Source organism: Corvus hawaiiensis, chromosome Z (assembly GCF_020740725.1).
Source record: "Corvus hawaiiensis isolate bCorHaw1 chromosome Z, bCorHaw1.pri.cur, whole genome shotgun sequence".
NCBI classification, from domain to species: Eukaryota; Metazoa; Chordata; class Aves; order Passeriformes; family Corvidae; genus Corvus; species Corvus hawaiiensis.
In genome coordinates, this window is record NC_063255.1 from 29,966,373 (window position 1) to 30,038,461 (window position 72,089).

General features: G+C 38.1%; 1 long non-coding RNA gene across 1 annotated transcript; it reads right to left on the bottom strand.

Annotated features, from left to right (window-relative positions):
* Positions 1 to 5,735: 5,735 nt before the first annotated feature.
* On the bottom strand, positions 5,736 to 38,670 carry LOC125320547. Its single transcript, XR_007201173.1, has 4 exons — positions 38,570 to 38,670; positions 25,343 to 25,588; positions 9,446 to 9,544; positions 5,736 to 7,995 (listed from the first exon to the last, which is right to left on the bottom strand). It is a non-coding gene; the product is annotated as an uncharacterized LOC125320547 (long non-coding RNA).
* Positions 38,671 to 72,089: the final 33,419 nt, after the last annotated feature.

A 72,089-nucleotide genomic window follows, 5' to 3' on the forward strand; every position in this document is an offset into this window, starting at 1 on the left:
CAACATTTTTTCAATAGTGATGGAGTGTTGCACACCTTAAAGGAAGAGTATCCTCTGTGTCCTTCTGTATCAGACAAAATTTGACCCAAAAAGGAAGCCTGTATTTGCCATTTGCTCTTTCTGTGAAACTAGCTTTCTCTTTCACATTCCATGTTAATTTCATCTTTGCTCCTGTATACTGGAAACAATTATCTGGTCCCTGTCCCCAGAATAATGATTTATGATTTCAACTGACTTCAAAGAAAAAATAATTTCTGTGTTTGGTGTTAGGACAAAAAACTTTTAAAGTGTAAATTAGCTTAAGGACTACCATATGTAAGTATCTGAGTCAGGTTCAGGAATATATGAAAACCTAAGTTCCAAGTCTTTATTGTGATCCACTATCTAAACTACTAGTTTATTGCTTCTACATATGTCTCATGGAGCAGAGAGGTCTGTGAACCCTCAAAAGCTTGCCAGCAAAAGGCTAACCAAAGAAATTCAAAAGACCTTTATCAGTAGCTGAAGACATCTGTCTTTACACTGACTGTGATGTGAGACTGTAACACTTTGCATTGATCCATCTGTTTGTGATTTGTAATCTATTTGTAGTTTGTATGAGCAGCTGGGTTTTCCTTAATTTGAAATAAGTGGAAGTATCTTGAAGAGACCATTTTAGCAAAACAAACACTGGAAAATTACTTCTCTAGCATGATTTTTTTCTCAAGAAGGAACCATGAAGAAGCTGACCTCATCGTCTTTAAAGCTGTGAGGTGCTTCTTGTGCACTAAAGAACCTTAATTCAATGAAGGTTGCGCAGTCCACAGACAGAGCAACTCCGCCATTTACAAAAGAGAATTTTTCATCTTACAGATAATTTACTGATACAATAACTCTGAAAGCTTCTGTGCAAAGAAACACACTGTGAATTCAGGTATGTAAAATCTTCAAGGTAAGACAGTGAAGTTCATAAAGTTGACTTTTGACATTACTGACATAAGTTAGTTCAGAAAATATAATCCATACTTCAATTATGCAGTCATACTTTTCTTCCTGAATGTAATGTACGGACTCGAAGTCCCCATTATATTCAGTGGTGCTACAGAGAAAAGGGAACCTCAGATCATGCGGGAAATGGTTACAGAATATGAGCATTATTGTAATTAATAGCTGCACTGGTCTGCTAGTGTTAAGATGTGAGTGATTCTCTCGAATATGTTCCACATACCAGTTAATTCGTTTTGTGCATGAAGTATCTGAGTGCATCCATATCACCTTGTGCATAGAAATGCTTATAAAACTAATCTGGGGAGCTAGAGTAAAAGCTGCCTCCCCATGTGGCTCTGCTGGAACTTGCTACTCGACCACATGCTTCTACTTCCAGCATTTTTTGTGACATACACATCAGCTTAGCTCCCACCACAAAAGTATTAAAAGGAGAAGAATGAAAAAGAGTGGCCTAAATATTTCATTGGTTTGTGCTGAGGTATAGTTATTCAAACTCCATCTGGATTTTGTTTACCCATAACCCGTCTTCAACTGCATCTTGACTTCAGGTGCCTTCCTTGGCTCTGCTCAGGCATCACTTCTGTATGTTCTTGATGACTAAAAGTTAGGTCCTGGTAATTGTAAACTGCTTCCCAGGGGACTGGCCCAGGAGGTGCGGTGACTCAGAGGCATGTGATGCAGACTGCCTCCCTGGTTCCCCCTGGCCGTGGGCTTGCAGGTACTCACTGCTGCCCTAGTGCATCCTTCAGTTATTACATGCCCATCCCACACTGCCGTGCTCTGGATGGTGAGTAGCGGGAACAGGACCAGATCTTCACCTTTCTCATGCCTCTGCCTGCTCTCATTTAGTGGGCTTGCAGTAGCATTTCCCTATGGTTAGATCCCTGGTCCAGCAGGTCCTTTGTGGAGGTAAATATGTTCCGAGCATTTAATGCTTTGTTCCGAGGTTTGCTGGTGCTTCTAGCCAACATGTAGTGGTGCTGTGCCAAATAAAACCCACAACACTCTTAACACGTGTGTCCATTGCAGGTGCAGGTTATGTCCTTCAGCAATGTGATTTACCTCTTGCAGCAGAATAGCTCCTTTCTATTGTGTGGGTGGCTTCTTTGTAGCCTGTGTGGCAATGTTGGTTAAACCGTGGTGTATGTCATCTTCTAGCTCATCATTCAGGTTTAAAGAACAATTAAATATTAGTTTTGTGCATGTTAAATGAAAAAGAGGTGTTTTTTACATCTTATTTATATTGCCATCTTCCAAAATAATAAAGGATGTTTGAGATGAGAAGGTGACAGCTTAAAATACAGTTTAATTTAAGCTAAGTGTTGCAAAATACTTGGAAGGAAGCTAAAGAGGTATTTAGAACTTTATACCTAATATTTTAGTTGATCTAAGTTGACCTAGCGTCGTAAGAGGAGTAAAATAAATCCCCCGATCAGAGGACATATTACTTTCTAGCTGAGTAAAGGGATAATGCTTTGAACAATGAGTTGATGTCTGCTGGTATCTGTTGTGTGTGGCATTCATCTTACTGTAATTTAGAAACATACAGCATTTTAAAAACGCCTCTCCTAACAAGACCCAAATGAGATGGTAAAACTACTTATGAATGATAGGCTAAAGGGTTGATAGAAAAAAAGAGTGTGTCAAAATACTGAAGAACTCAGCTGGTGCTCAGGTCTCTAAATGGTGATCAGTTAATGGAGAGAGCTGCACACCTTGTAGTGAGATCAAAGTACCCCAAATGTCAAGAGAGATATCAGGAATAAGTTTCATGTTGTCCCTGTTACGGTGTGGGTCATTTGGCAAACCTGAGCAGGAGAGCCATGCTACCGCATCAAGTAGTTCTTCCATGGTCTGCACATCAGCAGAGAGAAGGGAAAAGATTTCCCAAAATAATTTCTCAGGAGAATTCTCTGGTTCTCAATCAAACACTGAGGTGCATCCTGAGACATCACTGCCCAGGCATCTGAGTCTCATCCAGTTTCAGGGCACAAGGAAAAAACCTCTTTGATTGTAACAGGGAATCTCCATGCTAAGGAAGCTTCCCTGTCCAACCACCCAGAAGCCACTCTGGCAGTCACATTCACACCACCTGAACTGGGACTGAAGCCCCTTCACAGCTACACCACCCCCGCATTCACTGTCAGACCAGGATTCCTCACTGGCTCAACCCCAAGTTTCCCATAACAAAGTCTCAGATGTCTAGATCCTTAAAATAGTTTTGGTGTGATAACTAAATAACAAGATAACAACTTGAGCTGGTGCCTCCGAGGAGGGACCCTGAACAAAGGAACCCCATGGCTTTTAAACCTTCACAGTCTAAGTGCGCCAAAGTCTCCCTTTTCATCTAGAGCCCTCGGCTCCTGCTGTGTCTCAGTGTCCAGTCACCTGGCTGGTGCCACAGGTCCCTGTGCCCTTAGTTGTGCAAAGGGTTGGCAGTTCACAGCCTTGTGCTCAGGCTTGGGCTCTTGTCCTGGCAGAGCTCAATCTTTAGCCTCCACTGCTGCTTGCACACTGAGCTGTCTGCACTGAGTGTATTTAACATCCATCAAATGCTCATGTGACAGAAGTAGTTTTCAGCAGCTGAAATTCTGTCTATGAAGAAAATCCATCTAATTTCCACTATTTGTCTTTGAGCAAGATTTAAGAGACAGCTATAAAGTAAAAGTCAGGATTCTTGGGATCAACATTCTTTCCTGCTGGTTTTTTTAGCTGCTAAAATAAGTTGAACATGATTAACAAGAGTATTAACGTGCAGGGAGTTTCACTTCTGAAAGTGTGCCGTGCTGTAGCCACCAATGTATCTTTGAAAGGTAAAATCTTTAGTGTAGATGAGCAAAAGTGTTAAGACAGTGACTTGTAACTGCGCAGCATGTGTTGATATGGTCTCTGCTTCAAAGAGCTTACTGTTTATGGAGAGCCAAATGGGCAGAGAGGAGAGACAGAAGCAATTGAAGATACTTGAGCAATGAAAATGCAGAAACAGAATCCCATGTCTCACCTCTTCCAATCCTATGCTTCTTCCACTGAGCCAGACTAAGTTACAGACAGGGAGCTTCCTTAAGCAATGACAAGCTGTAGTTGTCCAAATCCTAGTTTTGAACTAATTTTGAGTTAAGAATTCATCCTGATGCTGCTGTGCACTCATTGTCCCCCCACACCCCTATCAGCTCAACCATCTGCACCCCTCCGTTCTCAAGAAGAGGGCTTTGCCAAGCCTTCCCCAACTTTGCTTGGGACAAAGCATAAGACAGATTTAAATTTCAATTACTTCGGAGAATTCTCAAACGACTGTGGAAAGCAGAAGGGAAGCAGCAGAAGACTGTGACTATCTCTAGAGTTAATCTGCTTGAATGAAATAGGAGCCTAAAAATCCCCATGTGGATGAATTGCTTAACAGATTTCTGAGCCCTGTGAAATCACCACCGTGCTACTAAAAACTTTTTTCCTGTTTTCTCATGTAATAGGAGTATATTTATTTAACAAGATAATTTTCTTTTTCTAAGCAATTAATACAAATCTTTAGATGAAGAAAGGGACAGGGTTATCCTGTGGTGACTGGTGTGTTTTGCTACTGTAATGAATGACCATTTGAGTTTAACAAGCTTTAGCAAACTGAAAAGCTGTTACCTGTGTACAATGCTGCAGCCATAAAGAAGATTTGTGTGTTAATAGTCCTGTCATGAGGAAAAGCAGAGGTCTAGAAGAAAACAATGCAGAAACATATTGCAGCCCCCTTTAGGTATGCTCACAGAAGGCCTGTGGTTAGAATTTGTGCAAAATTAAGAGTTTGTGGTGGGTTGAACCCAGGTGGATGCCAGGTGCTTGCCAAGCCACTTTTACTTCCTTCCTCAGGAGGACTGGGGGAGGGGAGAAAATAAGATGGAAAAAACACATGGGTCAAGAATAAGGCAGTTTAATAAAGCAAAAACAAAGGCTGCATGTGGAAGCAGAGGAAAACAATGGATTTATTCTCTACTTCCCATCAGCAGGTGATGTCCAGCCACTTCCTGGGAAGTAAAGTTTCTGTATGTGCGATTGCTATGGAAGACAAACATCGTAATAACAAATGTCCTGTCCCACCCACCTACCCCTCCCCCCCCCAGCACCCCCTGTTACGATCCGCATATGCAAGCGGGGGTCGTGATGGTTCGTTTATCGATCTCAGGGTGTAAAAGGACACAAGAGATTTCAGTTTTAATCAGAACAGTGCACCTTTATTAAGTGCCCACAACACAGTAATGCAATAGAAGACAGAAAGAGAGAGAGAGAGAAAGAAAAACAAAGTAGAGAGGAAGGAAAAAGAGGGGGCAATAGCTACCAACAGATGAGACGAAGTCCTCGTGGTCTTCCACCAATAGATTCGTCTTCTTTCTGTGGGGAGATCTCAGGCTCAGTTATTTCAAGTTATAAAGTCCCTTTATAGTCCTTTTCAGAAGCGAGGGGCAACTGGCCAAGAGGTTGGGAAATCTACAGCCATTGTTATGGGGCCTGTTGCTTTGGGAAGCAGGTACAGGGCAGACGTACAGGAGAGGTGTACAGGACAGGTCATTCCTTTCCGCTTCAGCGCAGTCCTTCCCGCCTGGGCAGCAAGAATGGCGCAGTCCATTGCGACCTGCACTAATTTCCTCAGGAATGCGTACCAGTTCCCAGTGGGCACACCTGCAGGCAACACTTGGCAGACATCCCACCTCAGCCAGGCCAGGACTGCTGTGTTCAGTCTCTGTCCTTGGCGATGATCGTGAGGCAGATGAGGGATCTTCGGACCGTCTCTTACACCGCCCTGCTTTCCTCCTCCTTTCCCTTAGCTTATATTGCTGACCCGACCTAATATGATATGAAATATTGTTTTGGCTAGTTTGGGTCAGCTGTCCTGGATCTGTCCCCTCCCAAGATCTTGCCCATCCCAGCCTACTGGTGAAAAGAGAGGCTGGTGCTGTGCCAGCACTGCTCAGCAGCAGCCAAGGCACTGCTGTGTTGTCAACACCTTTCCAGCCACTACTGCAAAGCACAACACTGTGAGGGCTGCTGTGGGAAAATATACTCCACCTCTGCCAAACCAAATACAGAGCTTTACAGTCTAAGGGACCACGTGGTTAAAGATCATTTCTCCCAGTCCTAAAACAGGATATGCCACATTTTATCAATTACGGTAGTAGCTAAAACTCAAAAACATTGTTGGAGGATGCATTATGGAGCTAGGGTACTTCAGCTGCTAAATGGAGATACCGCTACAGAAATAATTCTCAAGACCTTATTTAGAAAGTATTTAAAGTCACTGCCTGTAGTGAGGCTCTCAGGAAACCATTTTCAACAAGAATGTAGGAAAAGTTCTTACGCTATAACAGATTGAAGGATTCCATGACTCATTTGAATTGCAGAAAGGAAGGATGACTGGTAGAATTAAGAAAGGTTGGCAGAATAACAAAGTAAATGTAAATTGATGCGTGAGCAGTCAGGACATGGTGTGTAGGTGTACATACTGAGGGTCTGAATGTGCCACTTACTATTGTGAAAAAGGCACAAGTTCAAATGGCAGAAGTGGAGGATTTCAAAAGCTCTTGGCAGAGAACTCCTGACTCAGTGAGAACAGAATAACTTAAAATTCTTCTGAAAGCCAGCAGTAAGTACTCCTTTATCTTTAGTATTATTAATAGCTGAGTCATAGACTTTTGAGTGAAGTTAGCCTAATAATAATAGCTTGTTATATAAGAGAAAGATACTGGCTGCGGAAGGGAAGAAAAACAGGAAGCAAACCAGAATACACAGCTAACATGCTGAGCTGCTTTGACCTAATTATCTAATTTCTTTTTCAGCTGATATTCTTGTTAGGGGAAATTTCTGTTTAGTTATCTCTCTAAGTCAGTAAGAAATTGAAAAGAAAGCAAAGTATTCTTGGTATGAGTTCATGCTCTGCATTGCATGTGCTCTGATGTCCTGGACTGCAGCAGAAGATGACAAGACCTATGGAAACAGAGCATGTGCTGGTTCCATGTGAAAGGATCTTTGCACTTAGTACAGAGAGAGAAAAGAAAGAGGCTTGTGATCCTTACAGACAAATGTACCATTCAATAGCTTTTGGTCTTTACATGTCTCTACAAAGTAGAACAAGGAGACATATGGGGTTAGGAAAATATTAAGTATTGCTCCACATAGTTATTTTAGAGGATTTTCCTGGGGAGAATTGGACATATTTGACCATTATGCCTCTCTGTTTATCTGCACCCTTCTTTCTCACCTCCTCTTACTGACTTTTTACATTAGTGCCCAATGTCATTCCAATCCAAGAGGGAGAGAAGTCTCAAAGATACTGGTTCCTTTGAGACTTGTGAAAACATGTGGCTGGGTAGAATAGGGAGAGCCAGTTAATAAACAATTCTTTCTGACATCTTCTTCCAAAGGAGAAGGCTAAATCACTCTTGTTTTATTGTTAAATAAAAAAATCCTTCTGAAATGTATGGAAAACCAGTCTTCAGTGTTTCTGCTGCTCAGATGTCTACTTTTTTTTTAGTTAGTTACACTCTGGCCAAAGGAGCAACTTGTACCCTCTCTGAACAGTGATAATATTTTTCATCTCTGCAGGATGTAAAGACTGGACAACATGAAATAAAATGTAAAGTCTGGCAATTTTTTTCTTATTGATTTAAACCACAGTCTAAGGAGAAAAATGTATCCTTGGGCAGTAGAAGTACAGATTTACCACATTACTTTTTTATTTTCTATTAGCACATTTTATTACTTTTTGTACTTTTTTTCTTCACTTTCATTGTAAAGCTCAGATCATGTATTCCTATCTTTATAGAGTCATATAATCATTAAGGTTGGAAAAGACCTCTGAGATCAGCAAGTTCAACCATCAACCTAGCATCACCACTATGATGACCATTAAATAATGTCAGCGTTAAACCATCCTTTTCATTTTCCTTTTTTTTTAGGCTTCTGTTTTGCTCATTTCATTCTGTCTTTCCAATTTGTCTCATGAATTCTTCTGCATTTATTTTGAGGTTTCTGGAAAACAACAATAACAACAATAACAACAATAGAGTAAATGCCCCAGAAAATCAGAAAAAAACCCAGATTTTCTGATAACAATTTGATGTCACTATGCCTTACTCTATTTCCCATACTGTGGCAAATACATTTGTGCAACAAGCTTTTTCCAAGAAATTATGCACTGGAATAAATTTTAGTTTGTATTGTTTCATGCGACGTCATGATTCTGCTGTAATATTGTGTAGATTTTTGATCATACTGATTCCAAATAAACTACTCACTGCCCGACAAATTTTCAGCAAATTTACCTGGCAATCATTTGACTGACTTCTTTCATCCTGGGAAATACTTCTTGTTACTGCAGAGCAACTTTTCTGGCTAGGCTGAAGAAGTGTATTTGATATCACATTTAAATATTTTGTCTATCTCTCCAATTAGCTGTCAGCTGCGTCGCAACATCATAATATAATGTAAAACAGAATGAGTAGTTGCTATTTGGTTGATTAATTAGTATTTCCTGATAAAAGGTTGTAAAATGTAAGAAATTACTACTATTCATAAATGTGTGTAATGTTACTTTGTGCATGAGGAGAAAAGCAATTCCTAAAGAAAACTATTTAAGGAAAGCTTTTTTTAAGGTAAACTGTTCCATAAAAGGAAATTGACTCAAATATTTTGTATTTGGTCAGCTCATCACCTGAGGAGGCTTCTCCCACTGCTCAGGGAGAGGAGTCGTTCCCTTACTGCACCATGGGGTCCCTACCATAGGAGACAGTTCTCCATGAACTTCTCCAACGTGGCTCCATCTCACGAACAACAGTTCCCTGCGACCTGCTGAAATGTGAGTCCATCCCATGGGCACCAGTCCCCCTCAAACTGCTGCAGCATGGGTCACTCTTCCAGGGGGTGCAGTCTGTCAAGGACAGGCTGCTCCAGCCTGGGAGCAGGGCCTGTCTCTCCACAGATCTCCCACGGGGTCACAGCATCCTGCAGGCATCCACCTGCTCTGGTGTGAGCACCTCCCCCACTGGCTGCAAGTGGATCTCTGCATCCCCATGGATCCCCGTGGGCTGCAGGGCCAGAGCTGCCTCAGCATGGTCTGCACCACAGCCTGCAGAAGAATCTCAGCTCCAGTGCCCAAAGCACCTCCTACATCTTCTTCTCCACTGACCTTGGTGTCTGCAGAGTTTTCTCCTCACATGTTCTCACTCCACTCTTCTCTAGTCACAATTACAACTTTACAACCCCTTTTAGTTTCGAATTCTTCTCAAATCTGTTATCACAGAGGCATTACCATAATTTCTAATTGGCCCAGCCTTGGCCAGCAGCACGTCGATTTTTGGAGCCACCCGGGATTGGCACATGGAAGAAGCTTCCAGCAGCTTCTCATAGAAGCCAACTGTGTAGCCACCCCACTACCAAAACCAGGCCATGCAAACCCAATAAATTTACTTAAAACATTCACCTCGTAATTACCAGTTGATACTCTGATCACTTTTGTGTCCAAATCTGGAATGGCTTTTCCAGGCAGAAAATATGTCAGTGCATTGATGGAGCTTGAGATCTGTGAAGGGAGAATATAATCATAATTGAATGGTAAAACTACTGGAAGCAAAATGTGCAATTAATACAAGCTACCTCCATATTAATGCATAAAGCTCAAGAAAATGTGGAGGATCTGGAAGTCCTACATGACACAGCTCTATGGTTGTTACTACCAAGATTTGTTAGCAAGGCTTCAGTGATTAAGGGTTGAAAATATTGGTGGAGACCTATTTACAAATTGGTAAAAGAGGATCAGTAGTGGTATAATGCTGATTTTATCCAGTTTATTGACAAGTTAGAGGTTATTGAGTGTACTAAATGATAAAGTGCTGGATAAAAAATCTTTCTAAAAAACTCTCAACAAATTCAGATTTAAGACCCAGCACATTAAAGGTTCTAGAGTACAAGTATTATAAGGAACAGCTGAGAGAGCTGGAGTTGTTTAGCCTGGAGAAAAAGAGGCTCATGGGACAGTTTCTCTCTCTCTGTACAACTACATGAAAGGAGGTGGTAGGGAGAGGGGGGGTCAGTCTGTTCTCCCAAGTAACAAGTGACAGGATGAGAGGAAGGAAAAATCTCTCTACTGAAAGGGTGGTCAGGTGTTTGAACAGGCCAGAACAGAGAAAGTGGTTGAGTCACCATCCCTGGAGATATTTAAAAGACATGTAGACATGCCGCCACCTCTAATAGAGCTCTGGATAGTTCTCAGAAGTTCTGCTTCCTCTGTCACCAATGTAATGCAAAAGAAGTGACTAAGGCTGTGTGACAGCTCATTCTGGTAAGGCTGTCATAAATTCAATCACCAAATTAGTGTGTAGGCAAATGATTAATGATCTGCTAATGTCTTCTGTGAAATGTGAGCACATACATACATTAATGAATGTACTTAACACTATGCAAATGCAATGTTCCAAAGAAGAAATTATTATTGTAGGGAGACAATTCTACACAAGTGTAAATAAATAGTAATGCTACAATGCTTTGTAACTGAAAAGAGGAAAAAAAGTTCAAATTCCTCATGCTGAAAAAGTGTCTACTTCCATCAAATGCACCTTATTAAACTAACAAATGTTTGAAGCATATGTGCAGTTCAAAATCTAATCGAGAATATATTTCAGGATAGGCTTAACTTTCTACTCTCATGTACGTTAAGGTACTTTACCTTTTTCACCAATTTTATGTTTAATTTGATGATTCTTTTGGACCAATTTTTTTTGGCGTCAGCTTCCCAGGAAAAAAGAGTTTTTGTGATAAGGGATAGGAGACATAACATTACTTAAAAAACTTCTAGGCAATAGAGGGAGTCAATCATGCAAGCTGTACTGCCCCCTGGAAATGTGACTCAGAGGTGATGGGAACCATGCAACAGCTAAATTACAGGTTCTGCCTGGACCAGTTTCTTCAGAAATGGGATGGAAAAAAAGGTTTTGGGAAAATTTACTGTTCTTTATTTTACATTTTCGTAAGAAATACTAGCAAGAAAAAATTAACTCTGAATGTCTTTACACAAACACACCTGCAAAAAGATACAATATATTGTATTAAGTATATACAATATATTGTGTCATACATATATTGTATGATACAATATAATGTATTAGATACAATATATGTAATATATTTTAGTAGGCAGTAAATATGCATCTGCTTTTCTAAAAATTGTACTTAGCTTCACAGAGGGATCGTTACTAATTACAGCTTGGGATGATACTCATTTCCAGTCTTGGAACAACAAGAAAAAGAACATGTGAATACTGAAAGATCATATACAGGGAAACAGTTGCTCAAGTATTGTCTCCTAATAAGATGCTCTGGAAGATATTTTCCATTCAAGTAAGTGTGGGTTTTTGTTAGAAGATATCAGTAAGTGCATACAAAACACCAGCTAAAAGTAGGTGAAATCAGGCTTGAAGTGCTCTTGGCCTCACTGGGTTCAGGTTGGGTGAGAGGAAAAGCACCAGTGAACTCGAGGTGTGTCCCGAGGATGGGGTCCTGCAACCTGAGTCCTCCTTCTCAGAACCTTCGATAATAGCCATCTCCTCTCCTAGCAAAACCAAGCTGTTGAGTTATGCACTCTTTTGTAGGCGTTTTGCCCTGCTCAGCCCCAGCTCAGCAACCATTTAGGTAGGATCAGATTTACTGTAAATACTTAGTCAAAAAAATAAACTTCGCCCACTTTAAACAGTCCATGCTATGTCACATAGCTCATAAGGAGATACATACTTTATAAATTGCAAATGATGTCAGGGAGAATCGAAGAAAGAAAAAATCTTTATATAAATATGGAAGAGCAAACTCAGTGTCTGTAGGGGTCTCTGTTCACAGCAGGGGAGAGAGTACCACTGACCCACAATAAAACCTTAATGTAACTTCACTTATATTAACATAACCAACATGTTCAGAATTATCTGTGGTGAAAGACTGATATACTAATGTACCATTATCCCAGACTAACCATAAAGCCTTAATATTGATACAGAAATTGGCCAGATAAAAACTCTCTAACACAGTTTTGAGTATTAGAAAGCAGCATTCTTTATTGCAGTGCGCTGGTCACTGGGAGAATCCTCCCTCTAATTGAGTGCCCTGAGCATTGGGTAAATGCTCAAAACTTGAGTTTTTGTCATACGCTGATGACACATTCATTGGCTATCCCTGCTTACTTAATGTATGTGTATTACTTTATTTTACATAGTCACACTCCTTATTGGTAGTCCTTATGTGTTTCTTTGGTGTTTGTCTTCAATGTCCTGTGTCCTTTTTAGGTGGCTGTTCCTCAACCCCCATTTTGAGTAAGTGCAATATTGTTGCTTTGCATAACTTCTGCTTTGTCAGCCTTGCAAGCTGAGCTGGCATCCTGCTTGCATTTTGCGTGTCTTCTGTTTGCTTAAGTTACATCCTTTATTTATCCAAAGCTGTGCTATTTTGTTTTACTGTCCTTATCAGAGTAAATTTTTTTTCTCTTCTACTGTCATCAATATATTTTTAGGACCACAATTAAATGGCTGATATTGTCATGAAGAGATTTATTCTCTTGCTCATTTAACATGATTTGTAGAACTTAGGACAAAAAGTGCAAAAATGGCATGGTTAGGATGCATAGGGGAATGATGAAAGCAGAGATCACCTCTGACCTCTGAGGGGTTTCAGGGAATGGTTTTCCCTGGGGAAGAACTGCAGGATGAAGACATGGTAATAGCAAGATGCTGTGATTTGTCACTTTTGGATCAGCTCAGCAAGTGACTCAGTAATGATGAATCTGTCCAGAAAATGGAGTGAATGAAGGCCAGAGAGCCATAGGTCATGCTGTCTAAGCAGGTAAATGGAAAACCCAAGGATGACAAGGGTGGGGTCAGCTGAAGAGGGCCAGCACTGTTGCCACCAGGTCGTGAGAATCAGCTGCCATGGTGGCTGTGCTCTTTTACAGATTACCATGACCATATGCAACATCCTGAGGCCTTAAGCCATCAACAGGGATGCTCAGGAACAAAAGCAGGATCTTGGAGACCTTTTAGTGTCAGAAAAATCCAGGCATTTGGCTGCAGCAATCATAACCATAGTGGGGTACTGCTAACTCCTCCATGACTGCCTGCTGCTAAGGCTGTTGTAGGTATTCACTGCCATCATCAAAGTTATCTCTGAGTTATCTTAGGATTGAACAGTGCTACACCATAACAGTAAAAACTGTTGTCATGCTTGCATTATATTTATATATTACAGTTGCATAAACTATCACACTGCACATGCTACTAAACATCATTATATAGACCTGGTATAGTTACAACCCTTTTTTCTTTTCTGGGCAATACCTCTGCATGCTCATGCCTCCCGACCACCAGAGCCTATCTTGCTACCTCTACAACATAATTAAGTTCCAGGATGAGCTCTGTAAAGTTTGTGCCTGTGCCTCCTCTACCCACCCCTAGAGGCACCTGTCAATTATGCCTCTAATACAGTGTCAGCACACACAGTGACATTCAACATGCTAGAATGGGCAAACAGTTTGTAGCAAGTTGTGCCTTTCTAAAATGCCCCAGGTGCATCTAAAAAAGGAGATGTAAACCAATCAAACCTATCAAACAAAACAAAACAGAACAAAACAAAACAAACCCAAACAAAAACCCCCCAAAATTAGAAGCTAATAGAAGATATGCTGTGATTACCGGTAATGGTACTACTGTTCTGTTTTATGGCATGTTAAATGTAGCATGTAATTTTAAGTGACTATAGAAAACCTGTTTTGATGGAGGAGTTGCAAATACCAGCATGAATGCAATATTCAAATGCTTCTTCTCTGGACTAGTGTGTTATTTTCTCTAATCTATAAAGAAAGACTCTTGATGCACAAAGATATTGCAATAACATGGAAAATTTTCTCCTTGCCAGGTAGAAGCTTCAACAGTCCCAGCAGTTTGACTAAATGACTTTTAGCCCAGCTATTTTCTGGCATAGCAATTTGGGCGCTAAAACATTGGCCTTGTAGCACAGCTCACTGAGTAGCAAACTGAGACTTTTTAATGCAAATGTACAGTTCTTAGTCTAGGAACAAAGTGGTCTTTGATGAGTTTCCTCTTGTCTGAGAGACACTAAACCCCAAGGACATGTGGATGAAATTTCTATTCTAGTACTGACACAGATCAGAGGGAAGGGACGAGGAAAGCTAACCACAGAATGTTTTATGGGGTAAGGCCAATGTTTGAGTTGTTCCACAACCAAATCTCTGACCCTGGGCATAGAATTTTGGTTTCATCATGCTAATGGAGTAGAAAGGTTCTGAAAGTATGAGAAACCCCACATTCTCTGCCTTTCATAAACAAGAGACAAGTTAAAGTTTGGGGATGCTCTCTCCTCTTTGATGATGAAAAGAGGGGAACAAAATTTCCTGACAGTTTTGAGTGCTTGTGACAAGTTCATCTCGTGACAAACATATAAAACCCTTGACCTAGCAAGTGTTCATCTGCAGTTCTCCTGGATATATAAGATGTCCTATTAACAGTTAAGTAGTATCTCCATTTTTGTCAAAGAACACTGAATTGTTGATACTGAGTTTCTCTCTTCAGTGTTCCAACTATTAGACAGTCTACTCGTCACAAAACATGCATCACATAAAATGCAATATATGACTTCACATTTGGCAAGTGTTTTGTTCAATTTATGTCTGAATTTTTGTGATCTTTAGTTTTGCAGCCATTGAACACAATTGTATATTGTAACTTAAAAGCATCAGTAGTTGTGATTATCACCTGGATTAGATTTAGTTAGTGGAATAAACTGAAATTCTCTATCCTGCTAACCCTGGAGATACCTGTGTTTCTGTTTCAGAGAAAGCATTTGGGCTGTTTTGGAGCAAATTAATAGCATGATGACTACAGGTAGAGTGGGTAACAGCAGCAGAGCCCAAAATATACACCTTAGCTTGTTTGGGAAGTTTGCCCCATGGCCCTCATAAGAGTACCTGATGGCCACATATAAGTATACATCAGTGTATGCTTTTGTATCAATGCATACAGACCAAAACAATCATCTATAACCGGGGAATTATCTTTGTGTGCATGGGTTCAAAAATCACGTCCCAATCAGTTGATTTGCAATATCATACATGTCACATCTACAGGTATTTTTTCCTGTAAACCACCCATTCCCTAGTAATCTATGTCTCAGCCATGGCATAGCCTAGGGCATGAGCCAGGAATTGAAGTGTATTGCTTCCCTTTTCTTGTTCTCTAGTACTGGACCTTCTTGACATTATCTTATCAGAGAGAGACGGCGGGAAGCTGTTCATGCTACAGGTGTGCAGCTTGTGCTGTATTTTACTGTCTACTAAAAGCTCTACTGATATCCTCTGAGTTCTCCAGCCAGTGACTTACTCCTTCCAGGCGTTTTTGCCTACCAGTGTTTACTAGGTCTCTTGGGAGAAAGTCCTTCTTGAAGAAGAAAAAGAAGTATTAGATTTTCTGTTTTGAAGAACTACTACACCTTACCTTCACCACAAGCTCCTGCATGGGCTCACATTTCTTCTGCCTCTCTTTTTTTACCTGACATTCTCATCACCAGCTGTACATCAATATGTGTCTATTGAAAAACAGGTACAAGATGCAGTTTAATGAGTGTGAAGGGGGCATGGCTTTGAGGAGGGACGTTGGATGTAGTACTGACCTTTACAATGTGTGAGAATTTGATCAATAATTATGGTTAAATTAAAAAAAGTTGTATTTGTTTTCCCATGGCTTTTTGTCTGAGACTAAAAAGCTGAATTCTCCACCTGGAGGGTAGAGGGGAGAGCAGGAGGCAGAGGCAATTACCACTTTCTGAACCAAAGGAGTGGTGATCATCATGGAGATCAGACTTCTAAGCCAGTCCCTCCTGTGTTTCTGGTGCCAATAAATCTAACAACATTCTATCTTCCAAAGCCACAAGTGACTGTTATATGAGCACAGCTCCTACATACAGCAGAAATGGGAGGCACTAATGGGCTGAAAATTTCCACTTTCCAAGCATGTGTTTGTAAGCCAACCTAATGTGTCTGACTGCAACAACTTTCTGTACATTTGTACATTTCACTAGGTGCCTCCAAGAGTGTGATTTCAACAGTGTGATGATTGCAGAGAAAGTGAAGCTGGTGACAGGAATTAAATGTGAGACAAAGACATGTAGCTCTTTAAGAGGGAACACTTGGCAGAACTGTGCAAAGGGAAAGGGTGAAAGATGAGAAGAATTAAGTCTGTAAGAGAACTGTTCCTCCTCTTCCAGAAGCCCTTGGATACCTTCTACATAGCTATTTATTTCTCCTGACAGCTAACTGAAGACCCCACAGATGGACACTGCACTGTTCATAGCCCTGAAGCAGACCTCAAGCCCCCTGGAGATCCTCACCCTGTTGCTGTAAAACTGCAGCTGTGGAGCAGTTGCCTTGTGAGGAGCACAGCTAATAAAGGCCAGTTCTATGTGGTGCAATGTGCTACATCCCTTTTGCCCCCTCCTGTCACATCACATCTTCTTCCAGGAGGGGAAACCCCAGCTTGGGCAGAGGACAGTGCATGGCCAGGAGGTCTCTTGAGCATTACATTCAGAACTGCAAGTGAGGGCTGGTGCCTGTGATCCCCTCCTTGCAGCCTCACTGTCAGCCTCCTTCCTCTGCCTGTGTGAAACACATCTCTGAACTTTGCTTCATTGACTCAGATTTGGCAAAGGATTATTAAGGAATGGGAAAAGAGAGGAGCGAACATCGTTGTTAGAGTTGAAACAGTACAGTTTCAGCTCAGTTTTCTGCCAGAAACCAGGCTATGTATGCAGAAGCAGTGCCTGCATAGCTAAAATTAATGAGGCTGTGGAAGGAGAGGTCAGAGAGCTGCAGTGTCCCTGTGGGGCTATCCACTGCTGTGCAGGCATGGCTTCCTGTGGACAGGACAGAATGTAATTCTCCATCTCCACTACCATTTTGACCATGTATTTTGTTATATGGTTTTGCTTCCAGTTACATTCAGGTTAATTTTTCCCTGGTTAAAATATCACTGAGCACCTTACACTTGTCACCACTGGATTCTTGTATTGGGTCCCTTCATACATCCTCAAATGAGTAAAAAAATTACTATGTCTGATTAGAACCACTTGAGCTGATAGAGGTCTGTAAATTTTTTTTTAAAGGTTATATGAGATATTCCTGTTTAACCCTCAAAGTTACACAAAGACAAAGCTACCTGAGAGGGACAAGGCAACCACAGACTATTCTAGGCCAATTTCATTCTCAAAAAGAAAGTCTTGTCTGGTCTCTCTCACATGTCTTTAGGAGGTTTTGAGCCATCCCTTTGTTTAGGCAGACTTTCCCTACTTTCCTTTATTTCTCACCAAATATAGGTGACTTCTTGTCACTGTCAAGGTTCTTCACATTCCAGTCTCTACTTTTCTCTTACTGATATGGTGATTGATACTGCAGAGTAGTTCACAGTGTCAGAGTTTCCTCCATTTCATTTTCAGGTGAACATCTTGTGATGTTCAATGGGCAATTTCTCTCTCATTGCCCCTTACGCTCAGACGAGATCAACAAATCACATTAGTGGGATTTACTATCAGCTGGCTCACACTAGTACCATAACAGATTTCTCTGTGTCACTGCCTTATTGTGCTTTATCAGTTCTTAAAAAAGCTGTTATTTCATTCCGTGTTTGCACAGGGGACAGCATAACTCTTAGACTTCCTAGCAATACAAATATAGCTCAAAACAGAAGGAAATTACATGTCCTGAACCCACTGGTGCCCATAAAAACTGGTGGTCTCATATTTACTGTGGGAAGAAGAAAACTGCCCATGTTCACTTCTGGGTATGAGTTATTATCTTATGAATTCAGGTCCTCACTGATACAGCACATTACTCAAATCACTCTGGGTTCCGACAATTAACCTTCAAATCCTAAGGCACTTTACACAGGCTTAAAGCTGAGTGTCTTTTTAAAAAGTTTCAGGAATGTGTCTGTGATCTTTAAAATTGTCATTGTACTTCAGTCTTCATGAAACTGTGCACATAGAAGGAAAACGCTCTCACTCCCTAGATTTAATTCCAACAATAGATGATGTCTTTTAAAATAACTGCAAAGATTAAAGGAGACCTTAGGACCAGTGCAAATTGAGCCAAGAGAATATGTGAAAAGGAAGCAAGTTACTTTTGTCAACAAGAGAAAAGAAAAGCTTTTTTTCATCTGGTTGAGTTTTTACATAGATTTATTTTAATAAAAGACTTTATATGCATGTGGTCTCTTCATTGTGGAATAAAAAGGCATGAGGACTCCTTGTGATGTAAATTGGGAGGGAGCTGTGAATAAAAAGACTGAATCTGCGTTATGCAAGTAATTTGATTTCTCTAGGTGTCAGCTTCTCCCATCAGAAAAAGTCAACATTTCCAAGGCACTATGTTCAAGAAAGAATGAGCTGCTGCAGGAGCACCAGGTAGTATTACTATTAAGAAGTTCCTGATAAATCAGAACCTCTAAGAGGCATTAAAAAAATGGTGAATGTACCATCACATTCATAACAAGGCTATGACTTCATGTATAGCCCTGTGGGAGGAAAGAAAGGCTACCAGATAACTGGCAAAGTGGGAAGCAAAAACAAAGCATGTGTACTTTTTTCATGTGCTGCCATTGAAACACTCAGCAACAAACTCCAAACAATCTTTTGGACATTTCAAAAACATTATGTCAGCTTTTCCATCTCCCACCACAGGGTGCCTCTCACTCCTGTGTGGCGTCTATCCTCTTCCATAGTGCATGAGAAATATATAATCACCATTGTTATCATCTTCTGTCAACTACAGTATTATATCAGTTCAATCAGATGCAGTGAGGTCAGCATAAAGCATTCAAATGATGAGAGAAGCAGTTTGCTATGCATGAAGGGGTTGGTTATAATATCACTTTTAAATTTATAGGTTCAGTTCATCTTAAACTAAATATCAAGTTATTTAACAGCTGTTATGAGTCAGCCAGAGAGAGGATTAGAAAAAAATGTTGCAACAAATGCTTTAATCTTGAGCTACAATAGAAGAACAAGTCTAGTCAGGTCATGACTAATAAAGGTTGTGCTCCAGTAGTACTTAGGATTTTATCACTGCTCATACAAAACAGGAGATGGTTTGATATCGTTAATCCTGCCACCTTCATACCAACCCCAGAAATTTCAGAGATAGTTGGGATACAATTTTTTTCAGGGCATAGGACCATGCTTAAACACTTTCAGATAAGAAAATTTTACAAATAGGTACTAAAGCGGTTTATCCTATGCAGAGGCCATGTAATTTATCATTCTGTCATGACTCAAAGCTCTTGGGATTTTCCATGATGGTAATATGTTTTCATGTCTTCATATCACCTCTTTTGTAAAAGTAATGGGGACTTTGAGACATGAAGTCAGTGAGTTTTTGTCTGTGTCCTTTACATCTATCTAATAAACAGAAAGCGAAGCTGTAAAGCAGTCAGAATGGCTGTTGGAAAATATACAAGTTTCATGGATTTCTAGTCTAATACAACATACTTAATCCAGCGGCATGGAAGATATCCAGTCATTGTTATTCCATTACTCCCAACCTTCAGGTGGTCACCGATGCCACCAAGACATGTTAGAGCAGTCAGAGAAGAGCAGCCCCACTACAAAACAAAATCAGAGGTAAGAAAATGCTGATTTTAATGCTCTCCAGATGAGGATTAATAATTCTGACCTAGCAAAGTTGTGATGGGTAGGTGTTTTTTGTCTCTGAGTTATAGGGCAGTAGGTGAAAATCAGCATGGCACCAAAACTGCTGCAAGGTTGAAGATCAGTCATCCTTCAATATCTGCAGCCCATAGCAGTATTGTCTCTGAAAAACTTTTCTGAAAGCTGGAAAATCCACAGAACCCAATCTCCTCAGACAGAATTGAAGTCTCACTGCTGGGAAATGGTTAACTCACTGCTATCAGCTAGAAGCTAAATAAATACAACTGAACTGCTAGTCACATTTCGAAGAAAATCTGATCTCAAACTCTGGCTACTTAAGCAATTTCTGAAAATGATAGAATGTACAAGTAGTCAATCACAAATCAGAAAATTCAAGCACAAGTACAAGGTATTAAAACAAAGAGAAATTTTCTGGGAAAATGCAGAAACTGTAGGCTCTGTGCCACTTGTTCTTAACTTTTCCATTTGCCAACTAGGAAACAGGATGGTAGGAACCAGCACCCAGAAAAACAGTTTGTGTTTGGGCATGGAAAAAAATTTTAGTAATAACTTTACAAAGTTATTGTCGACTTTAGTTCAAATGTGAGTCCCGTTGATGTTTTTCCCCTCCTCTCATTAATATCCCAGTGGTGTCATAAAGACATGTCACATTAGACCCATCAGATTTCTGTAATGACAATAATCCTAGAAACATGAAAAAAACCGAAAGCAAAACAGACAAACAGAAGAACGGTGGACTGACCACAGGAAGCTTATACTCTTTGAGCAAATAATCTAGGTCTGTTCTTGAGTAAACTACAAACTCTTCTTGAGTAAACTACAAACTCTTCTTGAGTAAACTAGTAATTTTAAGGAAAGTTCTTAAAATCTGTTCTAAAAATAGGATTATGGGGTTTTTTTACCAGAATGGATGATTTCCAGTTTGTAATTCTCCTTAATATTAAGAATTATGCACTGCACTCAGACTTATTTGCAGTTTGGAGGATAAATTCTGTCCTTGTAAATGAAAAGATGTTAAATATATTCAGTATTTCTTAACGAATCAAGTTATCATCTAACCTTTTGATGATGGAGCTTCTCAAAGATAAGGGAGTAGCTACTTCCATTCACAGTACCATGCAATATGAAATAATATTTCATTTTTGATATGGTTGCAGAGATTATCTGCATCAGGAAGAAACAGCAAAAACATCTAAACTGAGTCTTCATTAATTTTTAAGACATTGTTTTTGCATATAAAAGCAAGGAGGGAAGGGGAGGAAAACAAAATGAAAGTAGTTTTGCAAAATTGCAGAAATACAGCCTTCACGCAGAATATGTGTTTTTGTTCTTCCACGAACAGGGATGGAAATGAGGGTGCAGTTAACTACTTTGCTGTACTTAAACTAAAGACCAGATACTCCTGAAAGATTCCAGCAAATACACAACTTCAAGCACCAAATTCTGAGTCTTTCCTACTTTTAGTCCATTTCTTTTTAAGACAGTACAGAAAAACACATTATTAACATTTTGAATGAGAAGATAGTTTTAAAAAGTAATAAAAAGAAGGTACATCCTTAATTCTCATGGAAATTTCCATTATTTCTTCAAGAAAAGCACAATACCAAGCAATTACGTGCCTGAAACATTGATTTGGATCACATGATTTAATTAGGAAATTACACCTTTGTAGAACTTTTCACAGAATGATAGAGGAAAAGAAAGTAGGTCTTCTATTCGTCATTCTTAATTATCTCTCTATCAGAATTGCTATTTAATGAATGCCTCTGATTAAGTTTGTTTCATTAAATTATGAGATCTGAATCATACTATAAGACCTGTATAGACTTATGAATTTTAAGAGGTAAGGAAGCTAGTCCAGTATGTGTCAGCTTGACATCTAAATTGTTCATCTTTTTCCTGATGTGCTCAAGTTGCTGGTTTGCTATTTTAATACAAACTGTACCATTGTATGGTTGCTCTCTTGTCTTTGCCTTTAGCCTGGCATTATGAAATAACATTTATTCATAGGACCCTAATTTTTAATCACTTATGTTTGCTAACAACCCTTAAGACCAAGTGATTTTCACAAAGAAGGGTTTGAAACATTTACTTTGTTTTGATCCACATAGTGTTTGCGTGGGGGTTGGGTTTTTTCTTGGTTTGTTTTTTTGTTTTATTTTGTTTTGTTTTGTTTTGTTTTTTGATTGCATCTGTTTTGAATGAAGTTGCAAGTTATAGAAAAACAGAAGAATAAATTAAAATAGTTACAAAGTATGAACTTTTACTGTTGTGACAATCATAATGAGATAAATGTAGAGGTCTTGCCTTTCATTAGTAGAGCAGTTTTGGCAATCTAATCTTTATCTTAGGGGAATTTTAGTCACAGTCATATTTCTTTATCTTCCCCATTAAGCATTTAGACACTTTAAAAGTTCTTTAAAGATCAACCTCAGGCAATTTATGTCCAAGAAATGAGATGAGAAACATTGCTACACAGAAAATTAAGCATTTATTACATATCAGTGTAAGGCTAAGGATAAAAGTCATAAAGCCAAGGCATTCACGATAAATGTGCATCTTGAAGAGCAATTTTTAACGAGGCCCTCGATTCATTGTCATCCTGATAGTTGTTCCTCTATTCATGTTGTTTGTGTTCATGTTCCTTTGTTTCATCAATTCAGGTATTTCTACCGTAATCCAGTGTACCAATAAATAGGGGTGAAGGAAGGAGTTCTTACTAATGATGTTATTAAGAGAATTTTTCTTTCTTGAAAAGAGTTAAAATTTAGCTTCCATATTGTTCTTCTGCTGCAACAGGTATTTCTTAGAATTACTAGAGCTTACTAGACACATTGTATTATTTGAGTTACTAGAATAACTAGGATTTATTCGAATTCCTAGAATTTCCAGCATTATCTCTAGAATATGCCCCAATGAGAGGACAAGGAACCTCTTAATTACAAAATAAAATGTCTAAAATATTCCAAGTTCATTTCAGTAAGTGCAAACTTGGAAAAAACAAAAACCTACGAACATTAGAAAAAAGCTTTCTGAATATCTCTTCATTAACTTAAAAATAATTTCCTTACCCAAGCAAAAATGTATCCCTAAACACAAGCAAACCAGATGATGCTCCGTTCATAACAAGACACTGAATGGGGTTTGTTTATAAGGTGAATTCATTTTCAATGTCATCAATGTCAGGTACTACCAGAACATATCCCAGATTTCCTGTATGGGCAAATAGATTTGTGTTGTTCTTCTAAATGCCTTTGAATCATTCATGCGTATTTAATAGGACTAGCTCTAAGGATAGATAAAAAAGTTACAGTGACAAGGACATTTCTTCACTGCAAGTTACCAGATAAAACTCTTTTCCTGTTGAAATTACTAGCTTAATCCAGCTAATATTTACAGAGAAGATTTAATGGCTGGTAAAGTGAAGTATCTTCTATTCCACCTTGAAAATAGGCTGGTTCTGGCTAAATTATACTCAAAAAGGTTTCCTGACATTTTTTTATGTAATACAATCCATTTAGATTTTCTATTTATGATTTGTAGTGGTTATGTGCTTTTGCTCCTCATTTTAAAAAGAAAAAAATAGAAATTCATGTCTAGTTGTAGACAGAATTAACAATCAAATCAATAAGAAACAATTCAAGTTTAATGTCTATTCTGCTAAAGATTAATCCATAAGGAGATTACAATTTTATAACAAAACAGATGAAACAAAAAATTTCTTCAGAATTATATTGCCCCACACAAATGGTTTGCCAGACTTCACTGTATCCCCAGGTACATAAACTCCATAGTTTGCAGCAGTGACCTGCTACACCAAAAACTCATCATGGGTTTTACCACTCCCTTAAGTATCAACAAAAGGGGAATTAGCTGCAGTGCTGCAGCACCTCGACACCTCAGTATCAATCAAACACCCCAGTTCCAGGCACAGCCCCACTACGTTGGAGAGGGGCCGTGTCAGCCTTTGCAGATCAGGCCCACAAAATCCACTGCAAGTGGAAGCAGCAAAAAAAGCAATTCAGCTATCCTGGTTTCCATATAAGAAACCAACAATCCAGGCAAATAAGGAAAATTATATGAGGGGTCCTTGGTAGAGAGGGGATCTGAACTGGGATTGTGGAAATTTGGTTAGTGTTGGGGTACAACTGTGCAGACCTCTTTTTTACTTCTAAATTGAATCAACTGCCTTGTTATGATAGTGTACAACTCTCACTTGTACTAGACTGTAGGGTTCACAATACAACATAAGGCAAAGTTTTCCTTCTGTTAAGTAGAAATTTAAACCTTCTGGGTAATGCCTCCCAAACTACTAAGCACAGGCAGGGAAATTTACCCCAGTTTTCACCATGGATTTATTATTGTAGCTCCACAACATGGAGCTGAATGACCTAAAAGCATGTTAATGCTGCTGCAGGACACATTAAAGTCATACAACAGCATTTTCCCTGAGTGGGTGTATTCAGCTCATTTAATAAAGATTATGAGTGACTGCACCCTTTTTTTGGCTATGACACAACTCAGGGATAGAGAAGTTTAATAGCATATTAGTCATCTGCCCAGAGGTAAACTATTTCATAATGAACTGAAAAGCCAGAAAATTGTGTCTCTGTGTGTGTTTTAATATTACTTTGTTCATACTAATGAAATTTATGCAAAGCACCACAAAAACTGGTGAGCGTACATCCATAACATGACTGAAAGACATTGCAGATTGTGTTAGGGTGAGGTGTTAAATTATTTATTACATGTCAAGTTTGCCTTTTTTCTTTTAATTGCTTTCCTGGTATTTTGAAATTATTTCTGCTGTTTAGTATGAAGTTATTAGCATAAAGATCATGCAGAAAGTCACATTTTTATTTCTGCTGCACAGTGTGCCTTGCCCAATGAAGAGGGCAAAGGAAGGAATATCCCCAAACATCTGTGGGCAGAAAACTTAGTGCTTTTTTCATCTTTTAAAAATTATTAGTCAAGCTAGATGAGCGTACATGTGGGGGGAAGCAGGGAAGAACATGGTAATTCAGAGGACTGGCAGCAGAATAAAGAATATGTGGAAAAAGAGTTTTGCTTGCAGGCGTAAGGATGAGTCCTGGCGCAGCTGAGCTGCTTGCTCACCTTTGGAGCCCACAGCCACATTGACCCATGTACCTTATGGGTATTGGGCTTGCCTGTGGGTGATGTGGGGACCATGGACCACCAAGGTGACATTGCTGGTGAGCACTAGAAAGCTGGGTTACCCACCTTCTTGGACTTAGCATAGCTGTCTACACTTCTGTGCTGTCAACCTGGTGCCAAGGAGTAATGGGAACATGCCTTTTACATCCATTTGGGACTGGAAATCAGCTGAGGGTCCAAAAAGCCAAGAGTGGCCAGGAGATCTACAATCCTGGCTCCTTCACATGAGAGGAAGTTCTCCCATTCTACCTAAGCATATGTGATACCGGTGCTCCTCAAAATCCTTCAAAGAATAGATCTTGGGAGCCCCATGTGCCTGGTGAGCCCCTAATTCTTCCTATGGAAACAGCTGCTCATTTTGGGTTTTTGCTGGGGGCTTGAGGAATGAGACATGGCTCCCTTTCAGCTGGAATGCCTTCTCCACTAGAGGATTACTCACAGTGTCTGGGTGTCCGCCAGGAGCCGGATGGCAGGGTGCTGCCTCACAGGTCTAGTGCTCCTCCTGCAAGTACAGATCTGTGAAAGCTGGCACATTCCCTGCCCTTATGAACAGCAATCTCCAATCTGGGCTGCTAAGCATGCTGGAGACCAGGAATGTCCACCACTTCACCTGGCCTCCAGCTGAGGCCATCTGATACACAGTCAGGGACAAGCTCACTGGATGTCTCTTGTGGCCATCCGTTGCCTGTGACCAGGGAGAGAGAAAAAGGGAGAAAAGACAAAACCCCATCATCTTACAGTTTTAGCTAGCAGTTTTTAAAAATTTGTTGTGAGTGCCTTGGGAATTAGACAATAAATTTATGTCTTTAGATTTAATTTTCTGGATTTCTATTGAATAGCTTTTAACAGGATTTTTACCAGTAGGTGTGTTGTTGCTTGAGAACCTGGTGACTACTGAGTATTTTAAAACCTACAGTGATTATCAAGTTTTCCTCCAATCATCTTCAGTGAAAACTTTAGTCTTGTTGGCAGTGTGCACCCAAGAAGAGGTTAAGAAAGCCTGGAAGAGGTTAAGAAAGCCTGGAAGAGCCTCTTGTTAGTATTAGAGCACAATGCTTTGTGATGAGCAACTGTAAATTGTTTTAAGGAAAGAGCAGTAAAAGCTACAGACCCAAACAAATGGGCAAGTACTGCAGGCAGCTTGGCACATGCTTAGAGCAAAGCTGTGCTTAAATGTATTACTGGACTGAGATATGACAGTACAAACGATCTCCCTACTACCAAAATCAAGATTCCTAAATCAGCTTACATGTGTTTGATGTTTGAAGCCCAATGTTATTGTGATTTATTAAAATTTATGTATAAAAATTATGTATAAAATATAGATAATATGAATATATTTATGTTGTTGATCAATTTATTAAAATGGGTAATATACAAACAAAAATACCCTAGCTCTCAACCACCACCATAGTACAGCTCAGCTATCTATTTTTTATTTGTCCAGAATGCATGGTTTGGTAGAACCATGCTTGATAAACCCAAAAAGTTCTTTTTAGCTGATTCTAAATTTTTTTTTTAAATCAGGTCTCCACAGCCTTTTATTTTTTTTGACTTGTATTAAACATTAATGACCTTGTAAGGTTGAATGCAGAGGTTTTGTTTTCTTCAGGTTTTGAGGCTTGCAGAAAACCTGTTTGCAAAGATGATCGTCTTGGTCCTGACAATATCTTATGCATGAAATTTTAGAGTACTTGAAATTTTTTCTTTTCCTAATGAAGGGAAAGCATATTCACTCATGAGGGAGAAGACAGAATTCTTTGGTTTGTTGAAAATCACCTTTATGAATGCACACCTGGGCAAATGAACACTATAAATTGCTCTTTCTAGAAACCAGTGCAAAAATCTGTAATAATAAAAGACATTTATTTATTTTCATGTTAGCATGATATTTATGAAATTCTAATGCACTTGGTGATGTTTTAGAACAAGTATATACAGTACATTTTACCTAACTGTAAGGAAGTTTGCTTTTCTGATTTTTAATTACAGTTGTGTAGCAACAGTCCCAAAACCAGAACTGTGCAGCATCAAAGCACCATGCTACAAAGAGCTTGAGCTTATCATGTATTGACTAATATCAGAGATAAATTGATATTTGCCTGTGCTCCTCTTACTGCTTACTAATAAACATTGTTTAAAAATTATGCACTCCTACTTGCATAAACTGCTTTCATGTCATGTTATTGATAGTTTTGCAAAATCTCTCCGTTGATCTGGCTGGCAGGATACTAGTTGGAAACTCAGAGATAAAGTACAATCCTCTAAATGTTTTTCTTCAGAAATTAGAGTTATTTTTCCTTACATTGCCTAAAGCAAAAGTGTGATTTCTGGCTCACACTTTGCATGTCAAAACCCAGCTTTTCTGTAATGTTCCTCCTGATTTATGGTTTTAAGAATGATTAAAAAAAAACCAGCCTTTTTTTTTTTTTTCCAAGCAGACATACAAATACGTGGTTTACAAGTTTTTCAATCTCATTTTTTGAAATTTGCTTCATGTTTCCTTTTTCTGTCCCAAAATAGATCATGATAACAAGACAGTCAGTATACCCGGGTTCCTTATATAAAAATTATTTCAATGCCTAATAAAAAATGTAATAATTGAGAAAGAGGAGCTTATCCATTTGTAAAGAAATCTTCAAAAATCATGTGAGATAACAACCACACGATAAAAATTATTTGTTAAAGAAAGCGTATCTCAAGCTTCCACAGAATTTCACTGAAAAGATGAAAGCATCTGGTGATGCCAGAATGGGCAATATAAACATGATTATGTGGATAGGTCTATTCACACACACAGAGTAATGAGAAAGTATGAACAAGCTCCCCGAGAAAGGCCAAAGATTTTGTGGCGACTTTTGTATCTCACCCCACTAATAATTTATAAACAGGAGGGAAGAAAAAGACTTAAGCAAGTTATGTAACCCAGTCTAACACAGTCCCAGACATTACATACCGTGACTGCTTTTATAAAGGATCCCATAGCAACTTGAATTATTTCTGAAATGTCTGTTAATAATGTCTGTTATAAATTAGGTTAAATGTAATGTCAGGTTTTTTAAGCATCAGTATGCTCTCATGAGTCATTCTTACTCATACAAGCAACCTGTTTTTGGTGTAAAGGGATGATAGACTGATGCAGTGCAATTGTACCCCTTTTGATTTTTTTTAACAAAATTACTACTTTGCTTACTGTGTGCCTACTTGTCAGGTGAGAAGGAATATGTCCTAAAATGTTATAAATTCAAGCAGGAATATGAAGTTCAGTTGCAGTATTACATAGTCTTACAGGCAATTATGGAGATCTGTCAAACTGAAAAATACCCAGGCTTTTTTCATCAGATCTACACAGGAACACTCTCTTTCATTGCAAAAGAGCATGTAAAGTAATAAATGGGAACTTGTGATATGGGAAAATAGAGAAATAAGGAAGACCTAAAGTGCAAATGAAAAAATATGTCAGGAAAGAAGAAAAGACATTTATTTTTTGCTAAGTCTTTGACCTACTCTGTAAGAGCATTCATAAGTCTGCATTGCTATGTGTGATTCTGAAATGGTCTATACAGAAAAATGAATCAAACAATAACTAGCTAACTAAATAGAAATACAACAAAAATACCATATAAACAAACTTCTTTCAGAACTCAGTGTCCTGAATTTGAGATAAGAAAAATAATCTGCTTCAAATACATTAACTTTGTAAAAGCAATGGCATAAATGGAAGAAACAGAAGAGAAACAGTTGTGATACTTCAGAGAAAACACCACAACCTATTATTGGGCAAAAAACACAGGCTCCATTCTACAGCTCTTTGGGATACAAAATGTGGACAAGAATCAGAAAAGTGTCTGGGAGCAGAGCTAGGCTTCCAAAGACCTGCAAGAACAATTTAATCTTGGATACCACTTGTCCAAACTCGACAGCCCATGATTGCTCTTAGACATGCAGAGCAGTAGCTTTACACAACAGCTTCATGCTACGGTTCCTTTTGCCACTCCAAATTCTATCCAGCTCTTCGAAGATTTCTATGCTGGCTTTTTATTTGCAAAGTGCCTCTAAGCACCGAGAACCAAGGGCAAAGACAACAAGTGAATCTAATCTTTCCAACATTATGATATGGGGCAACTCCAAAATGAAGAAAAATGGTTTTTCAGCCTACAAAGACTCACTTCAAGGAGAAGACACATCTTCTTTCAAAGCCTTTACTTTTTTCTATTTTATGTATGCTTATATATAAATACATATGCTTTCATGTGCATATTTCTGTATTTGGTACATAGGCAGAAGCACAGAAACATATTGGCTTCCTGTCCTTTCCTCATTCACAAAATGCTGATATAATAGCTTATAAAGCAACCTCTTACCATAAATCTGGTTTTAGTGCTTTCATTTAAGTTGGTATCTAGAAAGAAATACCCGTACACATATATACATACATGTATACATAGATATAAGTACATGCAGGTGTGCATGTGCTTAGATAAAGGAGAGGAAACATTTTCATCCCTGTGACTCCCTGCTTAAGGTGAAATTCTGCCCGGGAGAAATGGTCAGCATACCCACTCTGCTTACAAAATGTTAATATCTGTTTCTATTTTTGATAACTTACATGATTCTTAGATGGTCACAAATTTTTATTGCTCTTCTATCCATCATAATTAACAAGAAAAGTGAAAGTCCTATGAATTATTGTGACACTGCACAAGACCTAGTTTTCAGCAATGGATATCTTTGGCTGTTCACATCCTCCCAGTTTTGTTCTCAAGGTAGACAGGATGTGCAATGATGCCTGGTTTCAAAGTTATTTTTTCGGATCAATATTTTCTCTTTCAAATACAGCAGGAGTTTCACCTTAACAGAGTAACATGCTTCGAATTTATCTTTGACATTAAAAAGAACATGAAAAGTGTAGCTATTTTTGCACCACAATGAGCACCTAATATAATAAAGCAGACTGTTTCAAGTCATACAAAAAAAAAATTATTCTTTTGCTCTTCATCTGATGCCTTGCCTGCCAGTATTTAGGGAAAAGTTTTAATTTTCTACAATACAAATCACCGAAATTCAAATAAATGTTCTATTATTATTCCAAAATTAAGCCATGAATAGAACAACTGTGCACCTTTTATCTACTCTGGGGCATCACATAAGCACTGTAAATGCAAATATTGCAGCTATATACAGCATTCACACGTGTTAAGATTTATTTAGGGAAAAGTTTTAATTTTCTACAATACAAATCACCGAAATTCAAATAAATGTTCTATTATTATTCCAAAATTAAGCCATGAATAGAACAACTGTGCACCTTTTATCTACTCTGGGGCATCACATAAGCACTGTAAATGCAAATATTGCAGCTATATACAGCATTCACACGTGTTAAGATTTACAGCTAGAATTAGTTATTTTGTCATTTATCATATTATAGTTTGCCTGAATTATGAGTACAGCATCAGATTGGTAAGAATGGAAAATGAAGAAGACAGTAAGTAACATTAACCAGTAGTTAATTTATGTCAAGTATAATCAACTAAACTGTGATATTATTGAAACTGTTGACTTTATACTCTATTTTGCTGTTAACACTTGAATTATCCCATGCCTATTGAGGATTGCAGGCTGAAATTCTCTGTCTAAACAGCCTGTCCCTCGCAGACAACAAAGTGAAACTCTTCACCAGCACTTCAAGTGCACGGGTAACCTTGAAGCTAAAGGTGAGCATGGTAACAGTAGTGAGAATATTGTCAGTCTCTCTGTCTGCTCAGTTGGTTCCACTCCTCAGGGCAACAGAAGTCTCAGCAGACTTATCTGACATACTCATATTGCAGAAGAGTTTTCATGCAGTAAGCATAACTTTTGGGGTAAGCAAGGAATGTTGTGTGTTAAATATTTCAGTACAAACTTTATAAAAGGTAAACTCTGGCTGCTGAAAAGATGTCCAGATTTTCTCCAGGAAAAAGTGAGGGTATAGGAAGATAATTTTTTTGCAACATTTTTCTTTTCCGTCCTATAATGTACAGCAAATGAAACTTCCTATCAAGGGCATTTAAATGCTGCATTTCAGTTAGCCATGTAATCCCCCAAAATTTTTTTTTTTTTTTTTTTTTGAGAGTGTATACTTCCAAGTGCAAACTGCTCCTGGGAAGAAGGCATGAACACCAGAAATCCAGTAGCACTATTCAGTAAATCATATAAGGATTACTGTGTATGGCAGTCTGAAAACCAGCCAGCATGTCAAAGCTTTGAACAACAAACAAAAAAATGACAAATCCACGTGCAAAATAAAACAAACAAAAATCCCCTCCAAATTGCTGTCAGTGGTGGAACTGATGAAATATTAACTCATATTTAGCCTCCTCTGAACCAACAGCTGCAGCTATTCCTTCCTAAATATCAGCTTCCCCAAAAAATATTTGCAATATACTCCCATGCTTGTCAAATCTCTCTCTTTATGCTCCTTTTTTTGCTTCACATGCCTGTGTAAGAGGAAGCCAGATGTGAATTGAAATGACAGAGTGGACAAAGCATACAGGCCAACCAGCCATCAGGTGTTTGTATCTAGGGGGATATCTGAGGTCTCTAGTACCTGTCGAAAGATAGATTTTCACAAAATTCATAAGAACTATGGATCCTCATGCATTCTTCAGTCAAATTTGGTTGAAACTGACAAATAAATATAATAAGCATTTGTTCAGAAAAAATGGCAGGTATAAAACGAGATGGAACACAGCACAGAATCCTTAGAAAGAATGAGAGAAAGAAACCTATCTTGGGATGTTATTCAGAGGAGTGGTATATAGCAGAGTCAGAAGGTAATTATTCTAATATTCATTACAGATTGAGTGCTGTATCCTCTCTTGGATCTGACTTTGAAAGAGAGATTAATTGCACTGCACTCCAAAAATACGAATGGTAACAGCCTGGGAAAACAAGCTCTGTAGAATAAAAAGTGAGATGAGTGGATATGTTTAATTTGGGTATAAAATTACAGAGATGGGAGATTATGTAAAAAAGCATTTAATGAAGTGATCAATTGCTCTCCATACCAGGAAAGAAGAGGTTGACTTCATTAGCAGCAAAAAAATCTGTACTAAATCAGTCAAATGAGTTTTCCAAAGCAGTGTGTGATCAGCTGCCATGGAGGCTTTTAACAGCAATTTACAGAAGCATAATCTCTTGTTGGGACTTTCAGCTTTATGTTTCTGTCACTGCATCTTAAACCTTTTTGTTCGGGGAGATTCCGGGGACGCAGTAACGACCACTACAGTTACAGCAGCACAGTTTGGGTTCCATTTGCATACTTTGCTAGACTTCTAAAAATGCTTTCCACTGATAAATCTGAGAAAAATCCAATCAAGAAAATGTGAATCTTGATGTAGGCTTCAGTTAATTTTAGCTCAAGATCTGAATGCATAAAGATAGTTTGCTTGGGAATTTTAAAATCTAACAGGGAGAAATGCTTCTTGTTCATGGTCTCAGTTTTATGAAGCCAGTGAAACAAATTAAACTCAAAGAAAGTAAAAAGGAAATATTTCTCAAGTTTTTCCTTTCTGAGTGTTCCAGTCTAAAGATTAAAGCAATGAAAATTAAGCTCTATGTATGTATGTAGTAATTTCGCAATAAACATTAATAGTGAGCTTTGTTTAGTGGTTATTCCCCTCTTCAACCTCTCCCCAAATACTTTTTTAAAAAGCTAGTTAATGACTATGGAGGTGTCTCTTCATTTACGGAGAAGTGATTTTAGCCAGTCATTTTATATAGGGCAAATTGGTCTCAAACAGTTTTGTTTTGTTTTTTGATTTGTTTTGTTTTGTTTTTCACCTGGGACATATTAAAATTTCAGTCCTGCAAATCTGATCCCCTGTGGACATTCCGTCGTCACCTAAGCATTTACTTATTTCAAGTGAAACTTTTGCATGAGTAAAATCTCATGAGCAAATAAATTCAAAGTTCAGGACTTAGAACCACCTTCCAAACATAAGAGTTGAAAGACAGATTTTTCTAGCTTGTTACACCACAAAGTGGATTGTACTAGAAGATCCTATATAAGATTTAAAAAATGGAGAAACTTGTATGCAGCTGACATTATTTTAAAAATTTGGATTGCAATAAAATCATGTTAAATTAGCTTATAAATACATACTTCATTCGGGTTAATTCATCCATTCATTGTTATAACTAAATGTGTATGAAATTTGGGGGTTGGGTTTTGGGAAAAAGGAAATACCAGGATTACACTCCTTTTACATATACATTTCATATCTAATTAACACATCCATTTCTTGTCCTTAGTATGTTAAGTCTGACAAAAGCTATATTATGACTACAGTCCTGCAAACCAAGGTACTAATGGAGCAATCATTCCAAACTTTGAAACAGCAGAGGAATAAATAGGAGATCTCTCATATTAGTCCTCAGCATGAATAGTATTTAACATGGCAATTGATAGGTGGATCAAAGAATCAACCAGAATGCATAATATCCCAGTTGTGTAATGAAGTCTGCCCACATTATTCTTTTCAATATGTTTATTCTCTTTTATGTGTTTAATTTTCCAAAAAGGAACCTCTCTAAATCCAGTGCTTTGAAAATCTAAGTAATGGTACATCAGCCACACTGTTAGGCAACTCTCGAGCTGTTCTGATTGGTAAGGTATTGTAGCCATCCTTGTAAGAGTATTTCAGGGACTCAACCCTTACCACATGCATTTCTCCAAGTATATATGAGCAGTCCAATGGGAGCAAACACAATAACTCCCATGAAAAATGTGTGGATGGATCTGAGGCCAAGAATTACATCTATAAGAGAGGAAAAAGAGGAAATTCCACAATAATGACTGGAGCACTGTCAGAGAAAGAGTAGAGGTGCCAAGGCAGCAGCAGCTTCTTGAACTTCAGCCCTGAGCTGCACCATTTAAAGTTACCCTGTTTGGTTTCAAGTTCATTACACACGGGGTCAAAGGATGAAGAAGAGCACCTCTAAGATGACATTGAATTTTGCACCATTACAGCAAGCCAAGATTATGTTTGTGACCCGAAAACCTGTTCAAAAGATCTCAAAATCAGCAAATGCATCTCTCTGCTAAAAATTTTGGCGCCAGAAGCCATAGAATTGACTCAAAGTAAAAAGCATTTCAAGTGAATCACGCATCCAGGCAAGCCCAGACAGGACAGTGTTAAGTATCAGTTGGCCATCATAATGGTTATCTCTCTTTAGGAACTTCAGTGTCAACAGAACCCCTGGCAAACACAGACCAATCTCACATGCTGGGCCCAGACCTGTTCTCTTTCCCGTGGTAAAATTCCCACAGGTAGCAACGGAAATTTTACATTTAAGATCTGTGCTTCTCTGCCATTTGTGTGAAGGTCAGAGCTGAGTCTTCTGCAGACAACAAACATGATATTTCTCTGCATCGTGTCGTATCTAGAGAGATTCTGATGGACTGTCTGGGGAACAGGGGGTAAAAGAAAAGGAAAAAATGTGGCCTCACTCCCCTGATGCAATTTATGCACTGGCTTATCAATCCTTCCTAACCACCCCTCTATACCCATGGCCAAGTTACTCAACAGAAGTTTTCCCAATGCTCAACATCTGTTTTCTGCCATTGCTAAATTTCAAATGAGTAATTCCTGAAAGACATCAGGAAAAACACACTGATCAGTTGTAAGAATTGAACAGAGTGCGGATGACCTCTCTCATCTACAATAAGCCAAAACTGACAGACAGCTTGAGCTGAAGCTCCTTCAGTTAAGCAACACCAATTTAGGTTTATGGGAATTTATCAGATGACCCCTTTCCAGTCATTAACTAGAACTCTCTCCAGTTCTCCAATGAGTCAGGATCTTCCACTAAATTCAGACCTAGGCTCCCTTAAAATGGAAATCAGCTGATGATAATGTGGTTTCAGGAGCACTAGTAGAAAAACGTAGCCATTAACTAAGGTGTTGAAAACATTGTAAGTGAACTGAAGCTGAAAAGGAGGAATTTTATCTGTTTACGTGTTTTTCTGTAGTTCCCACTGCTGAATTTCTAATATCATATTCAATCCAGAAAGCTAAGTATCCTCCAACTGCAGGATTGTCATACTACTTCAACCAGAACTCAGAGATTTGCCTTCCAGCTCTGTTAAATGGCCCACTTGGAGGCAGTTGTCCTCACTGAAGGCAAGTGTATCTGGTGGGACAATGTTTTGCACATCTTCTATGAGCTATATAGCACAAGTTATAAAACTTACCCATAAACACTTCAGAGATCATCAGGTGAAATACAAAAGCAAAGTGTTGCTTACAAATAATCATTAAAAGTCTTGCAGCTTGAGACATCTCTCTGTTGTTTCATTGGCCCAACTATCCTGCATTTATTTTCAACAGAAAACATCGCTTTATACTCCTCCTAAAAATTACCATCGATTTGTTTGGGTGCCAAACCCCTCCCATTTTCCATCCAACAGACATTTGAAGTAGATAGAGGTAGCAATGGCACAACTCTTCTTTGCCTCTGTGAAATTATGTGAATGATGGGATTGTTTTCCATGAAGCTCCTTGTGACATTCATTGCAGAAACTGCTGTCCAAATCCAACAGAAAGAACTCAGACTCTCATCCAATGTAATTAGTATATATTTTAATATTTATTAATATTTAATTTCAATCAGAAAATAAATATAAAATGCACGTACAGAATATCTTTCATGTCATGAAAATAGAGTTTTATAATGAAATAGCAACTGCATCGCAGGTGTGAACAAAGCCAAGCCCAGCCTCGGTTGTCACCAAGCTATCAGAAGGACTCCCTTGCTGTGAACAAACAATGATAATGTTTCATCTTAGGCTTCCATGATTAACCAATATCCTGACTTCTGCAAAGTTATTTTCATTAGGAAGATGAAAAAACACAGATATATACAATTTTTTTCCTGAAATCTAACAGAAAGAGAACAACAGCATTAAATCTCAGTCAACAGTCAACAGGACTCTGCATTTGAGAAGATCCTGGCAATTCCCTTCTCCCTGTGTTATTGCAATCAGTTAAATCCCTGACACCCCACAGCTTAGCTTTGCTGTAGCTTCCCAGCCACCACTATTCAAGGCTGCATTTAATGACCCCTTCCACTCAGCCTTTTGGCAGAAAGGATGCCAAACATAGCTACTGGGCCAAATCAAGTCTCCAGCTGTCTCTAGTTTACCATCTGATAGCTGGCAGGCATTAACATCCTCGAGAATAACAATTCCATCCCTACAGCTGCCTTGTCTTCCACTGAACCTGGCAAAACATCACTAGGACTAACATTAGAAGAGTAGACATTCACAACAGGTTCAGGCAACTACATTTTGTAGACAAGGATGAAAAGAAAAACAATCAGGAGGTATGATATAATTACAGGGTAATAAAACTATAAATGTTGTTAATACATTAATTTAACATTTGCGTTTCTCATCTAGGTGTACAAATCCACAGATGTCCAATTATTACCATTTTAGTTTGGAAAAAGTAATTTTTTTGACTGATGCCTACCAATAGACACCTATTTTTTTCAGCAATGACAGAGAAGAAAAGGTATCAGCAATATTATGGAGGGAAGCTCATCTGAGTTACACAGTAAGGAAAAAGGATAAAATAAAACCTCCCATTAGGTCATAAAGATTTAATTTATCTGGGTATGAAAGCTGCCCTACTGGGAAAATTGTTTCTATAAAAAGTAGGAAGGGCGAAATGCTACTGCTACCCTAAGAAATGTCCCTGACATCCAACTTTCTGATTCCTTTCTGAACATTGGTGCTGAAATTCTGAAACCCTCGGAAAACATTGTTTCAGATGAGGGTCATAAAAAGCACCATTGTCACATTTGTCCTGGCTAAAACCTTGGCACTCTCACAGCAAATTTCCACAGACAGCAGAAGAAAGATCGTTCTGGCTTTACTTTTAAACGGAGAAGGGAAGTCAGCTAATGACAGTGTGAAGAGATGATGCTTGCAGGAATGGACGGTGTGACACAGAAGATCTGTAACATGTGGCAGGAAGGGTTGGGTGGGAGGGAACAGAGATGAAGGGACAGAAAAGGGGGGTAGATGCTGAATTTGTTCCAGGGAAGGACTGTTGAACACAAGGAAGGCTGCAAGAGCCAAGGATAGTTATGTAATTTGGAGAGGTGTCAGCTAATCCCGCACAAAATTCAGAGCAGGACCAAACTTTACAGCCAATGGAAAACTCACAGACGTTTGCCAGTTGCTGGTTTGAATAAAGTGGGAAACATAATCCTCTGAGAATACCAGACATTTGTATACCCAGAATAAGACTGAAATTTTTTTTTATTTGTTTCGTTAAAGCTACCTCTTCAAAGAAGAAGCACAATTGTTCTTCATTTACTTTATTTTTTTACTTGAAAAATACAAGGTAAAAATGCTTTGAATGAAGAAAGAAAAACATTAGCATTTAAATAGCTGATCCTCTGTGTTGAAGAGAGAGCTTATGTGTCTTTTTCTTGTTACAACAAATGCAAAGCTGCCATAAAGCACTCCGCCCCTTATTTAAAGTGAGAGGTTTTGGATATGAAAATCACCGGACGAAAAGACATTTATGCCGCCTACAGAAGACTGAGACATTCCAACTTATGTTCTATTTCACTTATCAACAATAATAACTATAATTAACTCATGGTTCTGCTGAAGTCTGAAAAGTTTGTTGCAATTTAAAAAAATAAAACAAACCAACACCAAAAATCCAAACCCCAACCAACAAACCTCCTGCAAAATGATATTTAAAAAATTTGGTACCTACACAGTACTGTCAGGAATTCTGTACAAGCTTGTTAGGAATAATCTTGAACGTCTGATAGGTAGGAGAGAAACCTCGAAGTGACAGCAATAAGATAAAAAAAAAGTAAGGTATAAAGATAGCCATTAGAGCAACAAGGTTTAGAGATTACCTTGTGAGGTTTAGGGATGCAATCCCATTTTGTCCTGTGGGATGGAATGAATGTATGCTGCTGTGAATTTCACTGTATTCTCCAGTTTCTGGAGAAACTGCTTCTCTGCTTTTCTTTTTCGCTTTTCTGCATAACTGTACATACTAGTTTAGTAGAAGTACTGTATTTTTCAAATGATCAAATGACCCTTTGCTGATTATCACTTTGAAAGCTCATTATTTAGGAATAAATAATAAGGGTGTCTGATGAGAGGAAACATAATTTAACCCTTCAATGCAGGCAGCAATCTTTTCAAAAGCCATTTTACCCCAGATTTTCCTTTCGAGAGAACACAGTACTTACTTACTTTCCTAAGAACAAGAAAATATCAGCTTTGAGCAACATTTGAAAAGAATATGAAAAACTGGATAAAAGTGGAAACAGTTGAAAAGCTGCAGTTTCTTATGTGCTTGTTATAAAATTTCATCGTCAGCACTTTCAAGAGTTACTATGCAAAGGATAACAGTGCCCTTTGCTAAAATGAATTCTCTGAGCAAATATTGCCACAGTTACTTAGAAGGATTGCTATATTTTTTTACCACACCACCTTAATAGAAAAAGGAAACTAATTTTAAAAAATGCTATAGAGAACTTAATCCAATAATATGTTTTTATAAAAATTTCCCTCTGTGTATATAAATATATATATATACACATAAATATAAATGTATATATATAAAAAAGTAAAACCCAGCCTTACCTACAGTGAAAAATCTTGCAGTCATGTAAGAATGAAGTGAGATGAAGCCCTTACTCATAAAGAGAATCAGATCACAAGAGAGAAGAAGGTGAAATCAGGAAGCTAGTTCCTACTTGAAAAACCAAAGCCGTGAGGAAGGTTCTAAGTTTGTCTATGAATCAGCCAAACATCTGATCTTTGGTGGTAATTAGGTGCTGGAAAATAAATGCATCTGGAATATTTTTCTGGAATAGGAGGTAGGAATATAATAGAAGCCACATAAAATAACAAAGCTCAGGAGCTTTTGGTAGATGACTTCTGTAAATGATTTAATAATTCCTTGGTAAAAATTAGAGACTATTGAACACAAAGGAAAGAAAGTTAAAATTTTAGCAGCAGACAATACTTTTTGATCTCCACAAGTAAAGGAAAAATGTGCAGAATTACTGAAATAGTAGTATTACATTTTTAATAATGAAAGTGCTCCAATTTAAAATGTTTGTCAGCTTTTTTATCATAGACATGATGAGCAGCTGGAGTGTAGGCTTTTTGCAGGCTTTCTGCAATTCACGGATAACACAGATGTCACAAACTGACAAGAAATGCGAAATACAAATCAAAGCTGAGGCACTTCCAATTTTCACAAATGCAACAAAAAGGTAAGTCCAGGCAAATCCAATTGTCTTGGTCTCCAAGTGCTCTGTAAATAAAGTCTGAGTGATGATGACTGTGACACTTCTATGCAAAAGAAGTAGAAAATAGGCATTTACTTGCCCCTTTTTGTACACAGTAGTATGTATATATGTATTATAGCTTTATCTTCTGTAGTGTATTTAAATTTTTTTTAACTGACTTGAAATATGAAAAATACTTAGAGATCTTTAGCTATTTGAACACCTTTCTGATACATATTACAGGAAGAGGTTAAAAGTACTCACAGAAGGAAATAGTCTTTTTATTTCAAGTTATTTAATTCCTCAAACTAAATAGAAGAACCAGAGATGCACCATTCCAATGGTGTATTTTCCTCTAAAATCAAAAGCATGTAGAACTGGGCTGTTTTATTGGCCCACTCCAGCCTGTGTATATTCAAACATTACTCACAAACTGGACGTTTGTGTCCTTTACAAATATCAGATTCCCAGCAGCAAAGTGGCTATTCTGTGACTTTGAAACATCCAATACTGTCTTAAGATACCAAAACAAACTGATAGTTGCCATCACCATTTATTTTTCCTTCAGTCAGCAAGTCCCTCTAAGAAGCATTACAAAACCACAAAGAAATATTACAAGGTACTGAATTGTAAACAGTCCTTCAACAACTGTACAAAAAGAAAATTTAAATCAATTCTGACCTCCTGAGAATGTGAATGATACATTCTGTGGATTGCTCTTCCTGCTAACAGATTTTAAGGGAAAGGCAGTGCCAAAATGCCGAGCAGCTACATGTCCTTATCACAGAAACATATTATTAGAGCAGACAGCAATCACACAGAAACATAGCGCAAACTGTCACAGTTTCTGAAAAACACTACTACAGATGACTCTAAGAAGGAAGAATACAAAAAGTACTATGCAGAGAGTAAAATGACACATGAGGAAAATCAAATTCTTCCAAGAGGAGGTCATGAACCTTCTCCACAACAACATGGAAGAAGGAGAGGGTGCCACAGAACTTTGAAGAGGGAAAAATAATTTCAACAGGAACAGGCCAAAAGTCAGTGCAAATGTTTTATTGCTCCAAAAAAGTGTGGACATTTAACATCCAAGAAAGCAGACTTGATGGAAACCTGCTAAAATCAGGTTTTTGGGGCACTTTTCCCTTACGTGGCTGAGCTGGAGACTGGTCCATGAGGAAAAGCAGCTGAGACTGGCTCAGTTGGCTAGAGCAGGGTCTAGTAAGACCAAGGTTGTGGGTTCAATCCCTAAGGCCCTTTGCTTGAAAGTTGGGTTTTATGATCCTGGTAGGCCCCTTTCAACTGAGGATATTCTGTTAATCTGTGGTGCCGGGCAGTAGTGCAGGATGGTAAGAATTGATTGTGGATTTCTTCTTCTCAGGACATGGGACAGCCATGACTCCTTTTCTGGACTCTTTATGGACAGTACTACCTCCTAAATATGATCCCACCCTAAGGCATAGTCCAGTCCACTTTCCATTAATGAAAAAGGGATTTTCTTTCAGTTCTAATTTAGATCTTTCTTAGATCAAGCAGATGCTTGCTCTCCCCTACTTGAACCTACAGCTAAATTCAAGGTCTATTGATGTCTCTGACATTCTAATCAGTAGCCTATTAGCTTGATTATAGGCCCAGTAGAGTAATTTGTTAAGATTTGAAATAAAACCTTCCATTCACCATCTCCGACTGCAGGGCTTCAGTCTGAACACGCAGAGACCAGGACTCAACTGCATGCAAATCATATAATTTATTATGTAATATAGTCACCTTCACACACAGAGGCCCCAGGTAGAGCCATCAGTCAGAGAAGGAAATCGCTAAGGGATGTGAATGGGGAATAAAGATTCCCTGCTCCACATAAATGTAAGTAAGGCAGTCCACCAGAGCCGGGCTGCCAACCACAGACCTTTCCATTCAAATGTACAGAGCAAAAGTGCTGGTTATTGGGGGATATCTTTCTGTGTTTCAGTCCCACAGCAGCACATAACTTGAGAAGAGCCTCCCATGGTCCCTACTGCCTACTCTGAGCAGCCCACACATTCCTCATGTACCCCTCATGCATCCCAACACAGTGCTTTGCCGACTCCTCACCGGTCCCTTCTTGGTAATGTTTGCTCTAACCACACCCAGTTTCAATTACAGGTAGACTGTGTTTTTAATCTTCATCAAAATGATTGTGTGTAGGTGGATTTTGAAAGGCCCTGGGCTCCTCTCTGTTTTGAACAAACTTCACTGCTGTACAGTGGTGCTCAGAGGTGCTCCTGGAACTGATGCTGAAGCTGGTGCACAGTGATTAGACACTTTACAGCTGCCTTTTGCAGAAGGGCTGGACTTTATTCGTGCTTTATTAATAAATCCTTGCACATCTTCTCCTCTCCCAGCTCTTTTAATGTATTCCATGGGCTATGATTCCATTCTACAATGCCTGCATAGACCCTGTGAGAATCACCTGAGGCTTCCATGGGAGAATCAACTGGGCCTTCCACGTAATTCTACCGAAGAGAGTAAACCATATTTTTCTGCTGGGTTTTTTAGAGCTAACTTACCAGCTCGCACTAACTGTCTCCTAATTTACATACCATCATATCTATTTGCTTATAGAGATGCAAAATGTCATTGGTGGCAGGAAGTCTGCATGTGGATCATTATTTCATCTATTTATGAAATCTCTCTCTTATGGTCCCTTCAGTCCTTAGTATCATGAAGATTTCCTTTTCTGCCTTAAGTTTATATTGATGAGATGACAAAAATACTGTCATTCCAGTGGCAGAGAAAACCTGACATCTGTTCCATTTGGGCTCTTCTTTTAATTTTCTTTAAAATTGTCCAGTCTTTGCAATTGTGTTACCTGTGCCCATTTGTTGTTGTTGTTGTTGTTTGGTTGGTTTGTTTTTGCTTTTTTCCACTAGGGCCAGCCATGACTAAATGATGGCAGGGAAGCAAGTCCAAATATGCTTTATATTAATTTTCACTCACCTCATCTGATTAGCAGCTATTCTGGGAATAAGGAGGAAATTTTCCACATGCTGGAATTTTCAGAAGCATATTTACGATATGAAATTATTTTTGGAGATTTCTTACTTCACTGAAGAGCAAATTGCCTCTCTGATGATCTGTTGTTTAAAAAGAAATACATGTGAGATATACAGTGATATATACGGACACAAACCCACAGCTGGGATGGATTCCACTCCAAAAGGCACATGGTTCAACCCAAAGAACACCATGGCATGTATCCATCATTCTGGAGATGCTTCCACACACCTGAAGCCACATCTCGTGTAAAGAGACAAGCCGGTGCACAAAGGTGGTAGTAGGTGTTTCATAGGGTGATAGCCTCACAGATTCCTTATGTCACTAAGAGCACTGAGTCATAAGTACCAAAATCAGCCCTCTGTAATTCCCCAGCTGTGAAGGAGCAGCACAAATCCTGATTTGGACTTGGTGAATACTGATGGGCTGTCTCCTCAAGAGTGCTCAAGGCCGCTCTCAGGGCCAGATCAGCTGTGTATGCAGAGAACAAACCTGTCAGTGCAGTCCCAAACCCAGGCAAGAACTACTTTCCTTTAGCCTGTCTGGTATGTGACAGATGGACTTGTGCTGTCTGGAGGCCATCAGGTGCACTTAGACATGCTGACTTCAAAACCACTATGTGGAGCAGAAGATCTGAAAAACATGCTTATTCCCAGGCTTTTCTCAATCACCTGAGAGTACCATAACAGCAAAAATTCATCTTTGGCAGTTGAATCTCTTTTGCAGTAAATATTTTGGATATATTTTCTCAGACAGGACAGTCATACAATTCTATTTGTGAAAAGCCTAGCAAGCCAGAAATGGGCGTCTGGTGTCCCTTAAAACACTCTATCAAGATCCATTAGCAGACGACATTCAGCAGATGGTGGTGTTTTCTAGAAGATAACTTCTGTTATCCCAGGCTTTTTCTCTCATACTTCAGGCTCTCGCATAACTTGTTCATTGTGTTACCAAAAATCTGCTAAAATAAAAAAAAACCTCCTAAATACCAATGTAGCATTAAGAAGCAGGCATCCTATATTTGGCCAGATGCATGGGGGAATAGCTCCTCCCAAATCCATGCATGCTGAATACAGGAAAGTTCCTGTTTATATGTGTTCAATACTCATTGGTTGTCCCAGACTAAACATACACATGATAATAATTTCCCTGAAATCATTAACATATTTCCCCTCCCCTTTTTGCATGCATTGTTCTGTCCTCAGGGTCTCCTTAGTGGTCCCTGGTGTTCAGACCCCAATGTTCCAGATGACCTGGCTGAGTTGGCAGGGCACTGGGGCTGGTGAACTTCCAGTTCTCCTTCTTACACAATGGGTATTATACAGTTCCATAGGTCAGTAGTTTCAGAGAAGAAGGATTGTGTTAGCTCACCAGGTGTAGAAAATTTATCATCTGGTAACAATTGCAAAATGAGACTGTTCTCTTCTTACGGCATCCTAGTATGTCTTGGTAGTTAAATACTACCAAGAGACACGAATGTTATTGATGTGACTCATTTTTCAATGGCAGCGAGTTAACAAAATCATTCCCTTTCCACCACTGATACGCAACAGATAGGACGGTTACTGTCTGTCAACATGTAATATACTAACTGCTCTGGTGCAATTGTCGGTGTTCTTTGAAGACAGAAATTACATAAAAAGAAGAAACAACACTTTCTCAGCTGTGATTACTTGGAAAGATAAATAAGTTTGCCCAAGATGGGAAAGTGACCATGAACACCAGTTTGAAATCTAAATCTAAAGAGTTGGATGAGCGTCAGGATTTCTCCTTCTGTCCCAGGCCAACTACTCATTACTGACAAGTCACAGACCCAGTAACTACAAGATTTTCTGGTGACTCATATCCACAAAAATCCCAGGCATGCAACATCTAATGAGTAAATCCTCAAATGAGCTTAGTCATTGTGTCACCAAGACCCTGCAGAAGGATGTTGAAGAGACAAAAATTTTACATGCGTATCAGCATGTGGACATGGGAAAGTGCATTATATTTTACTAAATTCCTTCCACAGGACATGGGAAAATCTATTACTTTTCTTGATTTTGTTAGATAGACCAGCAGTGTGAGGAAAAACAGTTCTGTGGGAAGCCATAAAACTGTTGGAGTTCAGATACGAAGACCAACATCTTTGAAAAAGAGGGGGAGGCCCATAGAAATGGCCCAAGTATAACAAGTGTCAGACTTACAAGGTGTTAGGGGATGAGATGATATCATGGAATCTCCAGAGGTGTCACAATACGGATGCAATAGCTTGGTGCCTATTGACTACACAAAAGGGAATTTGGAGTTCCCTGTTTTTGAGAGATGTCTTCTAAAACATACAGCTTACACATAATTTTGAGGTGGGTTGATCAAGAAAGCATCAAGCTGGGAGTTTTTCAAAATGCTTCTGTTTCATTAGAAAATGACAATTCATTGAAAATAAATATTTGCCAGGAAAATGATGTCTCTTTGTATAATTTTCACCCAGCCTTACAGAACATTCGGTTTAAACGTTTGAAACTAAGATTATCTTATTTAATTTGGAGAAAAGTCTATATTATAAGTAAAACTAAACTGAATTTCTTTAAACTTAAAAATCTTTTATGTGTAAGTTGTCAAACCTGATGGAGAGTTCCAGTGCTATGAAAACATCTCTAATAATATAAACCATTATTACTTTTCAATGTTTATTTGTAAAAACAATCCATATGTTTATTTTTTGGAAGAAATTAAGTGTTATTTAGTTCATTTGCAAGCTGTACTCAGATTAGAAAATACTATGAGGTGAGGTAGGTTTGTCTATTAAAGGGCAAAGACACAAATACATCTTCTGTATCATTGCAAGGCGAAAGTTAGAGATCTTCTAAAAGAGAAGCCAGGCGTAAGTCTTTAATTTCACTACTACGTGTCCACCCCAACTCAGAACCAACACACTGTTTAGACACCTGCCCAGAAAAACAGAAATAAAAATTAAATAAAAATCTAAATCAGATAAAGTAGAGCCTGAAATGGCCCAATGCAAGCAATTCTGGTTTGGTAAATAAATAAAAATATGGAGGACATTTTTTTTAAGTAGATGGAGGGAGGAGGAGGAGAAAAACCTCAGCTGCAAGGAGTATTACCTGAGTCATCATGTAATTAAGGTCTGTGGGCTAATTTTGGATCTGTTCCACATGCTTTGCACCAGCTCCAGTGGTACTATACATTTCAAAACCTACCTCAGCTACCCACCAAATGATGCCTTTGACATAAGGAAATTTTTAAACATGCCCCCCATAGCTGTTGTGTAAGGCGCAGGGCCAGTGAAAGTAAATGTGTTTTGAGACACTGAGCATCCAACTAGTCTCACTTCTGGGGTGGTCCCTTGGGGACACAGGCAGTGGATGTTAAATTAATTATCTCATGGCTACTTTAATTTACACTGGCAATTGTTATCAGTAGCATCAAAATACGGCACATAAATATTATGAACCAGAGACTAACCACAGGAAGAAAGCAAACTTCACTTCGTGCCTGCAGGTAAGACTGTTCATGAATGCAAAACTAATAGACTGATTCTTTTAAAACAAGTCTCTTCCTTAGATTGCGAGATGATATACAAAAGGAGCTGAGTTTCGACTGAATCCACTTAACTCTGAGTTAAGTAAGCCAACACTTGAGCAAGGAATGTGAAAGGAGAAGACAGAAAACAGAAAGGATCTTTTTTTGAAGATAAGTGATGCTATGCAAAGGGCCTTGTTTCTGTAAAAAGTTTGCAACAGCATGAATGAGTAATAAAAGAGAAGGAAACAAGGAGGGCAGTTCTGCCTTGCCACCTTGAGGACTTTCTGGTAAACCCAAATTTGCCTCCTATCAAGAACCTTGAGTGAGGTGCCAGAAGCTGTACAATAGTATGCAGTATTGTGATGGTACCACAAAAACCTTAAGTCCATAGGACATCTTAGAGATTCCTAATAATCCAGAATTCTCACTGAAGCCCAAACTTTGCACAGAGAAAGATGTTCCTTTGTCCTTCCCAGCCCTAACTACCCAATCTGCAAAAAGTCCCAAAGCCCCATGATCCACTGTCAGCAAGTACCAAACTGTGCCTTTTAGAAGGAAACAAAGCAGCTTGCTCCTAGTATTGAAAATTTTACCCAAATAATAACTGGGAAGGGTTATCTGAGGGGAAACAAAAAAGAAAATAATTTCTGTAATGAAGGCTGTATTCCAGTTTGCATCTTTTTCTGGCAGTATAACACATGAGACCCTGCAATTTAACAATCATGATGGATATTGGTAAATTCTAGCCATTTCTCACCAGATATCCTGATTAAGTAATAGTTACTAATTTTAAAATTTTAGTCACCAAATAAACTGTTTGACATATACCAGTAATCACTCTGAAACAACATGTTTTTTCAACTGCTCAATTTACCCCAAATATCTGCACCAGTTACCTTAGACAAGGAAGTACGAAAAACCTTAACATAATGAAGGGGTAAATATGTGTACAGGGGTATATATAATATTTTTATGTATATATTCACACATGCACAGACACATACCCAAAAATACTTCACTGAAGTGTACTGAGTTTTCAAGAGAACTTGGCACTACTGAAAGATTAGTATAAATGAACCTGGAAAATGGTTGTCAAATAAGGCAAACCGAGGCAAAGAACAACATATACAATATTAAATACTTTGAGCTGACTGAGTTGCTTGCTTGGACTTGCAGGAGAAACCTGAAAACTGAGATATAGTCAGTATGAAACAGCACTTAAGAGTTTTGTCTCCTACTAATGCATATTTTATTATTTATATTAATTATGGCTTCCAATGATGGATAATCTTCAAAGAGGTATAGAAAAATCTCTGAGAGAGACGTTGAGTAAAAGGAATAGATTGGGTACAGTCACAAATCAAGGGGTGGGGTGAGGAAACAATCTTGGCTCTGTGGGACAAACACTCAACAGCATGAGGGGGCTAAACACGGCAGTGAGTCAGAGACAAGGCAGATTTTCTCCTAGGGGAAAAGGAGGGGAACATCAAGGACTGGTGCAGGAAGCAATCTGAAAGTAAGAGTTGGTCTGACGTGGAGAAGAAGAAAAATTTAGAAGATCTGTGGGTGGCAGAGCAGGGAAGCAATGTCATTGTTGAAATGACTGAAAATTCAGATTTTGTGATCTGCAAATCTAAGTCATCCCCTAGAGGTTTGTGATCCTCACTGCTGGCTGTAGGTAGTGTATTAGATAACACCTACTTCACGGTTTCAGGCAGGAACCCAAAGAAAACTCGAAAAAAAGGAGTTTCCAGAAAATCAACATATAAAACATACTCAGAAAAATGTAGAAATTTTCCTGGTCTTCACTGGTACAATGTGTCCTCAGGCTTGGCCACTACTGCCTGAAAAGAAAGGAAGAGAAAAATGCCATTACAAGTCATTACACAAAGTCCTGATATTTTATAACCTTATATTCTCCATAAGTGGTACAACCACTGTCCTTGCCTGGTTTCCAGCAAACAGACGAGAACAAACTGAACAGGTAGTAATGACCTTAATCAAAAGGAAAAGCCACTGGCTGTTTACATCCATCTATATCTTGGCTAAAGAGCAGAACAATACTGGACCTTATTAAAAGACAGATTGCACCTGGCTGTATGTCAAAAGACAAGAGTCTACAAAGCAAACTCTTTGTCTGAGCATCTATCTGTCTTCTGAAGTTATCACGGTGTGTCATGACTGCAGCATGGCCCTGCTGCATGAGCTGGTGAAGTTGCACTCAAAGAGAAGGACAGAGAAAGGAATCAGACCCCCTTCATCTCCTTTCCTGTTAGAAAGGCTGCTTTCAGCCTGAATCTGTGGGAGTTCTTGTTAGGTGTCACCTCCTGCTTCTCCTGCTAGGTGTATGAATACTAAGGCAGATGGATGTGAACCAGAAACAGTAGACAATTCCCTTCTCACGCTTTGGAATGACAGTGTGAGATAACTCCATCTCACTTTATGAACCTAATTCAGAGCTGAATTTTATTGAACACTTAAGTTTGACTATTTCTCATCTGTTAAAAGGAGGTATATCATGGCTTTCAATTTAATAGACAGTTGTATTCAAGCCCTATTAGTTGACCATTTGATGAATAAGAGCATCAAATAGGTCACTTGATGATTAGTTCTTCCTGACTTTCAAAGTTCTTGTCACGTTCCATCAGTATCAGAAAACCTCTTCATCCTTCTATCGCCAGGAAATTTGGGATTCAGAGTGAGATAAAAAAAACATCACTGCTGTGATCTATCTTACTTAGTATAATAAAGAAACCACTCCTTCAAGCTCCTTAGCAAAGGAGGCTTGAGGCTGTTCCATGTGAAGGTAAAAAGATCCATGGGGCTTTCCCATGAAGAACACTGGACAACCATCATGTCCCTGCTTTTAACTGGCACCCACCCCTCTGTTGATTCCTGAGGGTTCTAAAATTAATTACTGGTGCTCTGGAGGAGTTAGGGCAACCTCTGAAATTGAGTCCTTTGAAGAATTGCATTCCAAGGAGCAGCAAATAGCACAGTTGTGCCAGAGTCTGGACCATCGTATGAGTACAATGCATTTAGAGGTAACCACTTTCTGTCAAACACAACCCTGCAAAAAAAGAAAGACTCTCTGCTTAGCCTCTGGTAGAGCAGGCACAGAAAAAAAAGAGAAATTGCACACTAATAGCTCTTAAAGCTCCTTCATACTCTGTTTATCTCACAGAAATGTATTAATTCTGTTATGACTAAAATAAAATAGGTAGAGAGGACTAGGAAACTGAAGTCAAATGCACAGATCCATAGTTCTTCAGCAGATTAGGTAGCATTCGGAAACAGGAGTCTCCATCATGATAAGGAATGCTACTAGTACCTTTACTTGGCAAGAACATGTGCCAGAATAGTATTGAAAATTTTCCTGTCTGGTCACAAAAACTGGTTTTGTACAATAACGACAACAACAAAAACCAACCAAAAATACCCCAAAAAAACAACCAACCAAAAAATACTTTTGACAGGCCTCAATGGAAGGGATCACTTCAAAACAACTGAATTTAAGAACTCTTTTAACTGTGCATTGATTTATGAACTATAGTGTTGTTAAAAAAAAAAAAAAATCAAGAAAAGCAAATATTAAACTCCAGAGCTGAAATACTAACTATGAGTAAAATACAAGCCTGAGCAGGGTACAGCATTTCATTTATGCAGTATTTACACTTTCACATACTCTTCCAACAAGTGTGGTAACATAAGCAGGCCTGCTCTGCACAAGGATAAACTTCAAAGAAAATGTTGAATTCTGTAGTCCATATGAATATTGTTACCTCAAGGTCTGACTCTCTCCCTGCTTTTGCATTTTACACAATAACAGTTTACCGTTTAAGTCAGCAAGAAGAAATAACATGACAGCAAGACGGCGCCCATTCTGCTTGCAGGTTGCTTGTATTAAAAAAAAAAAAAAGTGGTTGCCTATAATTTAGTAAAGTACACAAATGCTCTGCAAACCAAATGAGCAAATCCTCAGTAAGAGATAATAGTCTGCATAGCACAAGCAGTTTGCTCTAGGTGCTGCAATGATTAGTTTCTATTTTTTAGGTCTTAACATAGCCTGGGATGGACACCGACTGCTCTCAAGCAAAGGACATCTGCTTTTAATTAAAGAGAACAGTCACAAGATAACTTAATTGTCATCAAGTTATTAGTGCTATTAGGCATGGATACGTAGCACTACACAACAAACTGACAAGTAAACCCCAAACCTACATGTGTTTCTTTTGGAAAGAGTACTGCATAACACTCAGATTAAAGCATGTGTAAGTTTAAATATAAAAGAGATATTATTAATGGTTTTTTACTTTCATTTCAGTGAGATTCATCATATCCTTCAAATGGAGGGTGGACATCAATCTGTGTTTTCTCTGTGATGACTTAGTAATTTTTCACTCCAGAAAGTAATTCTTAGAGAAGAGTTCCCCTGTGTTGGTGAAGGACTTGGCATTGGGTGAGGTCATGATTTCTTATATGTGCTCAAAACTTAGAGCACAAGTATAAAAGCCTGTACTGGCTTTCACCTTAAAAGTATATTTGTACCTCACATGAGTTCTATCCACAATTTCCATCAACTTCTGCTTTTATATGTATTTCACATATATTTCAGTAGTATTTCTCCCTTTTAATTCGTCAAAAAATTTTTTTCTTATAGTCGTTTTTTTGTCTTTGAGGCATAAACTAAAAAAGAGTGGATCAACATTTTCTTTTTCTGTGGTCCTTGAACTAGAATAATCGGTTGAGACTTCATATAAAACTGATAGAAAATGAACACAAATTTTACCATGCCTAGGACAAGTGAAAATATATTTTGTGATTTAAAGCAAAATCCAGCTTAAAAGCCAATAGTCTCTCAGAACATTTACAATACAAATATTGCCACAAATGCATAAAAATCTATGAAGTCAATAATCTAGAAATAAGATAAAAATTTAGACTGGATATCTAGGTACTTAAACATTCAAGCTGTAAGAAACATAAAGTAGATAAATAACTAAAAACAGCATAATTATTTTTAATAGTTAGAAAGAAATGTTTCTAACAAAATGGGGGGATCCAAACCCCAGAAAAAAAAGGCTCATAAAAGAGGATAAATAGAAAAAGAAAGAGAGAAATCCATCAGATAGGTTGGAGGTTGCTACAGCATACCTCTATATTCAGGGATCACAGAGTGGTTTGGGTTGTAAGGGCCCTTCAAGATCACCCAGTTCCAACTCCCCTGCTGTGGGCAGAGACACGTTCCTCTAGACCAGTGTGTTCAAAGCCCCATCTGGCCTTGAACCCTTCTGAAAGCAGATCTTTCTGTAAAGGACAAATTTTTTTTTAACTTGGCATTTTTAGGTGCCAGAATATCACTAAAGGCCAAGTCTGAGTAAAAACAAAAGTAGTTATTATATGAGAAAATTGGACAGTTATGGGAAAATCAGTAAGTGTTCTAAAAAAATGAAGTTTATTTTGACAAAACGACAAGAAAAAAAGAAGAAAAAAGGGAGTTGGGTTATTTAACCTCTGGGCAGAAATTTTTAACAGAAACAAAATAAACAGAAAGTTATCATGATAACTTCATTTTTGAAAAGATTTCCTCTGGGAAATACCAATACAAATAATACCTATGGGGAAGAAAATTCTATACTCAGTCTAAGTACTAACCTTTTACTTCTATGTTGATTGGAAAAGAGAACACATGTAAGGAGTAAGACCAGATATAAGCTGTCATCTAGAAAAGAGTACCACCTACTCCAAAAATTTCATGCCTGAAGTGTAGCTCTTTTAACATAACCCTAGCAAAGCTATTTTTCATACATGGTATTATCAACATCAGTAGACCAAGAGCTGAAAGAACCAAAAATTATCTAAAATTATGTCCTGATCTAGCAATGCACTTAAATGTGTGCATAACCCTAGGGGCAACAGCAGTCCAATTCACCACAGCAGCAATATGCAGCAACATGCTAGAAGACTTTGCTGGATACGTTTCAGTCACACACTGGAAAGCTCTCACCCACAAAGAAAATTACTACGAAATTTTATTTCTTTATACAATCTTCCTATACAAGGGGTCTTTGTCAAGAAAAAAAAAATTACAAATAGAAACCAAATCAACCCCTTTTCAGAAAATTGGTAGGGAACCATTCTAAACCCCAAAGCACTGTGGGGTGGTACAAAACACTACTTCCTTTCTGCTTTCTTCCAAACAAGGAGTAAATTTTCCCCGTTCTGAAAACACTGGTCAGTTTTGGGGTGGTCAGGCCTTAGTGAGGTCCTTGCCACACCGCCAAGGCTGCTGGCAGCAGCACCTGCTTCACAGACAGACCAGCTCAGAAGCCCTAAAGCCACAGATTGCTACTGCAATCCCACTTAGTGCATAATATGGCACTTCATTTGTCTAGAAGGCTCTGAGAAGAGTTAATTTGGTGTCAGCTAGGGCAGGATTAGCTACCGGATACTTCTATAGTTGCTGCCCCCTCTGGTCACACGTCAGCCAGTGATGCTGCCTGGACACCCTTCTAGTCCAGTGGCAGCTCCCAGGCCTTTCTCACCCACCTCTTCCCAGCATGTTTTGACAGGCCACAAGTATAAATCAAAGTACAGTGATGAGACTTTGCTTTCAAAAAAAAAAAAAAAAAAAAAAAATCACTAAGTGAAGCATGTTAGCTTCTTAATAAAGAAGTATAAGGAAAATATAAATGTACATCACGTGGATAAAAAGGTGTTTTAGCACACACATACACATATTATTAGTCCTGACACTATATTTACAATTTAAATATGAATTTAATTTATGCTATTTTTTCTTTTTTATGTCATATTTTGACAGCAAAATTATATCAGTCACAAAGTTCTCACCATTTTAATGTTAATATGTATTTTGTTTGCATTTGCTAACAATGAACAGGAGTTCTAAAGCATTTTACCTGTAAGAAAATTTATATTAATATTGTAGTATTAAATTAAAATCTACATGCCTATTTACAGATGTTCCTCTTCTCTGTCTTTCCCAACAGAGAACCTCAGTTCTGCTAAATGTAGTCAGAAGAGAAATTTTGGTTACAAGAACAATTACAAAGATACCCATTAAATAAATAGTTTAAAAGCCGAAGTACAATTAAAATGAAGACAAACAATCAGAAAAAGCGACCACTTTCTATAAATTTGGCATTGTACATCTCTTTGGTGGAGTATCTTTCATAGGCCTGAGCTTCAGTAAATGATTTGTACTGCATATAAGCTAAAGCAAGCCCTAAGGACACAGAACAACTGTAAGTATAATGAAGTCTAACTATAAATCTTTACTGCCTTTACCTTGCGAACTTTAGTGTACCAATGCAGTTCTTCAAGGTTTTTTTACCTCCTTGCACATACAGATATTTCACAGAGGCCAATGAAATTTCTGCAAGGAGGGAGACTCAATATAATCACACTTCAGAACTTGCTTACAAGTTAGGATTTACAAAACTGCATGCACTATATATATGCACTATGCTGTATACATACTGCATCGAGCTTCTGCTGTTCTCTTCACTATTGTTTTGTAACTAATAATAAAAAAAAAAAAAAATCTCCAAACTTTGCATATTAAGGATATGTAGAATTTCTGTTTTTTAGAGAAGAAGAAATAAAAGGGGAAGTAGGCATTACAGGTATCTTGATGTCCTCGACTATGATGGCCCAGTGCCAGAATCTAAAAGATCATGCACTAGGACAAATAGAAGTTAATTACTGTGCATAAACCTAGTTCTTTTTATGACTCATTCATTCTCAATGAGGATTTCCTTATGCCAACTCTTAAAACAGTACAGTCATTGCACTTTTGACAATTAATGCAAATTCCAGAGGTCTGCTGCCGTCAGAAATGACAACACCTATCCAGTGTTGAAACTTGAGTATTTTTTTCCAACTGCCAAAAGAGACAGTTATATGACATTTGCTGCTTTATCCTGTGGTCTCTATTCATAAGAGTACTTTGTCTGTTTAATGACTTTGACGCAGATGCTCTTGAGTTGAAACTGTTACAATGTACAGGCTTTCTTCAGGGTGACAGAGCATGGGGAATCTCAAGCATGTCCTGCAGAACTTTAACAAGAGCTTGGAAAGGTACTTTATAAATCTTCACCAACCCAAGTCACAGAGCAGACACATTTTGCTGCCTACTCCCTAGCACAATGTCCCATTCCCTATTTGGCCCTCCCTTAATACAATTTATGCTTTAAGGCTTGGATCCATAATACAAGGAAGACAGTCTGAATATTGCTAACTCTTTGTACAAAAGTTGTGCAACTTTTTTAGAGTCAACAAATCAAGAGCAGAAAGGAAAAATTGTGCTGTCACTGTATCTGGTGGCAACCCCACAAATTCCCTCCCTCCCATAAACAAGCCCAGGAACAACAGCATCTACAGAAAACCCATGTATCTTGTGATGGTTGAACTCTGTTTAAACAGAAACAGGTCCACAGTTGTATAGAAGAGAGAGTTCCTGATTTCGTTTTGCCAGGACAGTATCTGATGTGGGTCTCTCAGAAGTGCTATCACACAGGCATCATTTTTCAGAGACTCTCTGCCACTCCTGATAGAGAAGATATGGCATCCATGGATAAATTTGTCTGCTTTCTCTTTGTGACACTAATGTTCTGCTACCATTCTTCTTTTTTTCTGCTTTCATGCCATTTGCGGTGAAAATATTTAATGGAAAAGAGTTTGAAGACATGGAGGAGGAATCATGAAAGTAACTGGAAATCATTTGTTACAACAATTTTTTTCATCCAAGATAATGAGCTTACATACCTTTACACATCCCATTACTTTATTCCTGTCCTGAAGTTATTCTTATGTGCTTCAAAGACTGTAACTTACATAACTTCTACGTGGCATTTTGTCTAGCACTGATGAATGATCACAGACAATGAATTTATGAGATCTCATGTTCGTAAGATTTTATGCTATTACTGTATGGTTGTAAGATTTATAAGATTTCTTATTACTTTTGACAGTCTAGAGAGTCTAGAGAGCAGTCTACAATGCATCTACAGATGTGATTTGTTATTTTATTTTATATATTAATTAACTATATATGGAGACTAAGCAATCATCAAAATAATATACAAATAATTAAAGTATTTTCTGGAGAAGGTCAGACACTTTAACTCTCCCAGAAATTAAAGTGATAAAAAATTCACACACAACAATCATTGAAAGAGAGGAAGAACAAAACAAGCAAACAGTAAGAATAATGGAGATCTCTTATAGCTTAGAAAAAACACTTCACCACCAAGAAATACCCCTGTGATGCAGGGCAAGTCAGTCACCAAGAACACATTACAGACTGAGCTGCCAAGGTTGCTGTTCTATGCTTTAGAAGGCTATTCACAACCAGTTCATTTCACTCAGTGGCACAGAGCACACTCCCCACAGTTTACTGAGGGTAGTAGTCTGATGAAAAGCTTTTAACTAGATTTTCCACCCAGAAACCATACTGTGAAATCTCACTCTAATGTGCAATGTTAATGCAGCCTTCTAAGAATGTTGCAGGACAAAGATTTACAAAGACTCCCTTTTATTTTCCTCTAAAATATCTCAAATAGGGTTCATGAACACGGATGAAGATCTCTTGATCCTTCATTATGCAAAAACACCCCATCCCTCTCATTTTCTAAGCAGGAAGGATGGATGCAAAGGGAGACTAAAAGTATAGCACCATTTTTTCAGTGCAGAGCACTGAGAAAATCATAAGGAAATTGTACACTGGAATCAGGGCAAAGGGCTGAGCATGCCTGACTTCCTTGAAAAACTATATTTGAATCAGTGGGTCAAGAAACCCAAATGGGACAGAGGCCTCAGAAATATTACATTCCTACAGTTTTCGTAACAGGTATTTAAGGACATAAGAAAAAACCCCCCACACCTCTATGTCTTTCTGTGCTAGAGCTCAGTCCTTAAAAACTCAGTCTTGAAGTACAAACTCAGAGGAAAACAGAATTCCTGATTTCTGCTGTTCACACAACTGTCTGATTTTTCTGTAGCCAGTGTATATTTTGGAAGGGAACTCCCAAAAATCTTCATGCTTTGAAAGAACATGAACTACAGCCAAACTTGTCAGTTTCAGCTCTTACCACATCATGAGCAGCCATGGTAATGTCAAGCTCTGAGGATTATTTAGAGTTGAGCACTTATCTTGCTGAGGATGTATTTTATCTCTGCTGGTTCTGATTACCCAGATCTCGCATGCCCTACTAAAAATAACCTTTCAGGATCATGATTTTGCTAGGACTGGAATACTGCTGGAGAAACAACATTGTCTATTTACTGCTGAGGCTAAAGAGAACACAATTCAAATGTAAAATCAGTGTTACCATACCTGTAATAGTAAAGAAAAGTAAATAAATACATTTCAAAGTGAGGAAAAAATATTTGTAGAATGAAAGAAAGCATAAATACACCAGTAAAATATGCAAGCTGGCTGAAAAGTACTAATGCTTTGTCAAAAGTTAGAATGCAATTGGCTCACTAATACACAGTGAATGGGGACAGACAGTCTGCTCCACAGGGCAGTTCAGATACTTTATGAAGAGTGTCTTGCAAGGAGTCACACCTACATACAAATAGTCTTCACACAGACATCCTGGAATGAAAACTAGTCTTCAAGTCACAGTTGTGCAATGCATTATCTTGAGAGCAGAAACAAAGATGTTCACAAAGACTTCAAAAGACAAGCAGTTCTGCCACAGGAGGAGACAGACCCCAATTGCATGTTGTACAGGTAACACAACTTTATTTCTGCCTTGGTTGCTGAGAGACATCATCCCTCATTTCCTAATTCCAATCCTACACTAACCCTAAGTGTCTTTAATCCAGGTGGGGCTCTATTTTAAGCCTTGACTTTAACTGCTCCTTTCAGACCTAGAAGTGGCACAGCTGGCACACACTTGTGAGGCAACACCTTTGCTGAAGGCGATGCCTCCTGAGCACAGCTCACCTGCACCCACACCGGGACTTCTGACTAAGGGATGATTAATACCTATAAAAGGAGATAGGCTTCCACTTGAACGTAAGAGGGGTTTAAAGCAAACACTTAAGGGCAGTGACAATAGAAGGGTAAGCACTTGTATTTGTGCACATTAACTAACTTATTGCACAACCCTAAATAAGGGGAGATAACACTTTGCCCAGGAACTCAATGAGATGTAAAGGTGTGGGAAATTAACATTGATTCATTACTTCGAAGGGAGAGGACAAACGTTCAGTATGCAAAGTGGCCTTGCATTACTTCCTTTGGCAGCATTCTTGTTCCTCTTGTACACTTTGATATGGTGTAGCTCTGATTCAGACTGATTCCAACTCAGCTTTCCCAGAAAATTCAGTGTGTTTCTATTTGTTGTATGTCTCAGTTGCCAGGCCTCTCTTTCCAGATACAGTTTGAATCCCAAGTAAGAAAAAGTGTCAAGATTGTCAGAAACAGAGGCATGAAGACCATCCCACTGCAAAAAGGACAAGTAATTTGGGTGACTGACTCATTATATGGTCATTATATTGGTTCTGGCTCTGAGGATACCAGCGTGACAGAAATGTCAGACCTACTGAGGATGAAGTCTAATTTCTCAGTCAGTTCTCCATTACTGGATATACCACTTAGAACTCTGATTTTTTCAGAATAATATGTGGTGTCTCAGGTTTTGCTTGACTACTTTCCCATCTACTTTGAAAAAGCTGAAATGCCATAATTTCACCATGAGTTGCTAGGCTTGAAAATATTCACTTCTGAGGTGACTACACATTTTCCATATGGCAGCAAGAACAAATCCATCCTGCTACCTCTGATCACAAGGTCATATGTATAGCTGTCTTTGTAAAGGTGTAAATAATAAAGGTATAGGTAATAAGGCAGGAGAAATATTTCCAGTTAGAAGGCTCATTGTGTCCCTTACATGAGACAACAGTTGTACATTTTTGCATAAAGCTATATTTAATAATATATTTAAATAAATTTGTAAGATCAGTTCAGAAGAATGAATAATCCAGCATCCTCTTAGATGGGAAAAGATGTAGAGGGGGCTGCCAGGACAGCTTAAAAAATAGGGTTTTGAGAAAAAAAACCCTAAAATATTCAAAATAAAGGGGTTTGAAGTGAAGCCTTGTTCTGTCTTTGTATCATATTTCCCTGTTTCCCTTCTCCTTCCTCCTAGACTGAGGTTTAACAACTTCATCTCAGCCATATCATTCAACTTGCTTCCTTCCTTCATCCCTGGTCTGGCTATGATGCCCCCACATACAACACCACATTATCTGCAGGGAACACTGGGTTCAAGGCCACACTCAAAAACCAGTTATTTTTAGACAGAAGCTTTAGTCTACCTCTCTCTGAAAGGGTTCAAACAAGTTGAATATTGTACTGTTGAAGCCACCACTGGCACTCTTCTCTCAGGCAAAGGTCAAAATGGCAGCAGATTCAACTTGAAGAAAATTTGTTCCTGCTGTGTTGGCTTTGGGAATACAGACCAGCTGCTGGGGACAGCTAGTTCATATTACTCTGAATTTGGAATATGGAAAATAGCACGCAATCATGTGAAGCAAAATGGCAAATTTCAGAGTCCTTCAGAGGAGAAAAGGCTTTCTTAAGCAGAAAACACTCTTCAGCTTTAAGGAGAATAAGTCTACTTCACTGAGATACTACAACACACAAAAAATTACTTCTTAAGAGAAACTTAATATTAAAAAATGGCTTCTTCTCCCTGCCCAGCTATTATTTTCCAGATACTACCTTTAAAAATTACAGCTTCTGCTATTTTTTTCCCAAAAATATTCAATTTATAGCTTGCAAAATTAGAAATATTAGAAAAATTAGAAAGGAGATACAAGTATAGGAAATTACATTAAACCTTCACAGGATGCAAAAGAGCTGTTGTAACCACTGTAGCAAATATATGAAGTATTCAAAGACTGTGGAAGTGGGCTCATTATATGAACTCTGATAAATTACGCATATTGTAAGCTGAAGCTTCTCTCTGAGAAAAATGTGTGCCACGTTTCATGTAAGAAAAGTCAGTTTTGTAAAGAAATAAATTTCTTTGGGGTTTCTCCTACCATGTGAAAAATGATGTAGTCACATGTGGCAAGCTGTTGATGTAGTATAAGGTAATTCTGCTGGTTGAAATTAGTTCAGAAAACTTTGAAGCTTTAATTTTGTATGAAAGGCTGCAGTCAAGATCAACTATGGTCAATCCACACAATTCTAATTTTACGTTATATCAAGTATCATTAATGATGCATAAAGCTGATGTGCTCACTATATTGAGTAGCAGTTTTACAGAAATGTAGCTACGAGCCCAAGGTTATTTGAATGACAACATAATTACATCCAAAGACCTTGGATCAGGAAGAAAGGCTCACGAGTACTTCCAAAGTCATTGGCCTCGCTCTTGGCTGATTGTGCCTCAACTGGACCCAGCAGCACACTGACATGAAAATGTCTGTGCTTCCTGAGAAAGTAGGTTCAGAATTTGTCGTTCTTAAGACTGCATTTAGGTGTAGGTGTAAAAAAACACAGCAGGGAGGTGTACCTGGCAAACTCAGGATATGAGTCAATATTTTCTTCCTACGTAGTAATTACATGAAAAGAGAGGAAAAAAAGAAAGGATAACAGAAAACAGCAGAAATGTATTCCTGGGTTTTCCCCTGGTCCGTGAACACTCCTATTAATCTCCCTCATCAATTAATTAGAAGAATCAAAGAAAGGATTAGTGAGAGGTTTTGGAGTGAAAACAAGAGGGATTACAGTACATCAATCACCAGTGAGAGGACTATTTGTTGACTAATAATTACGTGTCTCCAAAGGCCATGGCTCAAAAGTTCTCACTTGTGGATGGATAGACTCATTCTGCTCAATTTCAAATCTACCTGAACAATTCTGTCTGTGGTTCATATTTTTCTGGTCACCCAAAATGCAAGCATGAAAGGGAAACAAAGCTGAAGAATAAGTATATTGCAAGTTTTAGGAACTACCAGCATTAATAATGCCATCAGATTGAAAGACCTCCAACAACAGTAGATAAAAGGTAAGGGCAACATTTCAGTGATTTTTTTTTTTAATGGGCACTGAAGGGCATTCTGTGCAATTCTAAAATATTGATATTGATATTGTATGTATTTTCACGTGGGCATTTCTGTTGTCTTTATGTGAGCATGTCTGGTAGCGGAAATATTTAGGGCAGTGCTAGTAAACATTCCAAGATTATAGCCATTTTAGGACAAACTGGTTTTCACTTGAGCAAAATTTTATATACAACATAGTATCTCTTTCAAATCTCCTGTGACATGGGAAAAAACACCTTTGAATTAATTTCTAACTATCCATTCATTTATCTACCTTTCCATGCCTTTTGTGGTAGTTTTTTCTAAAACACAGTACTAAGATCAGTCCACTCTCACTTTATCCTCATTTAACACCCAAGGTTAGTGGCCAGTGGGTCCTTATAAACTTTGGACACATCAACTAAACAGCAGAGACTTGCAAAAATAACAAGGTTCATGTGAAAATTCATATTCCTTGAGCAGATAGCAAATACCCTTGGTGGTTAATATTTTTTTAAAGGATGATAACAACTTCCTAGCCTTCCTCATTCCTGCCAACTGTAAAATATAAGAGCTATCCTCTCTACTGCTTAAATCACACTTATATTCAGATACCAGGATGCTATTCAGAAAACGTCAGATTTGTAAGTACTTTCAGAGTGATTAAGTATTCATATATTTCACCCTCTCCCTTTAGTTTAAAATACACCCTAGAAATATTTCCTTTTTAGGTAGGATATTAGCTCTTGTGATCTAGTCTAATTGTAGTTACTTTGTAATCTTACTTCTAACACAAGGCTCCCCAGAGTTAGAAAACTTTTTTCAAAGATATTCCATGGTTTGGAGATAATGTGATTCTGGTTAAAAATGACAATATGTGATGTTTACTGCTGTTGTCCACCTCTGATAAATCCTACTAAATTCAATATAACATATATTGAATATCTAAGAATATATATATATATACATATATATATACACACACACATATTGAATATAAATGTCTCAGTCGTGAAAATAAATACCTGTGTGTGTTGTGATGTGTGCTTCATGCTTATTGAGCTTGAGCTCCATTTGCCTTCATGTCATGGACTGTGACTTTGTCTATGTACCAGCAGGGCGATTTACCATTTTACTGCTGGCTTTGGAAATTATTCTGGCACTTATGTTTGAAATAACACCAATCTGTGCATGTAAACTCACTATGGATTCCTGGAATCCTTTTTCTAAGAAGAATTAAATCTCTACATTAAGCAAGAACATTCACAGCTCTATATCAGCTGTAGTAACCACATGTATAAAGCTAATACCTGCAGAAGCCTCTCCACGGACAAAGTCTTCTTAATAAAAGAAGGAAAAATGCCTTGGTTTTAAATAAAACTCCAAATAAATAAACATCAACAGTCTGGGAAAAACTAACTGCAACACCTAAAGAAAGAAAAATTTACCCAGAAAGAAGCCCATTTTTTCTACCTTGAGCAACACATGCAGTACAAAAATTTTCAATCTGGCAGTTGATTCCTTTTCTGGAGGAAAAAAGAAAATAAAAAGAGAAACTGCACAGCTGTTAATGTGCTGCATTTTTGTAAATTTTTACCTCCAAGTTTGGAACAAACATTTTAGTACTCACAAAGGAAAACAATGTTGCAGTATGCCACCTATTCTGAAAAGCATAACTTCACACCAGTGTTTAGAAAAGCAAAAAGCACTCTAAATATATGAATTTTTTTTCTACAAAAATAACACAAGAGAATGCAAACATTTTTAAAAGTTGCACAGCTGTTTTTAAACTTCAGTAAGTAAAATAGCAAAAGTACTTTCTGTGCTAATGCAGTACTTTTACTTGAGCTAAGTTACACCCTGATCAGTTCAGCAAGCGGTATTTTTCAAAATACTTCAGGTAGTTTGGAAAACACTCTTATTCAACATCTTAGATGTCAGTTGCCTAATACCAGTAAGTGTACTGCTGTAAACCTCTGCTTTACCTTTGAAATTCAAGGAATGATCCCATTCCTTTATTAAGCCAGAGGTTGTACAAGTGGTTGTACAGTGTCTGTGCAATAGATATAGGAATATCTAATGCAAGCTTTTCTTGGCCTTTTGTGGTGGATGCACAAATGTGCCACCTGATCTCATGTGTCAGCCAGTGAATTGTCCAACAGGTTGGGTCACTTCTTAGGGTCCAGTAATCAGGAAACCAGCAGAGATTAAATAAAAGATATATTTAGCGACTCCGCATGGTCTTTGGTCACCTCTAGTATTAAGGGGACTTTTCTTATGACAGTCATGTACATAACAACAGCACATCAATGCAGTAAGTGTTAAGTCAGTTGAAACAGGGACACCTTGTTGCTCTTCACCTTTAAAAACCCCCTGCAGATGCCTTGCTTGCACAAGGCATAAATAAATTTAATGTCACAGAATGGGCAGATATTAGAAGCAGGATGCAGCCTAGTGAATTAATAATAATAATTTTATGAAAGATGTAGAAATCACAACAGGTATCTGCAATAGAAAGCCACAATGAGTTGCAGCTCAAAGCAGGCTTAAAACTGGAACCGAGAAATATATGTTGACTACAGCATACAGATTTTTAAAATAGGTAAATAGGCCTATCTAGCCTGTATCTATCAGCAGAAGAATTTTTAGAACACTTTTTTGTTTAGTAGTCCAGGTGCTCAACCCTAGGGTAACTCACTGTGGTAATTGCTGTTCCAGCACGTGTCAATCATTCTGCAGCTGAAGCTGGAAGAAAACCCCCGCCTTGTCTCCTACAGCCCCACCAAGAACGTGGTACTTTCCACATTTCTGCCAAAGGCAGGATCTTAAAATATTAATAGCAAGAAAAATCTACCATCATTGCCTCTAAAGTGTTTTTCTCCTGCTGCAGGGTGAAAGGAGAAGTATCTGTACCAAGATTATTGTCTAGGTAGCACGAAGAGGCATGTGAAAGGGAAATGAATAAAGAAACGAAAGAAAAGCAGGAGGGATTGACTTTTGCCTTGCAGCCATACAGTTAAAACCAGATGGGACTTTCATCAGAAGTATCTTGACAAAGTGTACTGCTAAATGCAGAGAGTCAACTAAACAGGAAGCCTTGCTCCCTCCGCTGCTAAAGCTAGAGAATATTAGATTACTTGCAGGCGATAGATAGCTTGATCCAGAGCCTGCTGATAAGAGCTTGAAGAAACAAATCAGAACCTTATGTAGCAGTACAAACAGCTAAAAATTTCAAAAATATTCAAGATAGTATGGCATTTGTGCAACAGACAGTACAAACTGCAGTTTAATCATAGATTTTAACTTGGCTCCACCAAGAAGATTCAGGTGCAGGAGGAGGAGCCAGAAGAGAAGGGCACCTGTTTAGGATGAGGAGTCTCCTGGTTAGCAGTATCTTTGCTGTATGTCTTTTGATAGAAGTTTATCACTCACTGATCAATCTCAACAGCTCCACAGCTGTCCAAATGCTTTCTAGCAGATTGCTGATGTAAGAAGAAATGTTTTTAAAATATTTGGCCACTCAAGTAACTTTCTGAAAAACACTTATATGGTAAGATATTAGTTTTGTTCTCTTAGCCATTTAGAGCAAAACAACACCGTGTTTTGGGACGGCTGAGGAATAATAAATGTTAGTAATCTAGTACACTAAATTGTATGATTTTGTCTCTTAAACGTGCTTTCAGTCAGATGTTCGTAAAAGCAAGACTTTGGAATGCCCTTTCTGTACAGAAGAAAGGCACTTCTGATGGCACAAAAACCCTTGAAAACTCAGAGAGAGTTCGCACATGATAGGTGGCTTTCCATGTTTTTTTTTCCAAGTGGACACCACCTGTTTAACAGACTGATTTTGAAAAAAAACAGTAGATTTTTCCTCAAAAAGTGAGAATTTCTCAGATGAAGTCCTTTCCTCAGAAGATTGGATGGCCCAAATATCTGACCTAGGCTTTCTGAGGAAAAAACATGTTACAGTTCCATGCTAATGATAAAAACTCCCAAAGTACAGATTAATTACTAAGTAATATCTGCTAGCAAGTATTCTCTTTAGAAGAAGTGTAAAAGCACTGACAGCCTGTTGCTCCATATTCTGTTTCCTCTGAAGCTTAAGTGCCTAAAAGACTTGGAAAACGGTCTTTCTACGCAAGACCTCTCAGGTACAGTCACCAAGACCTCTATAAATCCATTTCTGCTTTACGTATTAAAGGCAATTAAAGCACAGTATGCAGTTAAAGGGAGTTTTCACAACACTAATTTGCGGTTACTGTAAGGTCATTTTCTGTGTTTAGAGAGATGCTAAAGAATTCTGTTGTAGATAGAAGTAAACCTACATCCAACTAAAATAAGGACTAAATTTTTAAAAAGCCAAAAATTAATCAAATGTAATATGATTTTCAGGGCAATCTTGGTGATTTAGGCAAACTACCCTTAATGAAGAAGACCACACTGGATGGTTTCATTATTTTCAGTGCAAGTGTATCTGGACAGCTTTTAAAATCTCTGTCTACTGTATTTAGAAAATCACTACCCAACCCTTATGTTAGATGCTGCATAAAGGAACTTAATACTGAGAATTATAATCGAGAAAAAAAGCTAAACCAAGCAGCAAAGACAGCCTTACTATTGATCAATTAATGTCTGTTTACAGTATAGGGCTTTTATAATTTCTACGGGACATATCTATGATATGGCACTGACTCTGTAAAACTCAAAACATTTAGTGACATGCAGGGTAAATTCTAGCCACAAATAAAAGAAATTTATAACACAGGAATCACTGATCTCAATTCAGACTGGGACAAAGTTGACTTTTTTGACATCCTTGGATTTGTCAAATAGAGACAAAAACGTGTCTAAGAGATACTGCATGTCTAGATGGATTTGTGTAAGACATTTCTTCTATTTTAAATTCATTCAGTTTGACCCTATAAAATATTAAGCATCTCCTGTTCATCCTATGACTTCTTTTGTCCTCCAAAAATTGTTAAGGGTTGAAGGTGTCCAACATCCAGCCAAAAAGCACTTACTATGTTTCAGCTCTGGAAATCATTTCATGGACTGTGCGATGAAAGCTTTTCCTAAGTATACATAATAAGCTGTTAATAAACAAGACATGGGGATGAGGGCTGCAGCTCTGTGGAGTATATTTTCAACTGGTGGTTAAAATGTATGCATGTCCACCAAGACACACAAATGCCAGCTCATAAGAAAAATATTTGGAAATAAGAGACTAACTTCATTAAACTGTGGGCCTGATCCTAATTTAGAAAACTGTTGAATTTCATTAAACTTGACAGCAAATGAACTGCAAATAAAAGCTTCTGTACTGAAGTCCTCCAAGACAAAGCCTTCAGCTGGAAGTGTTCACACAGCTGAATTGAGTGACATAACAAGCCATCCAAACTGGAACAGGTCACTCAGAGAAAGAAATTAATAAGGAAGGATTGAAATAGCATCAAAAATAGCTCCTTTCTTGCATCATTTGTATTAGTAAGAAAATGCATTACTGTTTCACGGGTGGAAAGAAAACCATCCACCTCCTTCAAGTAGATTAAAATCATTTTAAAATGGTAGCTACAACACTTAAAATATATAGACAGTAATTCTATAGTTATTATGAGAATATTCCTTATCATGCATTGACTGCTCAAAAGACTCTATGAATAAATAATTACAGGGTAGAGATGCAGGACTTGATCTGCTTCTCCAATGCTGAAATCTTTAAGACATTCTTGATAACATTCTTAAGAACATTTCCTATGGGTTATGATATTAACAATAACCTTAAAGCTTAGATAAACTTGCCTAGAGAGAAAGCAGAAAATGCTTTCAACTATTTGATATCAAACTTTGCTATCATACTATTTGATAGCAAGTAATCAAATTTAACATGTTATTAATTATGAAAGGCAAACACATCAACAGATGTGCAGATAAATATTTTTCCAGAAGATTCTAAGCAAAAATGTCATAAACTAAAATAATCATGCCTAAACAAGACTTTTCTCATAGGTACCATAAATGAAAGAGTGATTATGTTCTTTGATAGAATTTAAAAGTTTTCAAACTGTGTTTGTTACCCAAAAGAGAAAAAAAATCTGGGTCATAAAAGAAAAATAGCAGCAACTTAGGGTAAGGCAAGAAATATGCCATGCTTTCAGTAACAAGGAAGTGTGTACTGTGCCCCATATATAACACGAAACTGTGAAGATACGTATTTGTGTCATTCACTCTACAGAATACAGAAGTGAAGACTTATATAAAGTACAAGAGAGACTCTGGTCTTCCTACTAATTGCCACATTTTATGGAAAATAAGAGTCAAAATGAGAGTGGGAACAACTGGTACTTGAATAACCACTAAGTATGTATTTAAAATACTCACAGGAGTACCTATTCCCCAGAAGCATTGAACACTTGGTTTATTACCTCTGATTGTGTCTGATAGTTCAGCATCACCAGAAGAGAGACAGTGAACTTTTTTATTAATTAACTGTAAGAAAGGGCTAACTAGAAAGAGCAGAAAAAATAGTAAATGAGACAATTCCATTTTTCCACATAGAGGATTGCAAGAGCAGAACCACACTCTTAAGAGCACAACCATGCAGGCCGTCACCAGCTGAAGTCACCTAGAGGACTTGGCTGCATGTGCTGTTTGGAAGTGCGAATAACAGCTTGTCTGTGTGGGAACCTATTACGAAATGAAGTAGTGTGCACTGTGCACGTGTTGAATCGTTCCCCTACCAATTTACTCCATACTGGGTCCCAGTAACGTTTTGCTCAGCCCACCGCATTACAGTGGGCTTACAACAGGAAACTGATTGGTGTCCCCATGAGCAGCTAGTGGGGAAAGACTATTCTACAGAAGGTCATGACTGGACTCCTGACCCAGTTTAGTCTGATTTGCAGTCTCCAAGGAAAGGACTGAAGAAGCCAGCTGCCTTTCTGACACACACTCTATCTGCTGCTGAATGAAAAACTCCTCTTCAGCTCCAGACTGCTCTGCTTCACTCCTTTCTCTTGCTTCTTGGCTTTGCATTCCAAAACTTGTTTAAACTTCTTTATGTGCCTTTACAATTGCATAAGGAAAAAAGTGTTCAGAGTTTTTTACCCCTGGTTTTGAAAGAAATAGTCTCTGACCTTGGTCCACCTGCTTACCGAGATTTGTAAGCAGTCAACAGCCATGGTAGAAAAAAGGCAGAGTGAGAGGAACCAGAAGGATCCCCACTGTATGTTTTAGGATCACTCTTAATGAGAATAATTGTAGACAGTAAATCCCTTTCATCACTTTTTCTCCACTTCCGTTGCTGACTCTCCAAAGCATAGGAACGCCTAGAAAACACAGGAAGAACAACCAAAGTAGCATTGCTCAAGTCTGTAGGTCTCCAAAACTACAAAACTAACTTTTTGTTACTTTCTGCTTTATATAGGAAGCTGCAAGTCTTGAAACACGTGAAGAAATAAATAATCAAAATTGAGTATCATTCATCAGCTATTTATTGCAACTCCTGATCTCACTCACAAATACACCCAACATCTGCTTATCACAGCATGTTGTTAATACACTACAATAAATTGTGAATTAATTATTTTAATTTATTTTCTGTAATTGGTAACCCATCACACCTTAAGTGCTATTGGTAGTAGAAAACTGTGTTTACTTTTCATTTTGATCTCAATTAAAGGAGGCCATAGGACATTTTCAAGATAAAACTGAGCGAATATGTAAGTGATTGAAAGTTTCCAGTGGGATTTTAAGATAAGGACCAGACATTCAGAAGGAGGCATTCCTGGGTATTTAGTCCTTTCAACTAAAAGAGGATCACAGAGATTGTGAATGAAGGAAGCATTATTATGATAAGTATCAGAGCTAGTGGTTGGTTAAAAATGCAAGTTAGGTAAGACAGAAAAATCAGGTTATTGCAAACAGAGAACATGTCACAGGAACCATGAGAAATGACTGGGATCATGTGAAGAGCATAATGTATATTAATGTTGGCTTTCATGCTTTCAGATAATGCTTCTGGCTCATTTTATTGAGGTAATTTAATATACGTTGTACTGGCTTTCTTATGGAACAAATCAATGTGGTTTTCACACAGACTTTTCTCTAAAATTTATTTGAAAGTAACTCAGGGGTTTCTTTGTTACACACAGGTATATACATATATGTACAGAAGTAGGCTACACAAGTTAAACTATGCTCGTGATGAATCTGTATCTCTAATTGTTCCCAAACACTTACTAAAGCAAGAAAGGAAAGCAAAGCTACAATACTTCTCCAAATAAAATTCTCAGTACTTTAATTCTGCTTATTTAAGAGAAATATGAGACTTCACAAGGGCTCCTTTCATCTATATTTAAGTTCAAGCTGGTCAGTGGTGATAAATACGTAGAAGGCAGTCAGACTGCAGTGTTTTCTAAAGCACCACACAGATTTATTGCAAGCAGAACAAATCGTGAGCATCTTAACCAAGAATCCTTTGGCTTCTAAAGGTGTGACACATTCTGTAAGGAACAAGCCACCAGATATCCCCATTTTTCCAATATTTACAAATAAAAGTGATTCAAAAAGGAACGGGTATGTTCACCACAGTTATCCTGCATTTATAGCTATCATATTCCAATGATCTGTGAAGTCCAGCTACTAAATTCTCATAGGTACTATGAAACAAAGGAAAACCAAAATATTTTCTGGCTTATAAAATGCTTACCAAAGTGTCTACAACATATTCATATTTGAGATTGATGTTGACTACTATTGAATTAGTTTATTTATTATAGTCTTAGAATGACACACACTTTTGTGTGTGTCTTGGGCCACTGTTTGAAACACGTCCTGAAAGCAACCTGGCTGATGTTTATGCACCAGACCTCCATCAAGCGTGTACCTTTGCAATGGACTCCACAGTAAATGTTTTTTTGCTTTTCTTCCACACTGCAGCTGAGAATCCAATATAATGTTGTATAATGACAACAAGATGTCCCAAAAGAGTTTTTTAGAATAAAGTAACACCTCAATCAGTTGATACAGATCTCAGATTTCATTAGGACTACAAGTTAAGAAAGAGGATACACTTTATTTAAATGTCAGTGATGCCAGGACAATTCTTCTATGACGAGGGTTTCCGCTCTCCTCAGGTCCCTACAATGCTTTAATACCCAAACCAAAACCCCTCAAATAATAGGATGGGCACATGTGGGACACTAATAATTATTTCTACAACCAAACTTGGGAGTGGTTACAATCCTACAGATGTAATCTCTCCATTCAGTGATACAACTCTATAAACATTTGTTTTGGCACTCGTCTGTGGAAGCAACATTGATAATGAAAAACTGAATTACTTGCTCCCATAATGGGTGTGGGCATCATGAGACCAGTAGATTCCTGTCAAAAGAGATTGCAAAATACTATTTTCTGTCTTTTAGAGTAATGTTGAAGAGTATGAGAAAGTGGTAGAATTTTTCATGAGTTTCACTGTAAAATTTAAATCTGGGAGGTTGCATTAGGATTTAAATTCTGCTTGACAGGTGTTACCACTACAGAAGAAGTAGCTGCTTTCAAAAACTAATAAAGGTGGCATTTTCAGGAGTACTAAGCTAATTTGAGGCTATTCTACATAAAATTACACTTCAGTCTGTCACAGGAAGCAAGCTAACCAGTCAGAACAATAGTATAACTAGTCCTTGACCAGTTAGGCACTAACTTAGGTCTCAGAAGCCACACTACTCCATTTACGTCTGCTACCTCCAGCTGACTGGTTCCATCTCTCAGAGTGATTGCCAAAAGGTCCCACAGAGATAGCTCTGTGTCTGACTGGTTCTGAAACTTGCTCATTCAGTATCACATGAAGGATCTTTGCAACTCATTTTAATGCAGTTTCAGTATCTCCACATTCTCCAAAGGAGACCAAGAACAGTTTTGTTGGAGAGTGTTTGTGCATCCACATCCCTTAAAATATTTGCATACCAGTGGCAGTGGTAGCATGAAACTCAGCAGACCAAACCCTCCACTCTACCAGCTGAGTAAGCATTCGTGCAGTGGCCTGCACCGCACTCAGTGCTGCAACTCTGCCAGCAGCATCTATTTCAATAGCTTAACTCAGGTGCATCCGTAGGAGTGACCACAGTGTAAACGCGCCCACCAGTCCTTCTAGAAAGTCCACTTTCACCGAACTAAGTGACAACCTCAATGAAGCTCAAACCAAATTGCATTCTGATGCATAAGACAACTGTGTTTATTATGAGCCAGGCAACTCTCTTAAGGATGCTGGTTCCAGCTGCATTCTGCATGCATATGCACATAAAGTTCAGGCCCTGCCTTTCTGTTCTAGACTCCTAAAAACAGAGACCTAGCTCATTAAGGCAATATTATTGAAACTGCTACTGACAGTTTTTCAAACATCTGTTTCCTTTAAGACTTTGCAGAATAATCTAAATAGATTCAACACCCGTATTGCCCTATAAATGCTGTTCTGCTTTCCCAAAAAAGTTATATAATCGAAATCAAAACACTTCTTTCACATATAATGGTGAAAGCTTCCCCTCTATAGTAAAGAAAAAACCCCACCACTTATCCTGGTCCTTTATATTACCTTATATTTATGTTTGCTTAAAGGCTCTATTCCAAAGAATACATATGCACATGACTAGCTATATGTATGTGTGTAGACCAATTAAATTAAATGTCTGTTCAGACAACACAATTTTGAGATATATTATCCATAAAAAGAACCCTTGAATAGCATGAATAGACATGGCAGCACTACTTCTGTTCTTGATCATCTAGATACAGAATATTAAATAATATTAAATAACACAGCCATTAAAAAAAAAAAAAAAAAGGCAGCTTACATGAAAGAATTACTTTTATGTCTACTTCTCTCATTAGTGATTTATTACCACCATACTACAGGATCTCATGCCACTCTATATTTCCAAAGCCTTTCTGTGCTAGACAGCTCAGTCCCTTACAGTGCAAAGTTATGAACAGCCTCTGGGCTGATACTCTAGGCCTTTCTGCACTCGTGTCTCACATTTTAAGACCTGTTTCAGAATTCAAATGTATAACTGAACTGCTGTAGAGTAAGAAACTCCACAGTATTTGGCAAAATCCTAATTCTCAAAAAAGACAGAGTAAATGCATAGCAAATGTATCAGAACTAGTAAAGGTCTACTGCTTCAGATGCCAAACAAAGATTTTAGCACAAGAACCACAAGTGAAAGGAAGAAGAGGGAATTAATTTCACTTCTATTCCATTAAAATAGAATATGAATTTGCTTTCTAATTTCTTGATTTCTTAAATATCCTACTTTTAATATTGTACCCCTACTGAAAGATTAGAAAGGGAAAACAGGAAGAATAAATTATTCTGATTCAGTGCCTTTGTGTGACTTTCAGAAAGTATCTCCTCATATGGATGTCAAACAGAATTCTCTGACTCTCCAAGCAGCAGCAGGGTCTCACTCAATGTCTGTTCTCTTATGCAACCCCAATTTTAATAAATATGCTATCAGGAAGTCTGTGAGTAAACACAAGCAACTAGCAAAGCTGATCGAGCATCACTATGGCTAGTCTTTGAGGTTACTTCAGGGGTAAATATTGTAGGGCTGATTCTGACAGCTCCGACTGCCACATCTGCACAACAAACTGCTAAGTGAGCTTCCTCAGCCTTGGCAAGAAATCACGGGTTTGGCTCCACAGCCCTTAAACTGTTCCCAGACATGGTTTCTCCTGTTTCTGCACAAGCAGAAGACTCTAATGGTTGGAGACATCTGTTATGGCACCCTCCTCAAAGCAGGGCCACCTGAGATCAGGTCCTTTATGACCAGGAATCATGAACAAATCTGAGGAACTCCTTAGAAACAATAATAAAATTTTAACCCCCCAATTACAATCATCCAAATTAAAACTCAGTCTGTGAGATCTGCAACCTTATTTCAGTCAGTAGCACTCACAAGTTTTCATTAAAGAGACATGAATTTTTATTTAAAATGCAGGAGATAAGGTAGAAAACATCATATAAAAATTCCCAGCTATAGGAAGAAAATTTTAGAGGGGTAAAGAAAAGAAAGGGAAATTCTACCTCAAAAATGTAATCCTAACTGCCCCCCCCTTTTTTTTTTTAATACCTGGTGGCTACAACAATAATACATCTAAACTATTCTGAATGAGATGAGACAGTCTGAGGTCTCAAACAATACCAACACCCTGTAGAAAAAGTAAAGGAATAATTCTAA